Genomic DNA, 71,688 nt, shown 5'->3' on the forward strand with positions numbered 1-71,688 from the left:
TAGAGAGGACCCCTGATTATGACTTCTCGGGGTTCCCAGAGGTTATCATGCTACTACCCGAGACTATTGCAGTAGCTCGTGTCCCCCCTGAGGATGGCGCTATGGCGATAAAGGAGGGTGCAGCCGCACCAGAGGCGAGTGCTGCTCCTTCTCCTGTTGAGGTTGACTTGATGTCTCTTGCTGGATCAGAGGCTGCTCCTCCATCAGACGCCCCATGATTTTATAGATGTTCTTTTTGGATGTTGAATTTATGGATGAGAACTTTTTGGATGAGGGCTTTTAGATTGTGCTGCTTGTTTTTATCTTCCTGGGATTATATGTACTTGACTTTTTCTTTTGGTGATGTTGATAGGTCATGCATTTGATCCTTGTTGCTTTGATGGTTCTCTTCTCTATGCAACCCCATGTGGCTGATAGTCCTTTAGAGATGTCTTATCTTGGTGGTCTACGGACCTTGGTAGCCCATGGGCCCCTAGTGGCATAATACCTTGGTGCAGTGGCGGTGATTTGATTGAGTGGTAGAAGAAGACAAGTATTCTTGAAACACCTCTTTATGAAAATTTTTCAAATTGCCCTTGAAATAGTGATGCCATCTTCTGCTACTGCTACTGCTACCGCTACTACTACTGCTACCACTACCACTACAGCTACTACTTGACTGCTATTGTTGATGGTGCTGTCGCTTCTACTGCTATTGCTTCGACTGGTAATACTTTGTCAGGTGTTCTGAGTTACAGCTACGGTCTACCTTTGTGCCCCCTGGAGTTTTCAAGCGGTATGTCCCTGGGCGTATCTACTTGGAAACTATATAGGGTCCTTCCCAATTTGCTTATAGCTTCCCTTCTTTCCTTGGTTGTGATGCACTCACCCTCCTTAGGACTAGGTCCTCTTGATGGAATAAGCGTTCACGTACCCTGGCATTGTAGTACTTGGTTGTTCGTTGTTGGTTGGCTACGTTCCTCAGCAGTGCCTTCTCACATACCTCATCTAGGAAGTCTAGGTTCGCTCGTAGTCCATTTGTGTAAGTTCTTTCATTGAAGTGCAGTATTCTGTGGGACATGGCGAGGACCTCTACTGGTGTCAGGGCTTCTGTGCCATATGCCAAGTGAAATGGGCTCTCTCCTGTAGATGTCCTTACTGTGGTGCAGTATGCCCATAGAACACTCAGTAGTTTCTCGACCCACTTTCCTTTGGCTCCTTCCAATCTTTTCTTTATTCCATCCAATAGGGTTCGGTTTGTCACCTCCACCTGACCATTGGCCCTGTGGGTATGCTACCGAAACAGGCCGATAGTCAATGTTATAGCTTTTACAGAAAGCTCTGAACTTGGGGTTGTTGAACTGTTTCCCATTGTCTGAGACTATGATCTTTGGCACGCCGAACCTATAGATGATGTCGTCACGAACGAACTTCTCCATCTCATTCTCTGTAATCTTGGCTAATGGTTTGGCCTCTACCTATTTGGTGAAGTAGTCGATGGCAACCACCAAGTACTTGCGGTTGCCTGATGCTGCTGTGAATTCCCCTAAGATGTCGACCCCCCACATGGCAAAGGGAATGGGGTTGAGGATTGATGTCAGCTTGGTGGCGGGTAGATGGGGTACTGGGGCAAACAACTGACATTGCTCGTAAGCCTTGACGTATTGCACCGCTTCCTCTTGCATTCTTGGCCAGTAGAGTACTTGTCGGAGGATTTTGTAGGCTACATGTCGTCCTCCCATGTGGCTTCCACAGATCCCCTCATGTACTTCTGTCAGGGCATATTGGGCTCCCTTGGGTCCTAGGCACTGAAGCAGTGGTGCTATGGCCCCTCTCTTGTACAGTACTCCGTCCAAGATGGTGTACTTTACAGCTGTCATCCTTATCTTCCTTGCCTCGATCTTGTCTTCTGGTAAGACGTCATTCTGCAGGTAGTCGAGTATAGGGTCCATCCAGCTAGGCCCTTCCTCGATCTCATTGACCAGCTTCTCCTAGTATGTCGGTTCATGCAATATTTCCATGTATACTACACTAGCTAGGTTCCGGAGTTCATCGTTGTCTAGCCTAGACAGTGCATATGCAGTAGCATTCTCTATCCTGGATACTTGAACCATCTCGAACTTCACGAACTGCCCGATGAATTCCCCAGCATGTGCTACATATGATGCCATGCACTCGTCCTTCGCCTCATACTCTCCGTTCACTTGGTTCACTACAAGCTGAGAGTCACTCCAGATGGATAGATGCGTGACTTGGATGGCTTTGGCCACCCGGAGTCCAGCCAACAGTGCTTCGTACTCTGCCTCGTTGTTAGATGCTGGGAAGGCGAACCGGAGAGCATATTGTATTCGGAATCCTTCGGGGCTGGTAAGTATGAAACCAGCTCCACTTCCTGTGGCCTTACTCAAACCATCCACGAACATCTCCCACTATCCTCGATCCTGCTCCTCTAGTTCCTGTGCTTCTGTCCCGTTCTCAAGCAGGGTGCACTCAGCTACAAAGTCTGTCGTCCTGGGTTGGAACCTGATGTCGTGCTCACTCAACTCAACTGCCCAGGCGATCAACTGTTTGGAGACGTCGGGCTTGCGTAATACCTTCTTCAGTGGCAAGTTGGTGAGGATTGTGATGGTATGGGCTTGGAAGTATGGTCTGAGCTTCCTTACCGCGATTACCAGTGCGTATGCTACCTTCTCTATTCTTGTATACTTGGTCTCTGCATCGATTAAGACATGACTCGCATAGTAGATGGGCTTCTGTATTTTGCCCTCTTCTTTTAGTAGCACTGCACTCATTGCGATGGGGGTCGCTGCCAAGTAGATCTACAATCCTTCATTGGGCTCTGGGCGCCCAAGTAATGGTGGGTTCTCGAGGTATACCTTCAATTCTTCAAATGCTTTCTGGCACTCCTCCGTCTATGTAAAGTTTTTAGGACTACGGAGGTTCTTTAGCGTCTTGAAGAATGGCAGACACTTGTCTCCGGACCGTGACACGAACCTTGATAGGACAGCGATCCTTCCATTCAACCTCTGTACTTCCCTAATTATCCTCGAGGGTGCCATCTCCTGGATGACTTTGATCTTAGAGGGGTTGGCTTCTATTCCTCGTACTGAGACCATGAACCCTAGGAATTTTCCAGATGTTACTCTGAAAACACACTTCACAGGGTTGAGTTTCATCTAGTTCCTTCTCAGTACGACGAATACTTCTTCCAGGTCAGCTAGGTGTTGATGAGCTTGGATGCTTTTCACGAGCATGTTATCCACGTACACCTCCATGTTGCGCCCAATCTGTTCCTCAAACATCTTGTTGACCATCCTCTGGTAAGTGGCCCTTGCATTCTTCAGTCCGAACGGCATGACACGGTAGTAGTAATTTTTCTTATCCGTTCGGAAGGTGGTGTAAGACTCGTCATCCTCATGCATGAGGATCTGGTTGTAGCCAAAGTAGGCATCTATGAAACTCAGCATCGCATGTCCTATAGTTGCATCGATCAACAGATCGATCCTGGGTAGTGGGTACTCATCCTTGGGACATGCCTTGTTCAAGTCAGTGTAGTCGACGCACATCCTCCACTTCCCGTTAGGCTTGGGTACCATGACCAAGTTTGCGAGCCAGGTAGGGAACTTTTCTTCTCTGATGAACCCTGCTCGGCTCAACTTCTCGACCTCTTCTTAGATGGCTGCCTATCGGTCGAGGGTGAAATTCCTTCGCTTCTGCTGGACGGGCTTCCTGGTTGGGTCTACATGTAGTTTGTGCTCTGTTATGGATCTGGGTGTACCTGGCATGTCTGCAGTAGACCATACGAAGACATCCATGTTTGTCTGGAGGAGGTTCCCCAGCTCTTCTTTCTGTTCATTGCTCAACAGTGTGCTAATCTGTACTACCTTGGAAGGGTCATCATTGCTGAGTGGCCATGGAACTAAGTCCTCGATCGGTCTTCCTCTCTTCTTTGTCAATTCATCTCTTTGGTCACTGATCAGGTTCTCCATGCATAGTGCCATTCCTCGGGTGTTGCCGTTGTTCTTCTTCATAAAGGTGGCATAGCATTCTTTGGCTTTCTTCTGATCACCTCGTACTTCACCCACTCCATTGTCAGTAGGGAACTTCACCTTCAGGTGGATTGGAGATACGATGCCTCTAAGGGCCATCAAAGATGGTCGCCCTAGGAGGCTGTTGAATGACACCACGGACCTGACGACCATGAAGTTTACCATGATGGTCACCTGTCAAGGATGTTCTCCAAAGGTGACAGGTAGCTCAATGGTGCCTCTAATGGAAGCTGTGGCACCCGAGAATCCATGGAGGTAGGTGGGTTCTGGCTTAAGTTGATCATCTCCAAACCCAAATTGGCGGTAGGCTTCCAGTGAGAGTACGTCCACAGATGCCCCTGTATCAATTAACACCCCGTACACTGGTCGGTTGGCTATCTCCACCTACACTACCAGGGCATCCTCATGTGGAAAGCTTACGCCTTCTAAGTCTGCATCTGAGAAGGAGATCACCATCTCGATCCTTGCTATTTTGCTTGGCTTCTTTGCTACTCCCACGAACCTGATGTGGGCCTTGGCTTTTCTAGTTGATTCTTGCCCCGGTCCTCCAAGTATGGTGAGGATGGGGGCTCCTTTGGTGTCATTGGGTTCTGCTACCTCTCTTCTTTCATCAGTGCGGTCTCTCTCCCTATCTTGGTCCGCTCTCCTTTCTTCCCTCCTTGGTTCTCTTTCTCGGTCTCCTTGGCCTGAACGGCCATCATGTCTCCCCTTCACATATTTATTCAAACTCCCTGCTTTCACAAGGTCTTCTATCTCCCTCTTCAGTTGGTAGCATTCCTCTGTGTCATGCCCATAGTCTTTATGGAAGAGGCAGTACTTGTGAGGGTTACATTTCTCAGGTCCTGCCTGCATGGGTCGTGGGCATTTGATTAGGTCACGGTCTTGTATCTGCATGAGGATCTATGACCTGGTGGTGTTGAGGGTTGTGAACTCTGGGCTGCTTGCCCTCTCACTTCTCTCCGATCGACGATCACTTCTTCCCGATGGGATATTGCCTTTCTTCTGTCGTCGCTGAGCCCTTGATCTTTTATTCTCCTTGCAGTCATCTGGTGCTGACCTCTTGTTGTCTTGGGTCTTGCCTTCGATTGCCTTCGTCCGTGATTATACTATCTCGGCCATGTTGGCAAACTTATTGTATCGCTCCAGGAGCTCTTTCATGGTCCTAGTCTCATGACGTGCCAGGTCTTTGATCAGTTCCATGTCACGGATGCCCCCAGCTAAAGTAGCATGCTAGGTCTGGTCATCCATGTCTCTGACTTCTAAGGATTCCTTGGTAAACCTGTTGACATACTCTCTCAGGGACTCCCCAAGGTTTTGGATCACGTTCAACAGATTGATCGTGGTCTTCTTCTGCTTGACGCTGCTCTGGAAGCAGGTCACAAACTGCTCGCATAGCTTTGCAAATGATCCAATCGACCTCGGTCATAGTCTAGAGAACCATGAGGTCGTTGCACCCTTGAGGGATGCAGGGAATGCTCGATAGGATACCACGTTCGATCCACCATATAGTGTCATCATGCCATTGAAATAGTTGATGTGGTCATTAGGGTCAGTGGTACCACTGTAGAGTTCAAAGGTGGGTAGCCTGAACTTGGATGGGAGTGAGGCTGACATGGTCTCTTCTGAGAAGGGGTGTTGTCCAGGAATTGAGTGTGTCTCACCCTTGGTCTGCTTCTTTAACCCTTTCAGCTTTTCGTCCAACTCTCGGAGTTTCTTATCTAGCTCTTCATCCCGTGTTTGTCCCTCACGTCTGACTGGTTGTTCGCTGCGAGCTGGTTCACATCCTCTCTTGGAAGTCCCCTCCCGCCTTGACTATTGGCAGGACGGTGAAGGGTCACGTCGTGATGAATCTTGCCTCGAATGCGAGGGGCTCTCTTCACGATAAGTCTGGCTTTGCTTTGGTGCATGACTTCCTCCTAGTCGACCATCAAACATCGACCTCCGAATGGACACTTCAAGGGTGGGCACCATGAATCGGTGTGATGGTGTTCTCCTTCGGTCTGACCGTGCCGAATGGTCTGCGGTTCTCCTTGGGAGTTGGGATGGCTCCCCCTATTGCCTGGTGTGCCTCTCAGACCTGTCACCCCTGGGAGGTGACCTCTCGGGGTTCTCCTCCCTCCTACGACAGTGGTTCCCCGCTCTCTGCCTTAGGTACTCGCGAAAGAGTCGTTGGTCGTCGAGGATTTGATATTATAGGTCATTGATCTGACCCATAGTTGCTGGGGCATTGGGGTCAGGTACCACCTCCACCACTACTTCATTGTTGGGTTCGACCACCGTAACTTGATCATCGTCCGGGATCTCCCTCTCCAGAGAGACATGGTCCTGGTCATTGGCTCTGCGACGTGAGCTCTCTGGAGGAGGTGACCCATTCTCCTCCCTCGGGGCATTGTTGGTGGAGAGAGTTGTCTTCTTGTGTGCCATGGTTGATCAGATATGGAAACAAGCTAGTAGAGGTGATGGGTAGCGCCGTTCCCACAGACGGCGCCAATCTGTTGCATCAAGAAATCGCTCAGCGGTCCTTCGAGTGCCGTAACCTGCAAAAGACCCTGGGTGACAAAGGAGAACCGATGTGGTTCCAGCCTAGGACTCTCTGATGCCTAAGTTAGATATCTCTGAGCAAATAGATGAATAGTTATATTAAATATGAGTTAAGATGTGTTCAGCCCCCCCTGATGGGGCTGTGTACCTTACCTTTTATAGTAGTGTATGGTGGTGTGGACAGTTCCAGTTGATGTAGAGTATTTGCCGTAAGTGATAGAGTCCCTGAGTAGCAGGGCTCCTCCTTGATAGGTTGTCTTCCCGTGAGACATAGTGTCCTTGATAGACTTGGTAGTTGTCTTCCCATAAGAAGTAGTGTCATGATAGACTTGGTATCCTTAGTGGATAGACCTCATCTATGTGGTAGGTGAGGTTCTCAGTATATGAGTCCGTTCAGAGTACGTGATTCGATAGGCGGTGGCCTAGAGTCCTTGATGATGCGATTTGTGTCTTGTTGATGGCGGTGATGATTGCCGTGTTCGAGGGAGACTGTGCCCAGGGATGACGTGTTTGGGGAAGCCGTGCCCGGAGTCTTTGTCCAAGGGGTTGGCGCCCAAGGAGATCCGCGCCCAGGTCCGCGCCCCAAGGGGGTTGACGTCCAGGGAGGTCCATGCCCCCAAGGGTGGCCGCGCCCGTGGGTGTTGGTGGATGGTACCTGCGGTTGGTCCTTCACTGGCCCTGTTTTGGTTTCCTTTCTTGGTCTGAGACACATGACGACCTTTGATTGGTTGGAGTGAATTTGGGTTCTTCAGTCATTTATCAAAAAAAAGAAAAAAAAAAGAAAAAAAGAAAGTGACCCCAAAAAACGAAATGCCTCCAATATCCTTACACCGGCCACGTAGAGATGATATGGAAGATTTGTCAAAAGAGTTTCATTTTTTTCTTTGGTACTGATTTGTTAAAGAGGCTAAGGGTATGAGTCAGTTAGGAAATTCCAGAAACAGATATCCCTGGCCATATTTATGATGTATCATCACGTACGTAGTACTAAAGACATACAGAGAAGGGGGTGGGCCGGGAATAAACAAAAGAACAGGACAAGCAAATAAAGTCAAGGGAGAATTTACTCCATATGGGCTGGGCATCGTTTCTGGCTTGGTTTTTGCCGTGCACTTGAAGAATCACTCATAAAAATATTGCCAAAAAAATAGTAACGAAAGAAGCCTTGGAAAGAAATTGTTCCATTACTCACCCAGAAACCACCACCATATAGCCTACCTGGCTGCAAAGACTTCCTCAACCTCACACATGCTCATGCATGCTTGCTCCTCTCTCTCTCTCTCTCTCTCTCTTCCGCTCCTGATTCCATCTTATATGAGACGTTTGACTGTGTGCGTGTTTCTCAGTGTACATGAGACAGAGAGAGAAAAGGAAGTGGGGCCCACTGAGAAGTGGGGCCCACTTGAGAAGAAGACTGAAACACGGGAGAGAGAGAGTGAGCATGTGAGGTGGAGCCCAGCAGAGGCAGCAGCTGGTTGTGATTCAGGTTTGTGGTGGTGTGGTGGGTCTCCCCCTCCCCTCCCTCCCTCCCTCAAACGGAGACTTGACAACTCCTCCAAACCATTGGGGGGGGGGGGGGGGGGGGGCGTTGGGCACTTGGGCCAGCCCTCTTTCTCTCCTTCTCTCCTTCTCTCCTTCTCTCTTTCCATCCAATACCCTTTTTCTCTAAATATTTAATGAAAATAAAACCTTGTATTTTGACATATTTACAAGAAAAACATCCGAATTCCAAACCAATCAAATCTGTTCCATTCTTTACTTCTGACGAATAACGAAAACACCCAAAAGTTGAGGACGTGTGGGAAAGCAGGTATCTGTAGACTATAGGGCGGGCGGGCATGAGCCCATGAGCCCATGAGCCCATGACATCATCATCCTCACCGACCTCGTGCCTTGAATTAAGTCCTCCCTGTCTCTCTATAGGAACTACTAGTTCGTATCGTATAAGATTCCAAACCCACGTGCTCTTTTTATTATACTCCTTCAACTCCTCCCCTTCCGTAGTAGTTCTCGTTCCTTCCCAAATCCAAACTTGTAAAGAAAGTCCATTCCAATATTCCAAACAAAAATAATTATAAAAAAGACACACCTTGTGCAACCTACAACTTTCGGCCAAAGTTAACCTCCCTGCCAGCTTGTATTCTGTCAAAGCCCAATTGGGCAAATGGATGGATGGATTCCCATATCGGGTCGGATTTTAATTGTATTTGCCACCTCTGCTATAGGAGAAAAATGAGGATCCGGCTCCTCTCCTCCTTTCCCAGCCTAGTGCTCAGGGAGTGCCCAGTGAGATGTCCAACAACACACGCTGAAATGTACACTGGGTCCACACACAAACACATATTCCTGTGCATGCCCAGTAACGAGAGCAGCGCAGCCTTGGATGCCTCGATTCTTTATCTTAAAACTGAAATCATTTTTACTAATTTTTTTAAGATTGATTTTGAGATTTTAATTGGATTAGGTATCCCAATCCGAAAACAGGTGGGGGATGGGTCAATCAAAAGGTTGGGGTGGAAAAACGGTCATAAATGGTTGTTACTTGTTATTAAGTAAAGTAAGGTAGAGGTTTGTTGGTATTGAGATGTACAAATGGCACTGAACTTAGCTTCAACCCTTCAATGCTTCAGTGATTGGTGAGGGTAATATGGGAAAGAGTGAGGAAAAAGTTAATGTAGTATAGGTAAGGTAAGGTAACATACCAGTAAGCACTAGGCAGTAAGGAGTAGTACCAGCTGCACCAGAGCGCACCAAAGTAGTGCAGTGAAGAGCAAGGAAAATGATAGTGGTTGTTGTTGTTTTCCCTTCCCTGCAATAGTTTCTCTTCTTTCACCTCTCTCTCTCTCGTCAAAATCCTCTCTTTCTGTGCATCTGTTGCTGCGTCATTTTCTTCATCCACATCTCAGTATCCAAACAATGAGAGTGGTTTTCTTTTAGAACCTGTCTGTCTTTTCCTCAATTTCTCTGCTTCTCTCTGTCTTTCTATTGTCTATTTCTCTCTGTATCTCACTATGCTACCAATGGAAGGCACTGAGGATTGCTGTGTAAAGGTTGCTGTTCATATTCGTCCGCTCATAGGTGATGAAAGGCTTCAAGGATGCAAAGACTGTGTCACTGTCGTTTCCGGAAAGCCCCAGGTACTCACATTCCCTATTCTTAACTGTGTAGATAGATTGAGTCAGTCACAGTGTTGTTGAAGACGGAGACTCTTATCTTTCGGAAGTAGTCAGTGATCATTACTCAGTCATGGATTGCTTCGATTCCCTCTTGGATTCATGCTCCCATTTCCTTCACTTCTCAAGATGAGAACGGTTTTGGAGAGATCTGGATCTGTGGTTAATTGCAGTTTGGTAACGGAAAATTTGGTTGGTTCCTTTCTTGTATCGTGAGATTACTTTCTTCTAATGAGAAACTGACAACCACAATTGTCTTACTCGACCGTTAGAAAAGGAGTTGTTTCCTTTCTCTCTCTCTCTTGCCTACTTCCTTCTTCTCTTGTTCTTCTCCTGCTTGGGAAATCTGCTTTCATGATCTGGTGTGGTGTTTGGACGTTTGGACCTGAATTGACCTACCTCTTGCTCTTGTCACATGTGCGTCGTTTGATTCTCCGGCTACAATTGAGCCAAATTTTTCGTCTTTCTCCTTGGGTAGACCCGATTTGCCTTACTTGTTTTACCGGATCCTTTGGAAGTTGCTCTTGATTCAGGGTTGCTGCTTTTGTTAATTTACGGAGATTAATAAATTGCATCGGTCTGTTCAGTCCAGCTCCTTTTTGGATAATTCCTTGGACATAGCTTTTGTCTGTTTTAGTCCGAAACACAATGGATTAGCCGGTTGATTCTTGCAATATTGTCTCTTGGATTTTCTGTGAATTTTGGATTAAGGTTTCTCTACTTAAATGTTAATGAACATTCTTGATTTTTTGCACGGGTTAATGTCCAACTTTTCCTGGTTTCTTCCTTGTTTTAACCGCATTTTTGTCATCATTAATGTCTACTTGGTTACCGGTGTATAGCAACACTTCAAAGGGGCTATCATATATTTACCAAAAATAAATATATAATAAATAAAAGGGGTTATCATATTTCCATATTTTTAATTCATGAAGCTAATTGCTTCATACTCTTAGCTTTTCACCATGCAGTGTGATACATGCTTTTATTTGTAACATCTTTCCGCTTCCATTCATGATAGGGACCCTGCAAGCAAACTTTTCTGTTTTCCATTATGATTTGGAGGGTGGAATCCACATTTGTCTTTGGTAGCACATCTCAGCTTCCATCCTGCCTTCACTTATAGTATCATGGAAGTTAAAATTAATGGAAACCCATAAAAATAAAAAAAATTATTTCTTTTTACTTGTGCGTTTACCTTTTAATAATTTTGATTACTTTACCTGCATAATATTGTAATATGCTTTTCAGGTCCGATATTCTGACTTTAGAGCTAGAGAAATATCAATTAATGATTAGTCAAGTGATTAATGATCCTCAATTCTTATTCATCTTAAAGTTCAGAAATCAGAGATTACTAAACTGAAATTTTGACTTTGACATAACAAGCTGCTGAACTAATTCTGACTAGTGCATAGCTAATTCGGACACTAAGAAGAGTGATAAAGCCCAAAGCCTCAAATTTTTAATCAAATCCATTGTGTGATCCATAACTTTAATAAAAGAGATGATATATTCTACTTGGAACCAGTTTTATGATTAACGGTCAGATTCAAGGTCTTTTTAGTGCTGATAGGTTATCCAGCGTTGACACCATAATATTATTTCCCAAATATATTGTTAATTCTCAGCCCACAGCCAACATTAGGTGTATATGCATACTCTAATGGTTTTTCCACCACTAATATCATCATCCTTCTCAGGAAAGGTGCATAAATGTGGCTAGAATAGCATAAAAATTCTCTGATCCCACTGCCTTTTGCGATTTGTATCTGCATCATTATCATCTGTAGTCTTACCATCATCAGCTGTTCTGTTTTCATTCTAGATCTTCAATGTTACCTACTGTTGTCAAAATGCTTAGATTATCAAACTTGAGTGCATATCCTCAGCAATTCAGTGTGCAGGAGACTATGGGTCCAATCAGATCAAAGTGAAAAACGTTTTCCTTGACAACCCTGTCCTGGTCTTTAAGGAGTGAATTTCCGACAACACTATTTGTTACTCTTTCCTTTTACCTGGTTGGGCTTGCATTCTAGTCATTGAGCACCGAGCTGCAAAGGATCAGTTTTTGTAGTGCCTTGGCAGGCCAGGCAACTAGATGACCGCATTTCATGAATATGTACATCATTGTGGTACTTGAGGCTGATTGGTGATATTTGACTTGAATCAATGGATTGGGTCCTACAAATCCAAGTTGGAGTTATTGGACCTATCAGAAGAAAAAGAGGGGAAAAGAAAGTTGGAGTGGTGAAACAGGATGTAGATCAAGATTTGAGGATTAGTTCAAGAAAAGGGTGTACAAGTTATCTCAGAGTTCTTTCAGGCTTTCAGCTATTTTTTGGGACTTCCCTCGAACTATCGTTGAACAAATTGTTTTGCCAAGTCTGTCGGTTGGTAAATGACATGATGACTACTCTAACTAGATGTGGGGCTGGGAAGAATTTTACAATTAGAGACGTGACTTTGCCTTCATGATTTAGTGGACCTAACCTCCATTTAATTTGAAACCAATTTAACCTTTGTTGCTGAGCAAAACAGAAAAACAAAGATAAAAAGAAAAGGAAGAAGAAGAAGAAAAGGGGAAAGATCAGCTCAACTCAATGAAGCCTTATTTATAGCTACTTCTTAGCTTGCTCGCATGAATCCTATTTGCCTTCCATTCTTTGTAGGTCATATCTTCTATTATATTGTAATCCTCATGTATTTTTGGTTCCACTACCTTCACTCTCAATCTTTAAAGCTTGATCTCGTCCCTTATGATCCAACTTTTAAAGTATCACTCCACTGGTGTGGTCACTAGTCTTCTCTGCGCATACCTGAACTACCTCCCCAACCTTCCTTGTCTTGCCACCTACCTTGTTATCTCTAACTTCTTGTAGTTATGTTTTTTTCTAGATTTATCCTGTTTAATCTACCCACCTCTCCATTAAATGTCCTCATGTCAGACACTTCATTTAAGTTCTCTTGACTTATTATAAAAAGATAACTGTTTGGGGTTCCTTTTGCTCGCTCTTGCTGGTAGTTTCCTTCGTTTGCCTTCCAATAAATGCTTTTCTTAAGAAAAATGCGTCAGATAACTGTTTCTTCCCTTTTTGCATCATCTTATCTTTCATGATCCTAAGGAATTGCCAAACATTAAATTGTAAAGTTTTAGCTGTTTCAACCCAAAAAAGAAAAAAGTTTTAACCGTAGAAGTTGAATTTATGGGTTTTTAGGTCATTATATGCATTAGAGTTGAGCTTTTTAGTTGGACTAAGTGGATCGGTTTCTCAACCCCTTGAACTAGGTTAGCGTTTTTGTGAGGGTTGCGCAGCTGATTATTTTGACAGCTAAGAAAATCTGCGTTTCAGGGCCTCAACTTCCTCTAAAACTCGTGGAAGTCTCTAAGAAGCCCTTTAATGGCGTTTCACCTAAGTTTCCTTTCCCCCCTAATAAAAATTTTCTCTACTGGGTTTATTTCTTAACTATTTTGTGTACTGCTGGGATTTTTCTTCCTGGCACCAGTGATTAGAGAAGCTATGGACTTGATTAGAAGTCCTTTGGAAGTTTTAATCTATGTCTGACTAGACCTGGACCACCTGGTCTGTCCCCAAAAGATATTTGAAACTTTCAAAAGTTAGGGGTAGAGTCGGGTAGAGTTTGTGTCTAAACTGACACTGTTCAAAGTTTTATCCTTTTGAACATTTAATTGTATTTGACGTTTAATCTTTATCTCAAATACTGATCTGTGGTGATGCCTTTGATCTATTGGGCAACAAATCTGTCATAAGAGATATATGGAGGCTTAGAGACTGCATGTGTGTTGTATTTGAAAATCCAGATGTATTAAGAAGCTTTAGGATCTAAAATTGATGGAGGCTAGAGATAGATTTAACATTGGAAATTCTGGTGCTGACAAAGGAAAAACCCCACAGATCTTGCTCTGCTTCCATGTGAAACAAATCATTTGAACGTTAAAGAAATGCGGTTTGCGAGTAAGCCTTACTTAAAAAAGTTCCATAGCCACCTCTCTATTTGCTAAGGTGAGTGAGGGGTGGGGGGGGGGGAGGGGAACAACCATGTTAATTTCTGATACTAGGAAGGTTTTTTTTTTTTGGGTAAAATACACGTACCCCCCTGTAATGCACCCAATATTCCTCGTACCTCCCTAAGCTTCTTATAAGTCCACGTACCACCCCTCAATATTCCACGTACCACCCCTGCTTTACCCCCCTAATGCCAGACAAGTCCAAACCGTTAAGTTTAGCCGTTAAGTGCTAAAAACTTGACCATTTTACCCTTCTATTTTTATAAATTTGAAAAGGCCTAATTGCCCTGACTTATTTGTTCATAATATGAATAGACCTTTTTGCCCTAACCTAATTTGAAAAGACCATTTTACCCCAATTATTTGTTCTTAAGAACCATAACCAACCTAATATTACCGTTGCATACCTAGTGGAGCGAGAAATGAAAAGCTTGGGAGGAGAGCCTGCTGCTCCAGCGAGGCGTCCAGCTCCCTGCTCCGTGACCATTGTTGCTCCATCCACGACTTCCTTCTCCAGCGACGACAATCTTCTGCAGGTAACTTCTTCTCATCTGCCTGTCCATGTGCCTGTCCCTCTCGGGACTTTCCACCGGCAGAAACAGTTTCTCAGGGACCGGCACTTGCATGTGCCTGTCCCCTGGCAGTAGCCACGACACCTGCAACATTTCAAGGACCGGCACATACAGCATGTGCCTGTCCATGTTCCAGTCTTGCTGTTCATGCCATTTCGAGAATGGTTTTGTCGCCCCAAAGTCTTGGGCTAAAATGGGGTATTCTTAGGATTATTTAGGGCTTCTTGGCTATGGTTTACACCCCATTAAAGGGTTAAGATTCCAATCCTATAATGGGTTGCGATCCAAAGGTGCTTTTCTTCTCTGCTCCTTCTTTGTTTCTTCTTTTGCTCCTTCTCTGCTCCTCCTTTTGCTTCTTATCTGCTCCATCCTTCTCTGCTCCGTGTCCGCTCCTTCTCTGCTCCTTTTGCTTTCCTTCTTCTTCTCCCTCTTCTGCACCTTCAATTAATTGATTTGCTTCGTATGATTTCAATTTAGGATTAGATTTTAGGGTATAAATTTTTTTGCTTAATCCTCGATCTACTCATCAAACCACGAGTTCAACAATCAGGGAAGATGAAAGGGGGTGCCACTGGTTGAGGGAGTTCGATCATGAAAGTGAAAGGGCAATTCGGGTTGAGGGAGGTCGATCAAGAAAGGAGGGAAAGGGTAAAATGGTCTTTTCAAATTAGGTTAGGGCAAAAAGGTCTATTCATATTATGAACAAATAAGTCAGGGCAATTAGGTCTTTTCAAATTTATAAAAATAGAAGAAAGGGTAAAATGGTCAAGTTTTTAGCACTTAATGCCTAAACTTAACAGTTTGGACTTGTCTGGCATTAAGGGGGTAAAGCAGGGGTGGTACGTGGAATATTGAGGGGTGGTACGTGGACTTATCAGAAGCTTAGGGGGGTAGGAGGAATATTGGGTGCATTACAGGGGGTACGTGTATTTTACCCCTTTTGTTTTGGTAAAAATGATTAAACTAATCCTTTACTTCCGACATTTATTGCTTTTATTGTGCTTTCGAAGGCACATGGGTATGTTATAATCGTTGAATATTTCCTGGTGGTTGTGACACTGGTGCAGGTACAAATTGGATCACATTCCTTTACTTTCGATCATGTCTATGGAAGTTGTGGTTCTCCATCATCTGCAATGTTTGAAGAATGTGTTGTTCCACTTGTTGATGGTTTGTTCCAAGGATATAATGCCACTGTTCTTGCTTATGGTCAGGTAAAGTGTTACAATTTCCCTCTGAAAATGAATGAGGTGGGGGGGGGGGGGGAGAATTGTTTATAATGTTAGTTCTTTGACATTTTCACATGTTGCAGACGGGTTCTGGGAAAACATATACGATGGGTACTGGCATTAGAGATGGTTGCCAAACAGGATTAATCCCTCAAGTTATGAATGCTCTATTCAGCAAGATTGGAAGTTTGAAGCATCAGACTGAATTCCAATTACATGTCTCCTTCATTGAGGTTCATTTGATTCTTTTCTTTTTGAATTCTTACTTCAATGGTATAGATGTTTACTTAGCTCATGCTTGCTTATTTATTACGGCTAGTGCTTTTTGCTTTCAATTTTAACTAAGAAGGAACAATTCTATAGTCAGCAAGTGTATCACAAATCAGTAGATTGTAAAATATACAGGAAATTTGATGTCACCAGAATCATCATGCAGTATCTGGATCATTATGCTTCTCTCTTCTGAATTGGGGTGGGGATAGAAAAGAAAAGAAAGAGTATGATCTCCTCTTGTTGATTATGCTGCACCTTGTCTGTGTTGGCATGTCTCAGTCCAGTTTTAAAAAAGGGAGGAAAGGTATAGACCATGTGATTCACCGTTACTGACTACAAACTTGATTATCCAACTGTTTGAAAAAGCACATCTATTAGATTAATATTGCCAATTGGATTGTTCATAATTAGTACTTTTACTATCATCATATATTTATAATGATTTGTGCATATGACATGGCTTGCATGGCCACATGCTGATACCTTTTGTTTACTGCTTTATTAAGGTCGTTTAATTTATTTATTTTTTTCCATTTAAGTGTCTGTTTGGAGTCAGACAAAAAAATTTACCAGATTGAGTTGATAATGAACAGGCTTACTTCCTGTAAAGCAGTAAACAAAAGATATCAGCATAAATGAGGAGTGGAGTTAAAATCTTTCGTGAAAATCTGGTAGGATAAGGCAAATCTATGTATCCAATATGAAATTAATGGGTTTCTAGGTTCAGCAACAAATAACTACAGAAAGCACCCACAAGGTAGAACTGTAGGTTGTAATGCATAAGGCCAGAATAGAGAACTAACAATAACTATCAAACCAGAACTCAGATGGTCATGAAACTAGGGTTGAATAACACCCTAGTGTAGGTTAACAATCCCTCATAATATGGCAGAAATTCAATGGGAAGATTAGGACATATGAGCTAACCAGTAGATGGAATTCAACTCTTGATCGATGGCAGGGAACTAGAGGTAGAAGAACACTTCAAAATCCCTTGGAGAACTGATGGCCAGATGAGGAGATAATAACACAGGTCTGAAATTAGATACTGAAGGACACATTTAGCAACTTACTGACTAGTAGCAGATTCAACCATTAGATGCGGCTGAGTTTAAGGTTGAAGGGAAGTTTCCAATGGAGGATGAAACCTTCAAAGCACTACTTGGTTCTGATGGGCATAGTAGTAGTTATATGGAGGATGAGAGATGCTGCAATGGATCATCAACAGAAAGGTGTCACAGGACAGGGAAGATGTAGAAGGTCTTCACTCAGTCTTAGCTCACTTATGACAGCACTCCAAGTCTTCAACTCCTTGGAACAGCAGGTAATAGCACAACTTCAGGAGGTCTCAGACAGCTTCACAGAGACCAATGTTGCTGTCGAAATAAATAGAAACAAAGGAGAAGGAGGAGGAACAGTTAAGTAGTGCTATTGCAACCTATTGGTTGCAGGTTCAAAACTTGGAAACAACCTCTTCTGCGAAGCAGGGGGTAAGGCTGCATACATTTGCCCCTCCCAGACCCTGTAGTAGTGGGAGCTTCGTGCACTCGGACGCTCTTTTTTTTTTTTTTGTGAGGAGGAAGAGAGAAGGGAAAAGCATAGGGGATATAACCAAGGCCTCTCACCTATGACCTTGTTTAGTATCTCACTAACCACAATGGCATCTCACCACTCACTGTTTCTCACAGTAACTAAGGCACAAAAGCCAAGCTTCTTCAGGCATAAAATTGTGGGGTGTAGGGACTAAGGCCCTTACAATAAATAGAGGATTGTAGTGACCACTAGAAAGACAAACACAAAAATAGGAAGTGAGACAAAAAGGCCCACGCGTGTTAGTGTCTGCTTTGTGCAATAAGACACTGAAGGAAATAGAAAGATATAAGTGATTGCTAAGTAGTAACTACTAAATACCCAAATCAGTAACTACTGACTAGGTCTAACAAATATAAAATACTAAGCAAATCCCCCCCCCTGATTCTGGTTTTTAGTGAACCAGTAACACCTTGACCATGTCTGGTCTGGGCTGAACCCAAAGGCCCAGTTGAAGAACCATGGGCCTAATTATGGGCCTGGTTCGGATTGTTTGTAGTGCTTATCTACATCAGAAATCCACTTGAAAATCTTACATATCAAGATTGAGTTGATAATGGACAGGCTTACTTCCTGTAAAGCAGTAAACAAAAGATATCAGCATAAATGAGGAGGGGAGTTAAATCTTTCATGAAAATCTGGTAGGACAAGGCAAATTTATGTATCCAATATGAAATTGATGGGTTTCTAGGTTCAGCAATAAAAAACTACAGAAAGCACCCACAAGGTAGAACCGTAGGTTGTTGTAATGAATAAGGCCAGAATAGAGAACTAACAATAACTATCTAACCAGAACTCAGATGATCATGAAACTAGGGTCGAACAACACCCTAGTATAGTGAACAATCCCTCCAAATATCGCAGAAATTCAATGGGCAGATTAGGACATATGAGCTAACCAGTAGATGGAACTCAACTCTTGGTCGATGGCAGGGAACTAACGATAGAATAACACTTTAAAATCCCTTGGAGAACTGATGGCCAGATGAGGAGATAATAGCACAGGTCCGAAATTAGATACTGAATGACAGATTTAGCAACTTACTGACTAGTAGCAGATTCAACCATTAGATGAGGCTGAGTTTAAGGTCGAAGGGAGGTCTACAATGGAGGATGAAACCTTCAAAGCACTACTTGATTCTGACGGACATAGTAGTAGTTATATGGAGGATGAGAAATGCTGCAATGGACCATCAACAGAAGGGTGCCACAGGACAGGAAAGATGTAGAATTGTCTTCACTTAGCCTTAGCTTACTTTTGACAGCACTTCAAGTCTTCAACTCCTTGGAACAGAAGGTAATAGCACAACTTCAGGAGGTCTCAGACAGCTTCACAGAGACCAATGTTGCTGTCGAAATAAATAGAAACAAAGGAAGAGGAGGAACGGTTAAATTGTGCTATTGCAACCTATTAGTTACGGGTTCAAAACTTGGAAACAACCTCTTCTGCGAAGCAAGGGGTAAGGCTGCATACATTTGCCCCTCCCAGACCCTGCAGTTGCGGAAGCCTCGTGCACTCAAACCCTCTTTTTTTGTTTTTTTTTTTTTTTGTTTGTTTTTGAGAAGGAGGGAGAGAGAAGGGAAAATCATGGGGGATATGAGCAAGGCCTCTCACCTATGGCCTTGTTTAGTATTTGGTTAGTATCTCACTAAGCACAATGGCATCTCACCACTCACTGTTTCTCACAGTAACTAAGGCACAAAAGTCAAGCTTCTTCAGGCATAAAATTGTGGGGTGTAGGCACTAAGGCCCTTGCAATAAATAGGGGAGCACTAGAAAGACAAACACAAAAATAGGAAGTGAGACAAAAAGGCCCACGCATGTTAGTGTCTGCCCTGTACAATAAGAAACTGAAGGAAATAGAAAGATATAAGTAATTGCTAAGTAGGAATTACTAAATACCCAAATCAGTAGGTCTAACAAATAGAAAATACTAAGCAAATCCCCCCTCCATGATTTTGATTTTTAGTGAACCAGTAACATCCTGACCATGTCTCTAGTCTGGCCTGAACCAAAAGGCCCAGTTGAAGAACCATGGGCCTAATTATGGGCCTGGATCTTCTTAAACCTACGAATGGATTGTTTGTAGTGCTTATCTATATCAGAAATCCACTTGAAAATCTTACATATCAACTCTTTTAGTTTTGAAGTATCTTGGTGACATGCCTATAATGTAGAAAGATTTTAAGAACCATTGTTGGTGATGCTAGATGAATGAGGAGAATCAGTAGGGTGCAGTATTACATGATTAGCAGATAGAAATAATCGAGCGTATTGGTGACCGAGTATATTCCCCTCAAAACTGAAGCACTTTGACAAGTACCAACCTTAGGAAATGTCTTTCCATCTGAAGATGATGATCTTGAAGGGAAGTACGACTGCTAACTTGATTTTGTGAATACTTTGTTGTTCTTTAAGTCATAATGTAGTGAGTACCATATTATTGGCTGGAGCTCATGGAACATAATTGAAATAGGATGAGCTCAAGAAAATGCCACTAGAAAAATCACAAGATGATTAGGAGGAACAGTCAAAGATCATTTTTTTGCAAAGAAATCAGCATTGTTTAAGAGGAACACTTCGATGTCTAGGAGTGACATGAAAAAGATGTTCATTAGTTATGCTTCGATTATCCCTTTCTTTATTATTTTTTTCTTTTTTCGAGGGTGTGTGGAGGGTGAAAGATTGTTTGAAAGTATTTATGCTTTCATGAGAATCAAACCCAGAATAAGGAATGTCTTTCAGAAAACTTCATTTGAGCATTTTTTTTCTAGAATAGATTAAACTTGTGCTCAAGAATAAGGAATGTCTTTAGAAAACTTGGAAACATTGTAAAGGCATTGTGGTACTGTTAAGATAGTGCTAACAGAGAAGCAACTGTTGGCTACCATGTAGTACCATTGCTCTATAAACCTAAATAAGCTCCACAATATAGAAGGAATGAATGACATTGAAGTGGATATAAGTAAAAAGGATAGGATCCAGATCAGTCAGGGTTGACTTTGACTCTAAACCAATTGGACACCAGACTTTCCCAAGGTTGACCTGACAGATTAAAGGGCCCAATGTTGGCCTGGCCTGGCCCCACCTTATTCAGGTTAATGACAGGCAGATGCTATTGTATGTTGTTTGGTGCCCACCACTGTCCATGGGGTAAGTAAAAGCGTGAGATGCTGTAACTCAGTCACTTTTAATCAGGAAGGTTTTTCTCCTTGTAACTTCGAAAGTTGCAGGATTCCTTGATTTCCGAGGTTTCTTGTGTTGTATTTTCTCCCTTCTTATTGTACATGAAAACCATGTCTATATACATTATTTATTTTTGGTGCCAATTTACCAATTTCTTCTTTCCTATCAAACCCACTCGATTAAACATTTCTATTCACTAAATTGTGCAATTGTGTCCCAGCACTTCTTAGAAAGTCTATTCTATGATTATATACCGTGCTTTTCCTTATACCAATATGTAACCAGAGGGTTTGGATGTGAAGATTCTAAAAGAAGAAGTACGAGACTTGTTGGATACGACCTCTGCTGGAAAATCAGATACAGCTAATGGACATGCTGCAAAAGTAACAGTCCCAGGGAAACCACCAATACAAATTCGTGAAACATCAAATGGAGTTATAACACTAGCTGGATCAACTGAAGTTGCAGTTAGTTCACTAAAAGAAATGGCTGCGTGCTTGGAACAAGGATCATTGAGCAGGGCAACGGGGAGTACAAACATGAACAACCAGTCCAGGTTAATACCCTACTTTTTTTTTTCTTTTTTTTTTTTTTTAAATTGTAAGTTATTTTTATAAATGTTTCCTCTCATAACAGAGTAAAAATTGTCTGACCATGTTATTTTTCTTAATTTGGGAATTTGTGAAGCTTAAGCTTCTTCTATGTTTTCATTCATGAACTCCAAATGTAAGATACCGTATTGGTTCCCGTCTTGCTCATGTATCTTCTTAATATGTATTGGTTACCATCCCTTATTTTCTACTTTAATATCTGCTGTATCTGATTCCTACACTAAAGATTCCACTTTCCTTTGAGTCATGCACCAACACATCAAAATCCCTCGTCTTAGTAATATTTTTAGGGCTTCAACCTCACTGCATTATTTTTTTTTATGAGAGAATTTTTTGGAAAAGATGAATAAATTAGGACATTGACAACACTGTTAGTGGGATGGCCTTGGTGCAACGGTCAGGTTGCTCCATTGTGACCAAGTGGTCACGGGTTCGAGTCTGGAAACAGCCTCTTTGCGAAAGCAGGGGTAAGGCTGCATACATTATGACCCTCCCCAGACCCTATAGTAGTGAGAGCCTCGTGTACTGGGTACACCCTTTTTTTATTAATAAATTCACCAAGCAGAAGAATAAATACTGTCCATACTAAATAAACGCAATCCTGTTTACAGGGCATAATGGGGACAACAGTACAAAGACTTGTTCACAATCCCTTCCTTAGCCAAGTCTCACCAATGGGTTGCTAGATCAAGCATTGAAAAGAAATTCCTAGAAGACCATAAAGATCTCTCATTCTGAAAGTGGGGAAACTTCCACTGCCCAAAATCCAAAGAGGTTATCCAAGTAATTACAGCCACCAAATGTTCACCTTCCATTACAGCTAAGTTCATTCTAGGGAGCTGCACAGGTTCAATACCAAGAATAAGTATCTTTTCCTCTGTCATAGTCAAATCTGCTACCTTCGTAGGGCCAAAAGATGGCTAAGCTAACATTCTTTCATGGTAATTATCCAAAAACATTTCGATAATGGTCTCTAAACACTCTGTTTCCAGGTTGACCTGGTTTACCTAGAGAACTTTTATCAAATAAGCTTGACAGAGATAGGGTATATAGGGTCCATTGATGAGGCATCAATGGAGAGAGAGGAGTTTAAGATATTTCCTTAGAAATCAAACAGAAGAACTGGATTTGAGTAGCCAAACTCAGGTAGTTGGGATAAGGCTTGGATTAAGGTGTTCCTGAATTTTGAACTATTTTATCTAGTAAAAAAAAAGGGCGTACCCAGTGCACGAGGCTCTCGCCACTGCAGGGTCTGGGAATGGTCATTATGTACGCAGCTTTTACTCTGTTTTCACAAAGAGGCTGTTTCCAGACTCGAACCCAGTGAACTATTTTATCTAGTTCCCATAGTTTTATTTTCTTTATGGTCAATGGAATCAATTATATTAGCGAAAATATATCTAACTAATTGACAGATCCATTCTCTTTACTATCAATTGCATATATTATAATGAGTGAGACACCTTGTATTTTGGATCAGAAAAAACAAGGGAAAATTTCATGGTAGAAATACCGGACTGGAAGGGCACTTTCATAGGAGAAAGGTCATGGATGGGCCTCTCTTTGGGAAATAACTCATTGGTGAAACAGGGCATTGTTATTAGGAATTAGGAGACACTTATTATTATGTATAAATTCTAGTGGAAAGTTAAATTATCTTGGATCACCTCAGACAAAGCAAGGTTTAGTTAAATTAATGAGCAAATAGTTTTATTTAATCAAATTATGGTAAATCTGCTGTTGCTAGTTCTTTATTCTTTGTCCATTGGGTCCATGAAGCAGGGTATCTCATTTTCCTACTCTGGATATGGAAAACCATTTCTGCACTTATATCATGCAATTCCTGCAAAATGAAATCCCCCCCCCACTCTGTTTGGGTTCTTGATTACAAAGTTGAGAATAAATGGGATGGGCCTAATCATTTCATAGCTAAACCGTTACTCTTTTCTGATTAAAAAATGTTTATAAGTATTTAGTCTTCAGCAGCTACTCTGACTCAGATGAAAATTTTTGTTTTATGTTTCCCATCTTTATAAAAGCCGTTCGCATGCCATCTTCACAATCACATTGGAGCAGATGCGTAAAGAAAATCCAGTTTTCCACAGCAATAACTGCCAAAATGAAGATATGAGTGAAGAATATCTATGTGCAAAGCTCCATTTGGTAGATCTTGCTGGATCAGAGCGTGCTAAGAGGACAGGTTCTGATGGACTTCGTTTTAAGGAAGGTAGGTAGACTGCATGTTTATATAACATTATAACATATTACCTTTAGGCGTCAAAGTAATCTCATGTTCTTTCTTCTTCCTGTTAAACAGGAGTTCACATTAATAAGGGGCTTCTTGCACTTGGTAATGTCATAAGTGCCCTTGGAGATGAGAAAAAGAGGAAAGAAGGCATGCATGTACCTTATCGGGACAGTAAACTTACTCGGCTTTTGCAGGTTTGACCTGATTTTAAGGTTTAAATAGTTGTTCTCACAACATTACTACATACATAATCATGTAAATAATCCTTCTATAATGCAAAGAGTGATTCTGAGGGTGAAGGACATTTTTTTTTAATTTTTTTTTTTCCATCTAGTTGCGAAGAGTTAATAGGGGATGAGAGTTCATTTGCTTGTCGTGGAAGTCTTTCCTGTGTATCACTTGCAGCGTCTCTCTTTTTATCAATTTTGGCATCATTTTTGTCATTTTCCATTTCTCATTTCTCACCTCGTTTCCCATCCCTCTTTTTCCCCCTCTTTGTTACCCTTTTTTATTTAGACCTCAGTTTTTCCTACTTTGTTTTGTATGGATCCAGGTAGCCGACCCCATTAAGTTGGGATAAAGCTGAGTTTGTTGTTGTTGTTGTATTCTACAGTTAGCACCCCCTCCCCCCTCTTTTATTGGGGAGGGGGTGTGGGGTTTGCCCCTTTAGTGATTTCTTTTATTTGGAATTATAATTCTAAGTTCACATATTTGTCTATGGCAGGATTCACTTGGTGGTAACAGCAGAACTGTTATGATAGGTATTATGGCACTTGTCCTTGATCACTTTAGTTACTAATGGGTGTACCAACTGTAATATATCAGATACGGTCATGTGGTGTCTTCCCCAAGAAGCTGTTGAAGCCATTGACAGTTTTTTTCCTTTTTTTTTGGTTGGGGGGAGGGGGTAAATGATCTCCTTCCATATCTAGAAAATGGCTTTTTTGTTTTCTGAGGAACCTAAAGATATTTATAGGAAACCTATATTGTCTTTATGTTGGTTGGAAGCATGATTGGGATAGCAATGTGGTAATAAATTGTTTTCAGATGCATCGTCAAAGCTGTTTTCAATGTGATTTAGATTTTCAGAGAAAGCATATCTCTCGAGGTAGAAGATGTGTGTGGTTCTCAGTTCTTCTACTCTGTGCAACCTCTATGCATTGTGAAAAAGTGAGGGGCTTTGCCAGTATTGCGGAGTTGTTTCTGTTTCATAGTAGCGCCTATTTAGACCTGTACCTTGAACAAAAGAAAAAATATAAATGACTGGAAAGCAACAACTGCATAGTCAGTTCCTCTACCCATGGAAAATTTGAAGGACTCTTTTTAAGCTAATTCAAGGATGGGAAATCTCAGCATGTTCACTGGACAACAATGGAGGATGAGACCTTCTATTGTCAATTATATTATGTTGAATAGAGTATAACTTCTACTAAATTCTGTCGGACCAGTGTCTTCACATTGATGATGCCTACATGTTTGAACAGTACCCATTTTGAAATGATGGCATGAGATACTAACACTGTGTACGACTAGCATACGTAAAAGAGAACTAGTTTTTTATTGTTATGAAATTGCTGAACCCTATTTGATCAGTAATTTCATAACCTCTTTTCATGTGACTCTCTTCCAGCTGGCAATATATGATTACTAAAACAAGTAACATAGCCTAGAACACTAGAAATGAAAATATGTTGCCGCATATTTGACGGAATCCTTTTTCCCATATCATTGTCCACATTGATATTTGTATCTGGTTATCCTTGATTCCTTGTTCCATATTTGTATGCATGGTTCTCAGTCCTAAAAGAGTTAAAAAGAGTTCTCCTCTTAGTCCTTTTTCCAGTTGCAATGCTAAAATTCGTTGATACACCTAGACTTGTTTCTGTACAATCTCTTGTTGCTTTATTTTAGAGGTTTTTAGACATGGAACATCCCCTTCTCCATTTGTCTTCATCTAGATTCTGGAAAAAGTGATTCTTATTATAATAAAGGGGTTATCTTTACCATATTTTCTTTTAGTGACTGTTAATTGTAGTAAGAACAAATGTATCTCTCCCCCCCCCCCCCAAAAAAAAAAAAAAAAAAAAAAAAAAAAAACCAACAGATTGAATATGCTTTGAGGACATGTTTTATAATCTCTAAGGCTAAAAGTAGACCTGTCTGTGTGCTTGTTTTTTTGCATTCTGATGTATCTTTCTGTTATTATTTGCTTTTGTATGTTACCCTTTTGTATAGAAAGTTGTTTCAGTCTGTATGTGTGTGGAAAGACAATGGTTCCTGATGCTTGAAGATATTGGTCTATTGTATGATCTATTTTGTGATTAAAGTTGAATTCTATGCTTTCCTTAAACCTTCAGAAAATCTGCTTTCTTTCAGCCTGTATCAGTCCTGCTGACATTAATGCCGAGGAAACTCTTAACACTCTCAAATATGCTAATCGTGCTCGCAATATTCAGAATAAGCCTATTGTAAGTTTCTCACTTCACTATTCGTTAGCATACAATCTTACTTTATATGCTGTAACTGGGATGAAGATTCTTTACATATGTTTTTAAAAACCGACATTTGAATGTCCTTGGGTTATTTCCTACTTTGTTGGTACATGGTACAGGTTAACAGAGATCCAGTTTCTGGTGAAATGCAAAGGATGAGACAACGACTGGAATACTTGCAGGCTGAGCTACTCTGTGCACGTGGGGGAGGAGCTTCGTCTGATGAAGTTCAGGTATATAAGTTCTTTGAAACTCTATTTTATCTGATTCGATTTAACTGTTCATCATCTCACCCCCTCCCCCCGGTTTCTCTTTCTTTCGCACTCATCATGGGAGGATATATCAAGTTGTTAATATTTTCCTTGTCTAGGTTCTCAAAGAAAGGATTGCTTGGCTTGAGAGTGCTAATGAGGATCTTTCTAGGGAGCTTCATGAATACCGCAGTAGATGTGGTATTGTAGAGCAATGTGAAGCAGATGCTCAAGTATGTTGATGAATACTCTTTTGCCTCCCCAACCCCATCCCCCATTCTTTTTTGGCCATAATCATTATCATCTTCTTTTTCCAATAGAAGGTTTCCTTTTTTTTTTTGTTCCTTTTGTCTTTTTCTTGGTTCGTTAATACTTTGACCAAGTATTTGTCTCTTGATTATTTTCCAGTCAGAGTGGACTTAATTGTATCAAACAAGTCGATATGTGAATCCTGATTTAGTCTTTATATAACCAGGATGCAGAAACATTTTCATTGAAATGTGAAGGGCTAAAGAGGGGTTTGCAGAATATGGAGTCCTCTGATTATCAAATGGGTGAAGTGATATCAGGTAACCTTCTTTTCTTGGTTGAGGATTTGATAGAGTCCATCTATCTCATATAATTTTGCTCTTATGAAATGCATAGGATAACCGACTTTCTCTAGTTTTCTTTTTTGATCGAAATTGGTAGTTGTTTACTGTTGCTGTTTCCAATTTGAAGCTTATTCAAATAGGATTCTTGGTTTGTCTGTTTATGCCTTCATATTGACGGTACAACTGCCAATCTCAGCAGGTGATAATTCCAAGGAAATTGATGAAGAAGTTGCAAAAGAATGGGAACATACACTTCTGCAAAATACCATGGACAAGGAGTTGAACGAGTTAAATAAACGTTTGGAGCAGAAAGAGGCATGCTTTTTTCAGGCTTTGTTCCTTTAGATTTTCAGGAAAAAATACATCAATATCTCCAGATTCAAACTGATGAACCTCATTTTGTGAAAAAAAAAATCACAATTTGGTCTGTTTCTTAACATAATTCTTGAGTATGCTTTATGCATAACCTTCCAGAATATGCAAGTTTTGCCCTGTCAGCCCGAACCGCCCTGGCCCACCCTGAGCCTGAACAGGGCCTGGGCTGAGATACCTGGCCCTGAGGGTGGGTCAGGGCTGGAATTTCTGGCTCTGGGTCAGGGTCGGGTAGGGTTGGGCCAGGGTTGAGGCCTCGGGCTGAGCCCGGCCGGGCCCAGCATGACCCTGTTTTAAGTTATATTATAAAATATATATTGATATACTATATATATATATATATATATATATCTATTATAAACTTCAAATGTCACACATATTTTGTTATATAATTATATATGAAGATAATAAGTGATAATATATTTTATTTTAGTGTTATTTTATGTAAAATTGATAATTTTCTCCCTGACTCGGCCCAAGTCAGTCCAGTCCATGCATCTCTCCCTTCTCCCACTCCATGATCAGGGCCAATCAGGCTCAGCCCGGCCCGACCCCAAGGGCTGGTTAGGGTTGGATTTTCCAGGCCCTGAGTCAGGGTCGAGTCGGGCCTTGGCCCAGCTAGTTTTAAAAAGCCTGGCCCAACCTGACTCTGTTCCAGCCCTAATGCCAATGGGGAATAATGAGAAGTTTATCTTTTGGAAACTCATATCTCGATTTACCACCCCCCACCCCCTGTCAAAAATAAATAACTCAGCTTGATTACTTTGAAAGAAATCTCTAATCTCTTTCTGATTAAGTGCAACAGACTGTTGGAAATGACAGTCTTCTAGTAAAATATTTATCAGGGGCTGCAGAATCATGGGTGGAAAAAACTGTAAAAGGAGAATCCTTGAATTAATATTGTTGAGCCATAAATAGGGATCCTGGCCTGCAGTTTCAAAGTGTACCATTTGCAGTCTATTGGCACATGTCTATCACTCATGTCCATAATAAGTGTGAAGAGATTTTTCTGTCATTTGTCCTGTCCTGCTGCTGCAATTTAATTATTTCATCCATGTACAGTCTACACCTTTTTTTTTTTTTTGTTTTGTTGGGGGTACTTGATAGGAATTAAAACTGAAGATGTATATATATATATATATATATTTCTTCTGTTAAGATCTGTTGGTATTTTCTAACTTATGATTTTAAATCTCTGCAGTCAGAGATGAAGATGTTTGGTGGAGTTGACACTGCAACACTAAAACAGCATTTTGGGAAGAAAATAATGGAACTTGAGGATGAGAAAAGAGCTGTGCAGGTCAAGTTAAACACTTTCACTCTTTTTTATTGCTTTTCATGACTTCCATTTTGGACTCTGAATTTGACTTGTATACTTGTCATAAAACTACAGCAAGAAAGGGACCATTTGTTGGCCGAAGTTGAAAGCCTCGCTGCTACTTCAGATGGGCAAACACAGAAACTGCAAGATGTTCACACCCAAAAATTGAAGGCACTTGAGACACAGGTCACAAGATGGATTCTCTTAGATGTTGACAATGTCATGGCATCCTGTTAAAATTTTTATGGGAGAGGGATAGAAACACCGCCCATGTGCGGTAAGCTAGCGGGTGGCACCAATGTGGGCATGGGATGGGGTATCATACAGAAGTGGCAGGGAGTTCATTTCAAAAGGGGGAAGAAAGAGATAGACACAGTGGGCACTAGCTTACAGTACACTGGCAGTGTGCCCCGCCTGTTCCCAATTTTTATAATGTTTTAACAATTTTACATATTTCACTACTTCAGATTCTGGATCTTAAAAAGAAGCAAGAAAGTCAGGTTCAGCTTTTAAAGCAAAAGCAAAGAAGTGATGAAGCAGCAAAGCGATTGCAAGATGAAATTCAGTTTATTAAGGCACAGAAGGTGTGATCTGATTCTGGACTTTAGTCACCTTCCTTTCAAATTGTGATCTGTCATTTGATTTTAGAGTATATGCTACCATTTGTTTCTGACATTGTTATTGTTGCTGAAATTGTAGGTTCAACTGCAGCATAAGATAAAGCAAGAGGCAGAACAATTTCGACAGTGGAAGGCCTCTCGTGAGAAGGAACTGTTGCAGGTACTTTGACAGTTTGACTTAGTGCATTCCTTTATTATACAGTCCATGGTTCTCCTCTCTGATAAAAAGCATGTCCTGTAAATTTTCTTGCTATGGCATGGGGTGGGGGGCCATTGGGAAGAGTATCTTATAGGAAAAAGATCTGGTTCCTGTACCACCCCCTTTTTTCTTTTTTGAATGACATTTATGCTTTATGCTCCCACTATTTCCCTGTCAGTTTAATTGCAGCTACACATATATGTAGTTGAGTAGGTGCCTGAAGACTGAGCCATTTTGTGAGGTTAGCTTTGCCTAGTGCTTGAAATCTCTGTTTGCCAAGCTCCTGGATGCTATGCTTTAGCAATCTGGTTTTATTCTTTCCATATGCTGTCATTGTAAGTGAAATTTAAGAGTAATTTTTAACAGTAGTGATTATTTCAAATGTTTACGCTATTACCTTATTTGATCATATAATACTACTTTCTTGCTGTTGCCTAATCAACTGCACAAGTTATTTTTTGTACACACTTGGAAATACCAGTTCTCTCAACTTTATTTTTAAAAGACACTAGAGTTTTATTCAGTTGATTTTGGGGTACTATGCTAAGTTTTGAACCATTTATTTATGACTAAATTGTTAGAAATTTATTGTAGGTGGTTAAATGACGTATCATGTATGCACGACAAGAAATTATGAGGACCATTTTTCTGCCATTGTCAATTTTTTTTCTTCTTTCCCCCCACCCCCTGTTTTTAGATATCAATGACTTATCTTGAATTATTGATGGTACAATTTCTCAACAGTTACGAAAGGAGGGAAGGAGAAACGAGTATGAGCGGCATAAACTGCAAGCATTAAATCAGCGCCAAAAAATGGTTAGTATTGTGTGTATTTATTTTTTGAATACCCTGAAAGAACTTCTGGACCTTAAAATTTAGTGTTGATAAGAAAGTTGCAACCTAATGGAGGGGCCCAGTGCTGTCTGACATATTTCTAAGGACATGAAATGAAACCCGGCCCCTGGAATAGATGTGCGTTCATGATTTTCTTCCCTTATTAAAGAAGAAAATAATTGTTAATTTGATGAGACAAACTCTGCAATTTTATTCACATCTAGTTAATAAATCCTAAACTTTGAACTTTGTTTGATATTCTATTTCCATTTTCCTTGAGCCATCTACTTTGGGGGGATTACTACAAGCGACTAGCTGTTGTCAAACACAATAGTCACAGTTGAGCATCCACTACACAAATACCATCCTCAGCACTCCAAACATCAATGCACACACAACCATATATGTGGCGTATAACGCACGAGCATCCAATTAAGACTAATGGAGCTTATATGCTTCCCATAAGCCAAATTTTGTTTGTAATTTTGTTTCCCAAACTCTGAGTAGCATATTTGCTAATGCTTATTTCAGTTCCTAAATTTTTGAGTTGAGGAAACATCTCTGACATTCACTCGGACCTCTGATTAAAATTAAGAAACCTTTCTTCCTAATGTCAAGGAAACATCTTTGACATTGGCTTGTGTTTCCTATCTGTTGTTCATTACCAAGCATGGAATTTCAAACTAAGCCTCCTTACGAAATCAATTGTTGTGATCCCACCCTGGTTTATCTATACTAGGGCTATGATTTAATTAAATCCCTTAGAAGTAAACTTGAGAAGAAACTCCTTGCTTTCATAGGTTCTCCAGAGGAAGACAGAAGAGGCTGCAATGGCCACCAAGAGGCTAAAAGAGTTGCTTGAAGCACGGAAGTCTTCAGCACGTGACAATTCAAGTAAGTATTTTCTTTCAAATGTAATCTGTTCATATTTCTATTCTGATTTCCTAATCATTTGCTTCGTTTCCAGTTACCTCAAATGGACATGTGCCAAGTGGCCAGGTAGTTTGTCTACATCCAACAGCTCTGCTTTTCATAGTTTGTGTTTATGCGCTGCTCATTTGTCCTGAGAGCCATAGTAACTATAGTTTCTTTCCAGAGCAATGAAAAATCCCTACAACGTTGGCTTGATCATGAGCTAGAAGTCATGGTGAATGTGCATGAAGTCCGTTTAGAGTATGAGAAGCAAAGCCAAGTGTATGTACTGAAATTAATTTTGTGCAATCACCTCTGATGTTGGATAATTTGCATGGCATGATTTGAGTATCTTAATTGTGTTACTCATATACTTCTTCAGACGTGCTACCCTGGCAGAAGAGCTTGCTGTACTGAAGCAAGTGGATGAGTGTGCTGCACGGGGGCTTAGTCCCCCTGGAGGAAAGAACGGATATTCTAGGTCTGTACATGTGCAAGTTTATCTTTTATATGGACTTCAGATGCACTCTCTCTCTCTCAAATAAGTTTCTTCTGTTTATATGGAAGGAGATGAAGAAAATACAATGAAGCCTCTATAGTATGAGCATATTGAGCTGCTTCAATTGAGTGGTTGTTCTTCTACTTCTTTCTTTTCAGAATGTCCACCATGTCACCAAATGCAAGAATGGCAAGGATTGCATCCCTTGAAAGCATGCTGAGCATTTCATCGAACACACTTGTGGCAATGGCATCACAACTTTCAGAGGCAGAAGAACGGGAGCGTGCCTTTACCGGCCGTGGACGTTGGAACCAGTTGCGGTCAATGGCAGATGCAAAGAGCTTACTTCAATACATTTTCAATGCTGCAGCAGATGCAAGGTGCTTTTTGAAATGTATCTCGTAGTAGTCTCATTGATTTACTTGCTCGTCACTTTTGTTTCTAGGGCTTCATATGGTTGTCATATCATTCTCTAAATTTCAACCAACTTGAAAATCAGAACTAATCTGCATTTACTAAACCTTGTTGACAAAGAGCTCGGAGAAATCTCATAGTTGACTGAAGTAATATATGAGAGGGGGGTAAGGTCATGAAGTACTAAACACCAAGAGCAGACTTGAGTAAAGACATGAGTATAAATATGTAACGCCCTGGCCCCACAACAGCCACGAAATTGTCCGTTTTGGGGCAAGCCCCTCGCGGCTTTAAAATGCGTTGTGACATGTTGGGGAGGCTTGGTGTTATCGACATAGTTGTCAAGGCGGTGGAGGGGTGCCTAAGTGCTTAGGCGACAAGGCACCCACCTAGGCGACCGAAGTGCCCAAGTGTTATTTTTTATATCCTCTCTTTTCTAACATTATTTAGTATGCTACAATATATACTTTATATCATAAAAAATCAACATTAAGCTACATAAAGTCATCAAAAATCAACATTAGGTCCCATGACTCACATCTAGTCATAAAAATCAACATAGAACTAGAAGACGACAAAACTGAAGAAACAAGCTATTGGAAGTTTGAAACAATCAAAACATACATTTGGTATTGTTCTTGGAATTGGTCATTGTCCTGGTATACCTATGATCTTATCTATAAGTAATTATACTGTTCTTAATTTAGAGAAATGTTCTTATTTTCTAAGAAGTTTGACTGGTCAAATGATTTTATTTTTATTTGAGACTTTTTGTATTAGGTAAGCACAAAACCAGCTTTCCAACAAATCCAATATTGCTTAAATCTGATTTATATTGAAAGAGTTATGTTCCGGTCAAACCTTATTTGGTGTGCTTAAATGCTATCACGCTTTCAAAACAAATGAATATTTTACCGCTCTTTTGGTTTTTAGCAATGTTTTACAGTATTAAGGTTTATGGAATTTTTAGATTTGAGAAAAACCCCAACATTAGAAAGTTGAAAATTTCACTTACCGCCGAAAATCTAGTTTTTGTTCTTGAACTTGGGGGTTGACTTTTATCATTTCATCATTTTATTTTTAACTATTTTTATTGGATTTAAATAGGAGGTATTTGCTTATTTATGAATAATATCTTAAGTAAATCATTTACTTAAATGATATTTGGCATGAATAAGGGCCAAACTTTGTTCGATACCACTAAGGCGACAGTTGCCTAGGCCCCACAAATTCCGCCTTGACAACTATGGTTATCTACTAGCCCAATCTCTTCCACCTAACCGATGTGGGACTAAAGAGCCTGGCCCCCTTTAACGTCTCTCCCGTTTGTTGCCCAACCTTTGGGGCTCAACCAATCTGGGTCGTTTCTTGGGCGTGACAAAAGAAATATGTTACTTGTTGAGTTCATAACTTACAGAGATTCTAAGTTTCAGATCTAGGCTTAAGCATAAGAAAAAGCAAGAGTAGATTGGTATTTCAATATTGTGATGAAATAGATGACTGTAGAGGTATAACTTTTTTATATCATCTTCATCTTCTACTCACCCAATAAAAACACCATAATTGGAGAGGGACAAGTTTTTAGATTAACTAATGCTAACTTCCACCTTCTGTAAACTCTTTTCAACTCATTTAATTTGAGGTAGCCTGCTAATTGTTTCTTATGCCTTTTAGTTCATTTTCCTTTTGAGTGCCTAAAAAATCACTAGTTTCGAAGATAGTGTACTTTTCTGGTAAAATTGATTGGTTTCACATATGGGTTTCTAGATCCCAGTACAGAATACATGGTTGCAGCAAGATAATTTTCTTTTGTAGCTTTATAGTTATTGATTCTACCCACAAAACTGTTATTTCAAGAAGGAAGAACAGCTGATGCTCCCGGAGTAGCGGTCCTGGGCTGGTCAACTTCGGTCAACTGTCCACCCAGTCATGTAGTCCTTCATCGCTTAGATGTGTTCGCCCTGTCCATGTGCAGAGAACAAGACATATATTATGTCCGAGCCCGCCCAGAGTTTGACCTTCTCCGGTCCTGGAAGCAGCTATCTGCTCCCTTCTTCCCCCCCCCCCCCCAGCGAAGCCAAGAATCGTGAGCGCCTAGCCCAGCAAGAAAAGGCCTACCGCTAAAGTTTTTAGGGTGGCTGGCTATAATTTTAGTCACCTTAACAAGCAGAACACAGATGTAGGGTCAAGCAAGTATTTTTTCTATTAGCGGTGATAGTTGTGATTGCCTATTTATATTCTGATTGTATTAAAAAAAAATTTGTCAACAGATGCCAATTATGGGAGAAGGAAATTGAAATCAAGGAGATGAAAGAGCAATTAAATGAACTTGTAGGTCTATTACGACAGAGTGAAGCATGGAGAAAAGAAATTGAGAAGCAGCAAAAACTGAGAGAGCAAGCTGTTGCCATTTCCTTGGCTACGTCAGCTTCGGTGAGATTCTCTGTGCAACTCTTTTTCTTTTCCTTTTTTTTTTCTTTTTTATTTAAGAAAAATATTTGCACCAGAAACTAAAACATATTCACCATTGAGAGTGGAGAAGGAGACTTACCAATTATTTAATCCTCAATCTACAGTCAACCCTCCAAACCCATGTGGCTTGTTTCACCCCTGAAATAATCCTAACGAATAAAAGGTTAAACAAAAGAATGAAATAATATCAAAGTTAAAGAATCAACGTGGCGAAGTGTCCAAAAAAAGAAAGATAAAGGAAGTATTGTCTGACAGACCCAGGGAAATCACTGCCATTCGTGCTAGTGCTAGTTCTTGTACTATACGTCCCATTTTATCTATTTATTCCACTTTCACTACAAATATAACTATAAATGAACTGTCACTGTAATTGTTGCTACCACTTGAAATGGAGCTATAACTATCAATACTGAATTTTTCTTTTTTGGGGTAAAAACTATCAATAATGATTTCAGAACAAAGATAACTTTCAATCCAACTATTTCGAGGGGGGAGGGATTTAATTCCTTACCTACACTGGGGAAAGGAGAGGGAACATTTTAGCATTAGGGGGATATGCACTGCTTGAAAAAGTTTAGAATCAGGTAGAAAGTTTTTTTTGGGGTGGGCTGGGAAAAGAAAAAGTACGGTGAGGGGGACATAGGAAACTAAAAGAAAGAACAAAAGATACTATTGGGGTAGAGGGAGGGTTTTTTTTTTTATTAAAAAGAAGGGTTGTTATAATAAAAGATGCAAATGGAAAAATAATTATGTTGAGAGTAAAATTGGTAGAAAAAAATGAGCATCCTACCAAACTGATGGAGTGAATACTCCCTCTTTCTGTAGTAGGCATAAATAATTATATTTTGTTTTATATTCAGTTTATGACAAGAAAGTTAAATACTCAATGGATGTAGCATGAAGATTGGAAACCATCTACTTAAACTGGCATCTATAGAGAATTTAAACATGAATTGCTATATTTTTAAGGGCCTATTGTCTTTGCGGCAAATGGAAAAGTCATAATTATTTAGATTAAATAAAAACTGTGTAAATCTTTAAAAAATTAGCAAGTTAGAACAACAAATGTAACAAGAATACCCCCATCCCCACCTCCCTTCAAAAAAAAAAAAAAAACCACACACACACATGCTCCACCTTTTATCAAAATGGTTCTGACAACAAGAAAAGAAGTTACTTGGGTGTTAACAAACAAACCCGAATATATAGCATAATAACAAAGCTGAAGTATTCCAAACATTTGGCTTCCATTTTAATGCGTAATCTTAGAACCGTAAAAGGGTATGAATGCAAGTATCGTGGGACCATCGTATTTTCTGTTACTGAAGTCTGCAACTTGATTGTGTAAAGGATTTATCTGAAGGTATTCATTATTTGTTTAACATGTGAGATTGGCAATGTACAGGTGAACTCACATGGTACATTGAAACATTTTGCTGATGACATAAGTGGTCCCTTGTCTCCAATGTCAGTACCTGCACCGAAGCAACTCAAATATACCGCAGGCATTGCTAATAGTTCAGTCAGGGACTCCGCAGCATTCCTAGACCAATCACGGAAGGTTAGTTTGTTAGTTCGTGCTGTTTCTTGGGTTGGGAACTGGGATATGCATTGTTATTTGGTTTAGAAGTTGGGTTTGGTGCAATTTCAGATGGTACCAATTGGACATCTATCGATGAAGAAGCTGGCAGTTGTTGGACAATCTGGAAAGCTCTGGAGGTGGAAGAGGAGTCATCATCAGTGGCTGTTACAGTTCAAGTGGAAGTGGCAGAAGCCATGGAGGCTCTCAGAATGGATCAGGCACAGCGACGAGACAATTGTGAGATCAAAACCTCGTCAGCAGGTTTTGTAGGATATGATGTGAAATCTTATATACCAGCTTTTCTTTCCTCATAACTCAGCTTTGACCACAACACGACTCCAATGGCATGGAGGGAATGCAGGAATATAATGGAGGTAACCATCATGAATCTTAGACTTCTCTATGGCTTGTTTTCTTATGGATCTGTGACCTCATAGATGGGCAGATTTTCAAGGCCTATAAGACTAACACAATCAAAAACCAAGATGGCTTTAGCCTTGGGACATTCTTTTTATCTCAAACTTTAGGACAGCACTCATCATCTTCGGCAACAGTCACAATGCGAAGTAATTGTTTTATATCAGAAGGGACACGCTTACCAAAATCAGTTTATATTTGAGAAAGCACAATATCGATATGGAGTTACCAACTTTTACTTGATACCCATGGCTTGATTCTATCTCCTAACTGCCATAATTGCATCAAATTTGTTGTAGCTCACCTGTAACAATCTGGTTACATGTTTTTCAGCTTATTGATCAGTTTCTGAACATATAGCAACCTTGTTATGTTTCTTTTTGGATGTAGGAATGCCTTAAAATGGTGATGGGAGAACCATGTTTTTGCGGTTTTTTGGCTGAGAGGTTAGCTAATCTAGAGTTACGAAAGTTTGCTTTCTTGTCAGGATTCAAGCAAATGTTCACTCCACCAGGAGCATCTTGGAAAGTGTAGATGTTTCCAGTGGGTTGACCAAAATAGTCAAAGCAGAACGCCAGAAGTGTTGGATGGAAAAGCAGAGATAGTATGGGCACTACATTCGCAGGAGGAGATCTGGCACAATAGTGTAGAATTTTCAATTGTTTGGTGTTTTTTCCTTACTATATATATATATTTTGTAACAATTAGAGGGGAAAAATTCTTGTAATGTTTTGTAGCCTTGTCCATCAAAGGTGCTTTATGATAGTTCTTTTTTTTTATTATTTTTATTTTGTAGTCTTCAATACCTGCTTGTGTTTATTGTGTATAATAAGCACAATATTGATTTTGTTGGAAGAAATATAAATCTGTAATCTTTTTCATTTATGCTGAGTGAAACTCTTTTACACCATTTTATTTTTTACATCCACATCCCTTCTCTCTGTACCCTCATATTATTAACCGTGAGTGTGGTAGTCTATAATGCTTCAGGAGGGGAGTCTATACTTAGGCATATTCAACGCCGTACAGGTATGAAATTGTTATGAGAGAAGGTTGATCTCTAGACTTCAATCTGGATTCTGGAGCAGTAGAGCTGGCCCAATCCAAGACCAATCCAACCACTATTTTTCGTGAGACCAGCTTCAGCCCAAACCAAGCGAAACTTTTTAAGCCCACAACCAGGTTCGGGTTTCTCGGGTCGAGTTTGGGTTTGGATGAATTTTCTTTTTTAGTGGATAATGAAGAACAAACATATCTTGGTTTATTATTTTCAATCTTTATTATTAAGGACTCCTGAGTCCTGATTGTTAAACTCAGATTCGTTTTCTTTTTGGGAGTTAAACTGATGAGATTTCTATTTTCTTTGTAAAAATAGATGGAGGAATTTTTCCCCTAATAATGAGGAAAGGGGATCTCACGATCATGATTTTAGGTATTGATATCGGGCATCGGCTGGATTGGTATCGGGATTGGTATTGGATCGGATATGGGATCGGTATTGATTGTATCGGATAGTTTTACCTTAAAAAATATTGATACTCGACAATTATATCTCTATGTTCGTACTGTTCATCGGTCCAGTATCGGCTAGGTATTAGTGTTGGCCGATACCAATATGGATTGGCCAATCTGATACCAATACCTAAAATCATGCTCGCAATGTTCACAAGGTCCGATCTATACTTTTATGCTGCAAACGAGAACTGATCAGATTGGATCAGAATCAATTTGAATTGGTCCGGATTGGCATTGAAGGCAGTTTATTTCAGACATCTATGGTTATTTTCATACAGAATCAGTCTGAGTCAGATAAGGCAGAATTGGAATAAAAGCCTCGATCCATTCCCATCTGAATTGACCATCCAATTTTTAAAACCCTAACACCCAACCGTCCATCTATAGAGAACTAATTCGAGGATCCCCACTACTAACCACCCTTAAACCATGTGGCCGATTTTTATAGGACCGAGTTTCCCTTCATCTGTGATAAGAGAGGAAGTCATTGGTTTATGATGACTATAGGAGAACAATGGGGGTATTATCGATTTCCCACAATAGGGAGAGAGTTATAATGAACCAAGATGGGTGTACTTTTCCTTTCTCCCATGACGAAGGAAAACGTACCCCAATTTTATATCTCTATCTCATCTGATTCATATTTCGGACGTCTACGCATAAAAATGTCACCTCGAAATCTTTTAAGAGTCATGGAGATTAGAGAGATCCAATTTTTATGACACTATTCACCCGGTCAAAACTGGACTTCTTATTTATTTAGTATTTTTATTAAATAATAAACATGCGTTGCATCACGATCTACAAATATTATTAAAGATTAAAACCAAGAACATAATTGCTAAAAGAATTGGAAATTGATGGAGATAGGGGAAGAGACACACCTCCATGCAAATGCTATAAAACCAAGTTAGTAAACACATAATAATTAGACTAAACAACAATTATGAATAAATAATAATCGTAAACAGAAAACTAATGATCCCGAGATTACGAACCATGATACGAATTATTTTCACATGATGCCTTTTGGTGAGAAACTATACTCTCATACCATTGGAATCCCATGCCACCTCTTCCCATAAAACTTACACAGCTTTACAATTTTTCTTGGGCAAGGGATCTACAAGCTGCCCACTTATATTGGTATCTTGCACGCCAAACTAAGGGTGTGTGTTGGTTTAGTTTCGATTATTCGATTTGGTTTAAGATTCAAAATTCATAAACCAAAATCGAACCAAATCGAAATAGGAACACATTTTTAAAATTATAATTGAATCGACTCGGTTCATATTCAGTTTAAGTTTCATTTCGTATCTGATTCCTTATTCGATTCATATTCAATTTAGGTCATATTTTAACATTCATGAATAATAGAAAAATAACAATAAATTAATCGCTTTTTTTTTTTCATAGAGGAAACAAAATAACAATAAATTGATGAAGATCAAAGCAGCTTAATTCCACTATTGGAAAGAAAAATTCTCTCCTTATTGAAGTACAGTACCATCCGACATGGATCAAAGATTTTAACACTGTGATAGTTATCGATGATGGACTTGTCCCTTCAAGCGGAAAGATATTGTAACAAGGGAAGCTCTTTCAAGGAAAACATAGAGCCCACCTTAATCTCAGGTTGAGAGCACAAGGAGAGGATGCTTGGTGAGGTAGGGAAGGCGACAAAGGTATGAGAAAAATACACGGAAGGCGTGAGAAAGGGAATGAATGTTTTCTTTATTAGTTTAAGATGAGATAATATGATGTGTATGCCGCTGTATGAAAACATGGTGCACCGCCACCCACTTCTATCATTCTATGGCGCCATTGCTAGTCACAGGCTTGTATGCAACAACAACTCTCTAGGTTTAGGTGAGAAAAAATTGTCGCCATGATTTAGGACAGACTTGCCATTAAGTTTGGAGTTAATTTTGCATTCATCCCTCCAAGCAGGAACACCATTTGCGAGTCCTAGATCCTAATTTAGATGGTGACTCCCCTTTTCCCAGTCCACCCTCTTGTGACGTGAAAAGATACTAACAGAGGGTACTATAGCAGTCTAGTCTACATCCCCCCCCCCCCCCAAGGTGTAATTCCAGATGCTCCCCAAGATCCATTGTACCTACACTTAGGCCATTACATATGACCTTTGAATTAAAATAAAGAAGGGTGTTTTTGATTCCGTAGAACAAAAATTGAGAATTAACGATGAAACTCACTTACCCAAGAGTCCAATCATAGAGTCACACTATGGTGAATAAAGAAATTTGTTTTCCTTAATTGGTGACGACAATCTTTTCCCTTAATAGGAAGAGAATGACTCGTATCAGTATAGTTTCAAAGTAGCTGATGTTAATTTTGTAATATAGGAAAAGTATTTGAATTAAAATTTGACTCATCAATAAGGGGGTTGACATCTAATTTGATTTTTGGTCCCACTCAAAACCACCTTATCACCGTATAATGGACTCCATATGAAAGATCATATTACTCGAGTTGTCAATGGCGATAATGTTGTACCATGATTCACATGTGAAGAACCATAAGCTGAAAACTCATTGAAGGCTTTTCTACTACTACAGATATAACCTCTAGTAGTGATTACTCCTTGACGTTGAATGTTAAGTCACTTCTTGCACGCCAAAAGTATTAATAAATAAATTTTATCTTCAAAGAGATAGAGACTGAGAAAGGAAATGGATGTTTTTTTTAGGGAAGAAGATTTCTGTCTGGGAGTGTAGCCTACGCCAATACTCCCATGTGTCTATCTCTCTCCTCCTGAAAACAAGGGGATAGAGATGTCTTTTCAGATGAGGAGGAGAGGGATAGACTCATGAGAGTTCTAACATAGACCACACTCCCAAACAGAAAACTTTCTCCCTTTTCTTTATTAATTTAAGGTGAGACATTATGGTGCGCGTGAGTGCATATGAAAACATGATGCACCATCACCCACTTCTATCATTCTATACATGGCGCCATTGCTAGTTACAAGCTCACTTGCAATAACACCACTCTCTGGGTTGAGGTGGGAAAAAATGACATCATGGTGCATGTCATCACTTGTCAATCGCCATGGCATGTTGATCATTTTATCGAATTTGGTTTGGTTCGATTTGATTCTAACCGAATGTTTAACCTTTGAAACTGAATCCGAATCAAACTGTAAAAAGAATTCATTTTTTTAAAAACTAAAACCGAATTGATTCGTCTTCGATTCAATTTGACCCCATTTTAAACGGTCAGTTTCAGTTTCAATTTTCGATTTCAATCCCAAAGTGACACTGCTACGCCAAATCAATAGCCCACAGTGAAAGAATGCATTTTGATGGAGCACGATGCATTATGCAGGGGGCCACATATTTAACGAGAAGAGACTACTTTCCCTTTTTCATTTTTTAGGTTAACTCAAAATTGTAGAAAATGTGGATGAGCTTCTAGCTGAGTCACAGCCTCCACTTAATGTAGAGTTTCGTCATCATGTAATTCCAAAGAAGATTCAAGTTACCAAAAAGAAATTTTAGATAAATTGAAAATAGAGATAAGAAAAAAAGTAATTCGATATTATTCCAAAATGAAGAATGAGTTAGCTAGTCTTATTTAAATATATTTTTAGGGTTTAAATTTGATGCACCATTAAGTATTGCCAACTTTTCGAGTTGAGCTCGTCTCCAGGGAGGCGTGCGCCCAGGGTGCTGCCAGGAGGCATCTAGCGGTTGAGCTGTGCCGCACATATTTCAGTGCATGTCTAGGGATGTGTGCAACACAATTCAACGGCTAGCAGTGCCCTAGCAATTCCCTGCTCCCTGGAGACGATCCTGATCCCAACTTTCCACCAAAAAAACAAGTCTTGCCAACCAATCTTTTCGGTGCAAATAAAATTCTTCAGTTAAATAAATGTGTTATTACACTTCTACTCTCATCTCAATCCAACGGTTGAAAGGTATGACCTTGTATGTATACAATATAAGATTGTACACAAAAATTGGGTTTTATAAATTTTTATTTTTATTTTTTATGGAAGAAAGAACTTTATTTGAAAGCATGGCCTACCGCCTACATCGACGATCTCATCTGGGACATCTCTGCCTTTAGTTTGAGGGAAGAGAGAGATAGACACCAGGAGTGCCAGCGGAGCGGACATAGAACCATTTCCCATATTTTAGAAGGGAGATGGTTCTCTAAGCTAGTGGCATAAAAGAGCACAGTAACAAGATGCGTCAAAATGGTATTGTGCATGAGAGGGCAACAAGGTCATTTCATTTTTTAAGAAAACATATAGACATAGGAAATGCTAGTATACCATTGTACCCTACCCCAACAATTCAGAGAAAGCCCCTACGCTCATACACAGGGTTGGCGAATTGAGGCAAAGGTACAGCCTGTGAGTCAGCCCTACAGAAGACACTGAGTCAATCCATTTGACTCGGGCATGGATTGGTAAGCTTTTCCTCCAACGATTGAAGCCCTTCAACTGTAATCTCCTCTATCAATCTATTCCCAAAATTGATTTGAGTGCAAGAGCCAGGATAGATTCATTGATTTTAGGGTTCATCTTCCCCAAATGTTTTAGGGTTTCATTTTCAGTTTCAAATCCTAAACCATTTGGGGAAGATGAGGGCAATTTGATCACTTTACTCTTTAATTTTGATAGATTTTTGTCACATGGGCATTTTGGTCATTCGATTATCTGAAACTAACATCGAACCTCCAAAACTAACGGATTGGACCAAAATGCTACACTGTTTTGAAAGAAGGGAATAATTTGCAATTAGAAAAATTGTAAGGATGCATTTGGATAAATGGGCATTTTCAAGGGGGGGGGCATTTGTAAAAAAACCCCGATAATAATGACTAGGGGACGGAGATATATCGGAGGCTCAAACTGGGGGAGGGTGTTGTATTCTTTTCTGGTAGTGTGGACGACGTGGAAGAACTTGAAAATAAAGAAGAAGAAGAAGAAGAGAAAACAAACGAGTGGATTGAATTCAATGTATTCCACTATTCCTTTTTTTGGGTATTAATTTTATCCATCATGTTCATAGGACTCCAATGGCATTAATGACATTTTACAGGGGAGAAAATGGGTAAGCACCTCTCTCGCTCTCTCTCTCTCTCTCTCTCTCTCTCTCTCCACTCCTTTTCATTGACGGACTTTCATGATTTTCATCATCTCTGCTCCCACCTCCATGTGTCTGGCGCAGCCTGCGCTGCGGCACAGAGAAAATGGGTAAGCAATTAATGTTAGGAAGAGTGCCTTTTCTCTCTGTCTCTCTCCACTCCTTTTCATTGAATGACTTTCATCATCTCTGCTCCATTGCTACCAGACTGAACCCCACAAGCCCTAAAACTTTATTTTGGTCTAATTACTTCTCAGTAACCTTTACCCTATAAAATATCTCAGCATCTCATATCACAAAAATTTTCAGGTAAAAGACCAGATCAGAAGAATCGAAGAGACAGAGACAAGGAGAGAGAGATGGGAATTCATCTGTTGGTAGCGGTGGTGAAAGCGTCATTCTTACACTGGTTTAAGTTCTCCCCACTGTTGTGGCCCTTCAATCTGTACCTTCCAGTCTCAAGGCGTGTCTGTAGGATGTGCGATACCCTTTCCACCGCCTCATCTCTTCTGGCCTTCAGGCTTCATAGGATTTTCGCCGGAGGACCCAACGGCGAAGGCAGGGGACTCAACAGAATGGAAAGAGCCATACGGCTTTTCTGCAGAGAAGTGATCTCTGGACCCACCCACTTTCCTCACAACTCCATAAACGAGGCCAGTCTCTATTCCCTCCCTACTGCTGCTCTCTGAACTCCTCCGATTCTTTACCCCTCTCTCTCTCTCTCTCTCCTCTCTCCACCAGATCTCCAGTTGAACCACAACTCAAACTCCCAATCAAGACCAACAGATTCCTCATCCCACCTCTCAGATCCCCGGATCTCGGCTTCCCCAAGCCTCTTCTGTCTCAGTCTGGTGAGTTCTCTTCTGTTACCAAAATTTCTTTGAAAGAAAACATTAAGTTTACACAGATTTATGTGCAAGTGTCTATAGAAATTTTGTTTTTTTAATTTTAAAAAGAAGATTATTAAATGTATAATTTTATAATTTCACTGGGCCACCCAACTGGCCAAATGAAAGAAGAAGACTGAACTTTTCCCCACTGCAAGTTTGTTCTAGGGTTATCATACCTTTGTTCATAAATATAGTTTGATTATTTATCCAAAAATAAAAAAATCTTTAGTTCTTGTGCTACAATTTCTCTGCAACTCGATTTAGTCAATCTCATGTGCTAAATTTATTTTTTATGCATATCAACCCTACCATCATAATGTGTGATTCGGATAAATAAGTCATGCAATGGATATGAAAGTGAATAAATTGACGAATGCAGGGGAAGATCTCGTGGGGGGTGGGCGATGACAGTGTATTCAGAAGAGGAGGGAATGCCCATATATCTGATTATGTAAAATTGAGCAGGAATTGATGGATTTTGTGACCTTTATATATAGAATGTATGAGGAATCTTTAGCAAAAAATTACATTTTCCAGTGTTTAATCTGTCTTCATTTGCCATTTGGTTGATTTCTTGAAAAGAAGATCAGGAAGAGAGAGAGAGAGAGAGAGAGAGGGAGAGCCTTTAATGCTCTTGGTTGTCCTCCCTCCTCAGTCCTCACCATGGTTTGATGTATTGGATGGGAATTGGTCGAGGCCAATCCCGAGATTTGACCGATACAACAAGGTTCGACTGGATTGTTGATTGGATTGCCCAACTTGGTTGGGTCGGCCGATCCCACTTAATAGGTTTTTTTTATTTTTTCAAAGTTTTCAAAGTTTTTTTTATAGTTTTTTATATTATCTTGACCGTTACTGATCGATTCCAATCGATTTTGACCGATCCGATCCAGATAATATCGGCCTATCCGATCTTAAGATCACAACATCCCCCAACTCTGGCCAATATATGACCTAATCCATAAATAACGATTTTGGGGGGTTTTTTGACCGATCTTGACCAATTTGGACTGATCCGATCAGGATCCAGAAAGGTTTTGACCATGATCGATCCCAAGTTCGATACCTGGATTTTGAACCTTGGTCCTCACTCACTCACCTGAGTGAGTGAGTGAGTGAGTGAGTGAGTGAGTGAGTGAGAGAGAGAGAGAGAGAGAGAGAGACTCAGGTAGTCAGAGATGCCATGTGACACATGGCATGCAGCCCAACAATGCAAATGGGCTGGATTTGGGTCCTTTGTAGCGTGGCATGGTGTGTAGTGCACCATCTGACGGCCCGTAGTGCTTGGGGATGCAGCCCAACACACAAGCGGAGTTTTGGGTTGCATGCCCAAGCATTTTGGGCCGTTGGATGGTGCATTACACACCATGCCCCTTGGGACTCGGTCTTCACCAGAGGTTGTAGGCGAAGTTAACTTGCCAACGCTGGAGATTTCTCTCTATAGGAGTGAAGAGTGAGAGACGATCGTCTTCAGGGAGGAGAGAGAGAGAGAGAGAAAGAGTTAATGATTTTTTTGGGAAGTGGAAAAGTTTTCTCAAACTTAACAGGCCAGGTGTCAAAACCAAATCGAAACAAAAAATTGATCTTGAAATCGAGTTGAATCGAATTAATTCGGTTTGGTTTCAGTTCAGATGTATGATAATTTAATTCGGTTTGGTTTTGGTTTCAGTTTCATGTGCAAACCCGTTAATTTGAACTGAAATTGAATCGAATACCCATTTATTCGTAAACCTTATATTTTTTAATATCTTTTGGATAAATGATAATTTATTAAGTTAGTAAAGTAATCAAAATCGTATGCACCAAAATCAAAATGATAATATCTTTTGAAACAGATAATTTTGATGTGTTTCTCTATGATTTTATTGATGTGTTTTTTTTTGGAATTATAATTTTGATATGTTCCTTTAAGGTTTTGTGAGCATTTATTTATACAAATAGAGTCATTAGATAACAAAGCAAAACAGCAACAATGGATGAACTAGCAGCCTATAAAAAATGGAACTGTATTAAAAATCGAATTAAAACTCTTTTTTGAAACCAAATTAGAACAGAGACCGAACTGAACTGAGGTGTTTCGGAGTCGATTGTTAGTCCCAGAATCGACTCGGGTTTCGATTTGATTTCAGGTTACATCCATAAGGCATGAAACCGAACTGAATACCCGAAACCGAATCATAGAAACCGTAGGGTGTCATAACTGTAGACGATAAAAATCCATAACTAAAGTCCATGACCTGGCTCTCTTCACGTTTTAAATAAAATGGACAGACGAAGCTAAGAAACAACTCTTTGTTCTTTAATATAAAAAAGCAAAGATAACGCTGCACCATTAAAATATATAAGGAAATGGGCATACTTGTGTCAGGTAGAGGTGTCCGAACCAGTTAATCAACTGAAGTCGATCGAAATCAATTCGAACCAAAACCGATATGGCCTATTGGCTGATGTTTCGGATTGGGGTAATGCAACCTCGCAAACGAATCAAATCTTATCGGAAACGAAATTTGTTGATACTGAATTGAAATCAGCTGAAAATCCGGACCAAAACCGAACAACCTCTCTAAACAGCTTCATGTCATTTCCCAATTGAGACTTTCGTTCGTTGAATTCTTTTGCAAAAATTTATAGGCCTTGATATTCTACTGGATAAGTAAATTTTTTACCACAATTAGAAAGATGATGTATGGGATGTGAGATCCTTGTAGTAGGTTGGACCAACATCCAATCGAGAGAGGTGCGAAGCCAAAAAAAGCTCTTGAAATTGCATATGGTTCAAGAGTCAGTTATCGAATCTCTTTTACAGTATCATATTAAGTGTTCAGTTGATAATTCTCTTTGACAACTATACCTCTAATATTAATTAATTCATAGACATAAGGAATCCAAAATGCAAAACGAGAAAACTGTAACTGCAAATGAAGTTTCTTAGAAATTTATTGCCGCCAAATTTCAATTTAAGCAAATTTCAATTCAACAAATGGATAACCAAGGTTGAACATCTGGCTTACATTTGTGACACATGACTATTTATTTACCAACATAAAAATGACTGAATCTTGTGCAGAGCAGCTTAAATTTGTGATACATGATATGCAAGAAATCGAAAGTTTTTTCTTAATTGTGTACACAAATGTATGGTAACCCGAACACAAACTGGACTGAAACTGAAACCAACCTGACAACACACCGATAAGAAATCCACAGGGTTGAGTCATAGAAGCACGTTCTTGAAGAATACCATACAGAAAAACATTTTGGACATCCAATTGTTTGAGAGGGCAGTTGTGTGAAATAGCGATATTCAATATTATAGTATCCGTTGTACGTTTTAAAACTGGACTAAATATACATACCCTCATAAACAAGGCCCTTCTGTTGTGTATACCCTTGCGCCAATAAACCAGCTCTACACCACTCAATTGATCCATTACTTCGTTGTTTAATGTGAAATATACATTTACAACCAACTATGGACATATATATGTGTTACTGGTGGAACCAAAACCCATTTACCATTTCTGAATATGATCTTTATATTCAACAGACATGGCCTCCCTCTACTGTGAAAATTTTTAACTTTGGAGGATGATAGTGTGAAGTCGAATAACAAGAAACAGCAGTTTCAAAAACTGAATCTCAGTGTTCTTTTGGAATTTAAGCATGACTTAATCAAGATCGTTCCATCTCTACAATATGTCATCGTCAGCAACCCCATTTTGTTCAGGAGTATGTGGACAGTTCACTTTAATGTCCAATCCCATGGCAATGAGAAAAGGTGCGAGTCTTTCATACTTGTGACCCCAATCAGTTTGCAGGTATTTGATCTTACAACCCAAGATATTCTCAGCAAATGTCTTACATTTAACAAAGACATTGAATACTTCGGATTTCTGTGCTATGGAGAAAATCCAAATAAATTTACTGAAAAGATCAGTGAAATGAAAAAATTACGATAACCATTATGAGAAAATAATGGTGTAGGTCCCCGTACATCTGAAACAATTAAATCCAATGATCGTTCATAAAATGAAGTAGAAGAGTGAAATGGTAACCTATGACTCTTACTTAGTGTGATAAGCATCACAGATTCACAGCATCCAATAGATATATCAAAAAACAAAAACTGGAATAAAATTCAAAATAAACATCATCATTCTTGCTGAATTTTTTAACCAAGATTAAGTTCTTTTTAATAACAGGAACACACAATATATCATTAAGCAGAAATAACCATGAGAAGTATTTGATGTAAATGATCCAATATGAGAGTTAAGAACACCTTGACCATTACCGACTTTAACTTGCTCAAATCCTTGGTAGTCAATCAGATTGAATGGAGAGATTCTAGATATCAGGTGTGATGTGGTATGTGACCCCTAAATCAGGATACTATTGAGCATCAAAAGCAACCTCAGGTGCTGCTAACATGGCAGTGAGATTAGGTGTAGTCAGTGGTTGATATGCATGATTAAAGCAATTGTGACAGCCAAGGGTTGTATGACCATACTTGTTGCAAACCTGCCAGATAATCTTAGTAGAAGAGATGAACTGAGATGGTAGAAGAGTTACAGAGGTATAACATCCACGTTGCCTACCTTTGCTACAATAAGAGTAATTGGAATGAAACTGACCTTGCATGGAAGAATGGAAATGGTGAGCAAAACGTCTTTTGACAGAAGAGGAGCCCCTACGAGAAGCTACATGAACAGAGGCTGGGGTCTCAAGAAGAGGCTTGTTGAGCTCCTCAATACATTGTTCTTCAGTATACAGATAGCCATATAAATCCTCTAACAGAAATAGGATCAGATCTGGTGTTGATCGATGTCACCAAAGAATTGTATTCTATTCCAAGGCCAAAGAGAATGTTAAGAACGACTTCTTCTGAAATAGCCTGTCCAATTGCAGCAAGGTTGTCAACTAGAGTTTTCTTTTTCTGGATATATTCATGCATGGCGAATCCACCCTTTTTGAGATTCTACAATTGATAAAAGAATTGCATTATGTGAGCATGAGATTGGCCCTTATACATTTTGCTTAGAGCATCTCAATCGGCAGCAGAGGTTGTGTGACCGATGACTTACCCAAGCCCAAGCACGCCTTCTGTAAGAGAAAAGAGAAGCCAACTAAAGATTAATTGATCTTGGTGCTACCATAGAGTGTGAGCAAGGTTGAGTCTGAGAAGATAAGTCAGTGAATTGATGAAATTTGGATGGAAGGACGAGTTTGATCAATGTAACCCATCAAATCATAACCTTTGAGGAGTGGAACAAACTTGAGATTACCAAAGATGATAGTTTTGACAATCAAGTTTAATAGAGATGGACTGGTGAATATTATTGAGCTAAACCAGAAAAAAGGGATTAGATTGAGAATCAAAGGGTTGAGTAGAGTTAGAGAAATTTCCTGAAGTCATTGGGGATCAAAGATGACTGCAAGTCCAAAGCTCTGTTACCATGAAAAGAACTTGGTTATGGAGAATAAAATACAAGATTTTAAGACAACAATTGAGATAATGTGGCACAGGTCGTTTATAATTGTAATAACTGAGAAGATTTCTCCATAAAGAAGATTGCTCCATTTGAGAAGATTTTGAATTTTCTAACGGTTGAAATGATGTGGTCATGTTGGTTACAAATGTAACAGCTAAAAAGATTGCTCCACAAAGTTTAAATTCTATAAAGGTTGAGACGAAGTGGCACATGTCGATTACAATTGTAGCAACTGAGAAGATTGCTCCATAGATTTTGAATTCTGTAACGGTTGAGTCGATTTTGAATTCTATGTCATCTATTCACTCTATGCTGATTCTATGTTGCTTCTAAGTTTTGGGGGAATGATTCAGAAAAGCGAGGAATAAAGTCCAACCTTCCAAGCTAAAGATGCATATTTTCCCTCTTCCTTTTTCTACTTCAAAGTTAACCAGGCAAACGCTACAACTAAGTTCTACATACAAGAAAGCAGATTCTGCTATAACAATGCAAGTCTCCGAAGCTTTCCAGCGGACAGGATTCTATATAAATAAGTCCTCTCCATCAAAGCAGGCCAGAGATAAAAGGACCGCATTCAACGTTTCTTTTTACAGCTACCATAGACTGAATTGGCATCAACTACACCCAAGCTGTTAACACAAGCATGGTGTTATCATGGCAACTATGCAGAATCCATAACATTTAGATTAATTAACTGAGAAAAGAAGGTAAAAACCCATTCATATACCTTCTAATGTCTGCAACACCAGTATGCAAAGTGCTCCTCCCTTCGATGTTTACTGACGAGGCCTCCACACTGTAAGCATATGAAACTGCTTCCGTCTGTGCAGGCATCCAACATAATCTGTTCCCTTCCAGTTTTGGCAAGAATTGAACTTCCATGAAGATCGGGTGCCATAGATGGGGCCCCAGAGTCAAAAGGTGATGGTTTAAATTTCAGTGGATGCGCTTCAGTAATCGCACATTCTGCAAACAAAGAAGCCAGCTCATCAGCAGCAGCATTTGCCTGCACTTTGTTTCGATACAGCTCACGAGCACGGTGCAGAGTTTGGAACACAGCCTCTTCTCCACCATCAGTTCTCATTAACATAATCACCTGTTGCCCAGAGTAGATGTCAAGTATCAATCAAGTAAAACAATATAAAGATATAAATCATTGTACTCTCCAGATGAATGATTTATACTCTTTAGATGAATCACAGTGGTTATGAAAAAAGAAAAGGAATAAAGCACGAAGCTTCAGAAATGGTGAATTTTTGAGAGTTCAAAATATTAGATTCCTACAAATCTTCCTCACAAAATTTTGGATAATCGAACACCTCACCCCATCTCGGGCTCCCCTCAATCCAACAAAACGAATTTCATCTTTGAACTTGAATATGTTTTTCCACATCATCTTTGGAACATATAACAGGCATTAAAGAAAACTTAAACTCCTAGAAACCCACAATGGACCTTAGCAGACCTCCATTAGAATGTACCCATTAAGCAATAAAAATGCAATACATTGAACTTGAAATGCACATGTTATAAAATTTTTCACTAAAACCTCCATATGGTGTTTCTTGATCACCTACTGCATGAAAAACAGGTCTAGATAAAATAAAGAATTAGTAAAAGGACAAGGACAATCCTATAAGCTTTTTTAAGTGCTATATAAATGAGAAGTATTAACTATTACTGTACTGCATACATCAGAAACAACACAATTGGACACATGCATACACAACAGAAATCAAACCATTTATATCAACAGTTAATCTGATCTTACAGCAAAATATAAAAAACTGCATTTTCTAGTATAACAACAGCATTTTGGGGGATAAATAGAAAACTCTGGCAGTTTTATTTTCAGGTTAAACAAATGGTTGCATTCCCCAAGTATCAATTGACCATACAGAATATTCAGAATCTATGCACACCTAAGGCCGGATTTGGTATGATTTCTATTTCAATTTCAGGGGGTGATTTCTATTTAGGAAATTGTTTGGTTTGATTTTTGCACCCACCTTATTTCAGTGAAATAGAAATCAAGTGGAATAGAAATTCTGAAATAGCTGAAGAGGTGTTTCAGAATTTCTATTTCATTTAATTTCACTCTTGCTCTTTAGTGAGCACATGGTTAATTTGATTGGTGAGGTAGTAATTTCATGTTAAAAATAAAACACCACCCTTCTTCTTCTCCTAATGGTCTCACCACCACCGCCACCACCACCTCCACCTCCACCTCCACCACTACCCCGCCACCATCACTACCCTGCCGCCGCTGCCACCACCACCACCACCACCACCACCCTTCCCAAAGAAATATAGAGAATCTATTTTCAAAAATTGAACTACCAAATGGATTTTTTTATTCTTGAAATATTTAATATTGGTACAACCAAAACAATTTCAATTTTTTCACCAAAATCTATTTATTGACTATTTCATGAAATCAATCCAAAAAAGAAACAGAAATCATACCAAATCTGGCCTAAGTGAGAAATGTTGGACACTTCTCATAGAAATAAGTTCTAATTTTCACAAGCCAAAAATCCCAACATTATCAGTCACTGGCACCAAAAGTGCATGCTATTTACCATGGTCGTCTTACTTTGCCTAAAAGCCTTCACAGATCCATATAAACTCAACTAATAACATCATAAAGACAAGTACCACAAAACTATAGCAGAAAGCCATAAGACAAGGAACAATAACTTCCAGAGAATGTTCAGTAGGCTTGGAATGCTCGCAAAATGCACATCAAGAAATTAGTGTAAAGTAGGTAAGACCCTTCACAAGTACAAGGTACATCATATAGAATCATGCTTGACAAGAAATGAAGTATACTCATTTCTATCATTGAAGCACTTCAAAAATTTAAGCAGCCAACAATGACATGCCTAGTGGCCTAAGACTTTCTTTCGATGAAAGTCCCGAACACAAGAAATTACACTCCCAAAAAGAATTTAAGATTCCAAAGAAGTGACAGACCTCACAGAGAGATCCAGTTGATCTCCTAACAAGAGCCAATAATATTTCTACAAGAACTCAGAAGTCACAAAATTTCAGTCAAAAGGAAAACTCCCGAAACAGAGCCAAAAACATGCATACCTAATCACAATAGTTATCTGTTTTAAATCACAATGGGGCTTGGAATCAGAAAGAAATTATGGCATAGTTACTAATTCACTAGGAACATATGCAACTTCTGCACTGGTTGGTTAAGGACTAGTTCAAACAGCTGCTCAGGCAGCATTCAAATTCTGTGGACATGCTTTCCATGTCACCATCTACTGTTGGTAAGTTTCAGTTCCAACGAATTTCACCCTGTGGCATTGGACAGTATGGGATAACAGGAAAATTTGGTGCACCACATGGTTGAGGTGGGGAGCAAAACTTGTCAAATGGTCAATCCAAAGGATGACCTACCCATCCAAAATTTGGATTGAATAGATCAGCCCTCCACAATGTCTAAATAGGTAGACTGTAAGGCAAGCTGGAATTTCCAAAATACACTCCTGATACCCTTTCCCACCCTTTCCCATCCTGCGGTGAATGGGATCCCATTCACCGTGGGTGGAGGGAAACTTGGTCCTTCATTTTATACGATGTTTGAGTTTAATAGATATTGGATCTATAAAAATATTGTCTCTAATTGGTCACCCACACAATGGAAATTAGGGTTTTGTTAGTGAGGTTGGGGATCATCTCTAAACACCAACACCTCAAGAGAACGGATGAGTGACAAATGGAAAAAGAAAATTAGGATTGGATGGAGAGGGGAACGTCTAACCAAGTTTGGGGATTAAGTAAATCTTTTCAAAATGGAAAGTAGTGGATGTAATATAAATTTGAAAGTACATAGTTGTCCAGGCGCCGCCTAGGCGTCCAGGCAGTTTTGTAGGGGTCAAGTGACATGCACCTTATTGCAAGGCGACAGGCGCCTTATTGCAAGGTACCTTGCACTAGTTTTAGTGGATGTAAAGTACATGTTTTTATATTTGGTATTTCATTTACTTAAGATATTATTCATAAATAAGCAAATACCCCCTATTTGAATCCAATAAAAATAGTTAAAAAATCAAATTCCAAAAGGATAAAATGTCATCTCCCCAATTCAAGAACAAAAACTGGATTTTCGACGGTAAGTGAAATTTTCAACTTTCTAATGTTGGGATTTTTCTCAAATCTAAAAATTCTATAAATCTTAATATGGTAAAACATTGCTAAAAAACAAAAGTGCAGTAAAATATTCATATGTTTTGTTATCTAAAAAAATATTTTCATTCAAAGCGATTTTGACAGCATTCGCGCATACCAAATAAGGTTTGACTAGAACATAACCTCTTCAATGTAAATCAAATTTAAGCAATTTTGGATTTGTTTGAAAGCTGGTTTTGTGCTCTACCTAATACTAAAAGTCTCATGTAAAAATAAAATCATTTGACTAGTCAAACTTCTTAGAGAACAAAAACATTTCTCTAAATCGAGAGCAATTTAATTACTTATAGATAAAATCATATTTTCTAAGAACAGTATAAATCAAATGTGAGATTAGTATAAACCAAATGTATGTTTGATTGTTTCAAACTTCCAATAACTTGCTTCTTCAGTTCCGTCGCCTTCTAGTTCTATGTTGACTTTTGATGACTTGATGTGTCTTAATGTTGATTTTTGATGACTTGATGTGGCTCGATGTTGACTTTTGATGACTTGAGGTGGCTTAATGTTGATTTTTGACGATATAAGGTATATATTGTAACATACAAAAATATTGTAGCATAGTAAATAATGTTAGAAAAGGGGGGAAATAAAAATAACACTTAGGGGCGCCTTGTCGCCTAAGCGCTTAAACACCCCTCCACCGCCTTGGTCGCCTTGCCACCTTGACAACTACCTACTTATCTTGTAATTTCCGTTCTTATCTAGTGGATCTAAGAAATTTTTCCTTATTTTGATGAGAAATAAGATCACGTAGGAGATTGGTTTCTTTGTTTGATGTAGTTACCAGTTTACTACCTATTTTAGGGTAGAGTGAGGAGTATTGTTCTTTCTTTATATATTGGATGTACCGAAATGAAATACACAGAGAATGATAATGAATTGAAGTTTGAAGTTTACCTCCTATCTTCCTTCCTCTATTTCTTCCTATGCTTATTTTTTTCCCCTTCTTCCTCTGCTGTTCCTTCTTCTTCCTTCCTGTTATTCCTTGTTTGCTAACCGTGGCTCCTACTACCCAATCAACAGGGCTGAGAGAGATTTGATTGATCTCCCTCATCCCTAGCCCTTTCATTTCCAAATTTGGGGTGAGAGTACATCTGACATAGGCGACCCACTGCATCTATTTCCATTTCTTTACAGTTAATAGATAACATACAAAAAGAGCTTCCTTCCCTCAACCAAAAGAAACCAACTCGTAATATTTCTCAATTGAACCGATTAGCAAGCTGCATCCAACCCTATAGAACTAGGTACCTTCGCCCTAGACACTGCTAAGGTTCATTTCTAGCAGCATGCACGGATGCACCTCATCTTTATGATCTTTTCACTGAAGATGCTTCTACTGTAAACTGAGCACTTGGCATATGGCCAAAGAAAATGAAGGACTAAGTTGTTCCATTTCTAAATTATTCAATGAAAAGAACAACACCCAATTTGAGTCTTGGGAATAAATTTTTTTTAGATTATACCATAGCTGAGACGAATGTATCCTCAAAGAATCCCCATGAAATTCACAACCGACCCTTCTTGAACTTGCATTGGTAGCACAGTGCTCTGCCATAAGGCCTAACAAGAAAGTCTGTAGATTCCCCATTTAATAGGTTCCCTAATATATTAAACCAATTAGAACTAACCCTACAGAATTAGGAACCAACTTGCAACATCAATTGAACCAACCCTACAGAATTAGGTAACTGTGCTCTAAACACCGCTACGGTTCATTTTTATAGGCCATGTAGACTGCAAACTGAGAACTTGACATATAGCTAAGAAATCAAAGGACAGAAGCACGGACAAAAAGAAATGAGGAATCAAATCAGGAGAGAAAGGAAGAAAGAGGGTTTTCTGATCGTTCTGAATTACCGCTTGGAGGCCCAGAGACGGCTTCCCCTGATTGATGAGCTGGCGAGCCAATGTAAGTACGCTTCTGAGTTCCTCAGCACGGTTCGAAGGCTCCGGTAACGCCGTAGTGATCTGCGTCGCCGTCGTCTCAGTGTGCATTTCCATACCTGAACTCTCGTCCATGGCACCGGCGTACGAACCAACGATATTTTCCCTATTCTTCTGGCTCTCCATTGTTACAGCAGCAGATAAAAATTCTGTTACATGTAACCATGAGAGGTGATATTTCAATAAAGGGAGAGCGTTCTCTGTGGAAGAGCGCAGGACCCATGCTTGCGGCAGCCAATGAGAACGTACTGGCATTTCAAGGCAGGATTTCTGCCTTTCATGGGGGCAGGATGGTTATTTTGCCCCCCTTCCCCAACTGTGTCTGGCCCATCGGAGAATTTTTCTCCTTCAATAAATCACACATTTTGCGAAAAAGAATGCTACTTGAGCGCGTGTGATATGCTACCCCTGTGACCAGATAGAAGGGCGGGTTTCAGACTTTCATCCTCTCCCCTAGGAAATTCCACCTTTTCATGAGGGGCATGGTTGTCATTTTACCTGCCTCTGTGTCTGAGCACAGGGGTAGCGTGCGATATGATACCCCTGCAACCAGACAGAGGGGCGGGTTTCAAGCTTTCAGCCTTGCCCTCAGGAAATTCCGCCTTTCCATGGGAGGCATGGCAGTCATTCTACTCGCCTCGGTGTCTGAGCACAGGGGTAGCGCAAACACACGCCCAAGAAGCATTCTTTCTCCCACACAATTTTTGGGTTTTTATAATTACCATCCCAAAATCTTTCATATTTATTATTATCCCCCCAAAAATTTTGAAACAACTGTTACCCTCTCCTATTGCATACTAATAACTAATTGGCCCCCACCTTTACAAACCCGTAACGGAGGGGATTAATCGTGACAATGTGCGGTTGTCACAGATTTTTTAAAACCAAAATACTCTTTTTGGGATGGTAATTGTAAAAAACTCCCACCCCATTACCGTCCCTTCTCCTCCTCCTCCTTCTTCTCCTTCTTCTTCTTCCTCCTCTGCAACCCCAACTGCTCCGATCGATGACGCCATCACCACCTGATGTACTCCGGCTTCTTTTCCAAATTTCCTTCTTGGTATTTACAACCTACTCAGGGTTCGATGTTGCCCATGTCACATTTGATCGCTTTAATGGGTTCCTTGGCTTGCCTGTCGAGTTCGAACCTGAAGTTCTGAGGAGGGCTCCCAGTGCCAGGTCGGTTGATTTCTTAGTTATTGTCTTTCTGCATAATATGTTTGAGGGGGGGGGGGGGGGACGGTGTATGGCAATTTTATCTGTGTTTCTGCAGATTTTCTGCATTTCTGCACTGCTAGTGTTTTCTGGAAGTGGGCTCATTTCTTCTCCTCTTTGTTCTTTTCATTTTGATTGTTCATAATGGGTTACCTTGAGCTTGAAATTTATATATTTTTTGAGTTTTAAACAGTAATTTTCTTTTTTGGATTTCCAAATTCAACAAAAACGGAAAATTTGATTCCAACCTGAAGCTGCACCTTGGGAATAAATTAGCACTCTAAAAGTCTTCTCCCTTTTTTTCTTTCAAGAACTTGGCTTTTATGAGACCTGGTGGTTCATAAACTAAAATTTTTATCGCCATTTTGTTTCTAATTCAACTAAGCAGTCGGTAGGTTATAATCAATCGTCCTTTGCTGATAACTGTTTGCTTCGTTCTTGAGGCTTTCTGTGCCTCATAATCCAATGGATCAAAGCTTTCAGACTTTAGTTGTTGTCTTTTCATTCTCGTGCCATTAACTCTCGTTCGGGGCGGTTGGGGTTGCAGAGGAGGAAGAAGAAGAAGGAGAAGAAGGAAGAGGAGAAAGAGCGGTGATGGGGTAAGAGTTTTTTACAATTACCACCACAAAAAAGGGCATTTTGATCCTAAAAAATCCGTGATAACAGCACACTGTCACGACTAACCCCCTCCGTTACGGGTCTGTAATGGTGGGGGCCAGTTAGTTATTAGTATACAATAGGGGAGGGTAACAGTTGTTTCAAAGTTTTTGGGGGGATAAAAGTAAATATGAAAGATTTTGAGATGACAATTGTAAAAAAAACCCACATTTTTTATATGGGAAACATAACGCTACTTGGTTTGTGTGGTGCGCGGCTTCTGCACCTAGACATAGGCTGCGTGAAATGACTACAGTGTCGTCTACGATTTCTGCCTTTCCATAGGGGTGTACCACACACTGGGGGCAAAATGACTGCCCCCACCGCCTATGAAAGGTGGAAATCCCACATTCCCACCCCACATGATGCTTTTGACTATGGTTCCATTGGCGCCCGTGCGCAAGCAAGGGCCATGCTTCCCCATAGAGAATACTCTCTCATATATTTTTTTTAGGGAGAATGTTCTCTATGCCGCAGCGCAGGCTGCGACCAGGCATATGGGTCTACCACTCCAGGGGGCAGGGTGGTCATTGCACCCACTCCCATGTGCCTAGGTGCAGCCTACGTTGCGACACAGAGAATAGCGTCCCTTTTTTTTAATCTAAACCGTTTACTTCCACTCCGAGTTGAGAGAATGCATAAGTAATGTCTAGAGTATAGACACATGCATGGACATATACACTAACATGAGGATGCATATCCATACAAAATGAGGTATTTGATAAACATATCATTTGTCCACGCGATAGAATAAATGCTTTGTCACATTTGAAAGTAGCTGGCCCTACCGCGCACGACTATACAATTCAAGGAAATGGGGTACATGATTATTATTTACAGGTATGGGGTCCAAGGTTTGACAGATCGGGATCGGCTTGGAATCAACTAAGATCAATCCAAATCTTGTTAGATCTAGATCAATTGAATTGTAGTAGGAACATTCCTGCTACAAATGTAGCAGCAAAATATTTTATCATTAAAAAAAAAAAAAAGTGTAGCAACAAAATTCCGTTTGATGGGTGCAGGGTGAAAGGTTAGTAGAGAGTGTTGGGGAAAATGTATAAGGAAGTGAAGGAAAGAGACATTGTGATTCTAATAATGGTATTGGAGTACGGGTGTCAATTGGTTCGGTTCTTTAACGGTTCTGGTCCTATGAGGTTAGGATTAGAATTGGATCAATAAGCTAATCAGTTCCAAACTTGAGATCTAGGTGGGGATGAAAATTGATATTCGAAAATTCGTATTCGATCCGCGTTCGTATCCATTTAGGAGAATCTGAATCCGTCCGAAACTAATTAGATACAAATGTGATAATCCCTTTATCCAATAGATTATTATCTGATTCATAAAGCAATCCGATGGTAATAAAATGTCTAAAATATATTTTTGTCTCCGTCTATCCTTTTAAGTTACCTTATTGGATTTTGTTATCTTAGTTTTATAAATTTATAAGATTTTCTATTGGTTTATATATATTGTTTTGTACAATGTGATACATGGAATCACATATCTATTAAAATAAATACAATATAAAATCAAAAGTAAAAAACGTAAGAAAATCAAAGACTAAGAAGAGTAGAAGAAAGGGTAGTTGCTGAACTCTCAAGTCTCAACCCTAACCCTAATCATAAAAATGGTAAAAATATCAACAGATAGTCGAAAATTCGTATTCGATCCGTGTTCATATCCCTTTAGAAGAATCTGTATTCAAAATATCACTATCCGGAAATTGTCCGAATCCATCCAAAAACCAATAGGATATTATCCGAATCTGTCCGAATATAATTGGATACGAATATGATAATACCACTATCCGATTGAATTCGATCCATTTACATCCCTAGATCCAAGACCATTAACTAATGGATGGGTCGGTTTCGGTTCCAAGCAATCCAAATTAAACAAAAAAAAAAAAAAAAAAAAAAGGGGGGTAAATTACATGTTTTTTTTATTTTAAATAAAAATTTATTGAAGATTAAAAGGAGGCAAACAAACCTAAAGACAGACCAAAGGCAAAGAAAGCTAAAGCTAAAAAGGGAACTTAGTCTTAAAACATATTGGCGAGGGCAACAAGCCACTCACTCACCCAAGAAAAATAATAAAATAAAGCTACAGGGGATCTGTGAGGAGCATCGAGAGGGTCCTTATCTTATTCGATCGTCGGGGGATCTCAGCATAAAAATCAGGCCGATCAAGAGCAACACGGGCCAAAAGAGCCTGCTCCTCCGGCGAAAAGGGAGATGGAATATTTTGCAACCTCACTCCTAACTTCTTTTCAAACGAAACTCAGATCATCCCCTGGTTTTGAAAAAACTCATATCACCCCCTCTACAATAACGATGTTAGTCTACTGTTAGTTATTGGTGTAAAAGGATTATTTTACCCTTGTACTAAAACATTAGAATAAAATTTACAATACTACCCTTCATCTTCAATATTGGTCAAGGGTAGTTTAGGGATTTAAATTTATTTAATTGGCTGATATCATCACTTGATAGCATAAAACTAACGGTAGAGACTAATTTGTCATAATGAGGTCTAAATCAGAGGGTGATTTGAGTTTTTGCCAAAAACCAGGGGGTGATCTGAGTTTCGTTTAAAAACCAGGAGGTGATGTGTAATTTACCCAAAAAAAATATCTAACAAATCCTAATATATTCAATAATATTACAATAAACTAATTTCAATCACATAAGATATGCAACTCACCATCAATTTTTTTGTCAAATCACGAAACTAGTCCATATTACCTCTTGGTTTATATTCAATTAATTAATAGAAACACCACCACCCTTCTAAACTAAGATTATTTTAAGGCATGTTCTTAAGTTAGCATTCCTAAATAGACCTTTAAATTAACAATAATAATCTTTAGTAAAATAGTATATGAGACAAAAGATTTCTGGCAAAATTGAAAAACTAAACAAATTAAGGGCTTGACCTTAGGTATCATAACCTTAATTCTTAAGAATTATATGTAATATATAGGGTTAGAATGTTTATTTGTACTGGTTTCGATCCCAATGGTTCCTAATTGGTCTATCAGTTCTAGAATCATTGGGAGACCAATAACTTAATCGGTAGATCTAAAATTGGACCAATAATTCAACCAGTAGATTTAGAATCGAACCAATAAGCAATTGGTGGGTCACTTTCAGTCCAGTTCCTGGGTAGGGTCCAAAATTGACACCCTTATATCGAAGTGTGTGGACTGCAACTCAAAGAAGAGCAACAAATGCTCCAAATTTCCTTTTAAGTTCTCTCCATTGTTGCCCAAAGATGGCATGACCTATTTTACCCACTCTAATTTTAGCGAGTACAGTGTGGTGGACATTGCCAACGTAGGATTCGGCTCCTCTCCAATAAGAAAATCACCCAATAAGTGCCCATATCACATTGATATCTATACTATACCATATGCGATATATTGCTATGATGAACATGCCATATCACAATATGGCATGATCCCACGACATGACGTGATCATCATAGTCATATGGCATGATCCTTCTTTTTTGACGATACAAAAAAAAAATTAATAATAAATTGATAGTTTTTGAAAAAAAATGGGGAGGCATTGGAGAGAGAGAGAGAGAGTAGTTTGGAGAGCACATGAGAGACCAACCTTGGATCCTCTCCAGCACACGTGTTAGCCGAAGAGAGCACACTGGGAGATCCCCAGCCACCCCACGAGACAAAACTTGGCTGTTGCTCGGGTTGCAGCCATGTTCCAGTTTTCCCAATCATGAGAGCGGACTTGGAGTCTTGAAAGATAATTTAAAAAATATTAAAACTTAAAGGATATTTATGAACATAGGAGAAGGGAATTATTCCAAGTTGGTGCCTGCTACTGGGGGCAGCAGGAACATGGGTTGAAGCCAAATTTTGGGTCACCCCACGGGCAGGAGAGGATCCAAATCCAATTTAATCGGCTAGAAAGGAAAGACGGGAAAGGCTTTCTAAATAGGCTCATGGAAACATTTGGGTGTGTACTCTTTTGCGAACCACTTCCGAAGAAGTTGAGAATAGATCTACAGAAGGTAACTACTAGTCTTTTTGGTTTTCATTAATACCCCTCCTCCCCTTGTAAAGCAAAAATAAGAAAGGTAGTTACCTCTCACACGTATGCATACGTGCATCTACACAGTTATGTACATAGAGGAACTGAACTCGAACTTAATGCCCTTCTAGAGGCATTAGAATGCAACCAATGGCCCAAATTGGTGGTTCCTACCGAACACCATCCCCTCTTCTTGGGATTCGGCTACTCTCTTTGGGGATTTTTATCGTCTCAATTACATCTTCGTCAATTACACTTCAAGTGCATACCTTGATGAACGACACGTGGCAAAAGTGAATCGAATGGTTGAAATTGGAAAATGAAATTCACTTATCCTCAACAGTAATCCCTGATGGATAGTTTCTTTCTCCTCTTTGGGTCTTTCCCTCACATCGATCGCCTCTCATTCACTTGCCGGAGAAGTCGATGGAGAGGGCAACCAGAAAACGTCTTTATCTGTAGATTACTAAAACCTTGTGAAGATGGGCGTGGAGGAGAAATAGCTGAATACAGATCTGCTTTTACTAAAGAAAGAATAAAGATCACCAAAGAAGAGGCGATCAATGTGTTTCTACAAGAAGTATTTCTGCAATTGTTTTCCTCTCCCCAAGGGCGTTTCTGCAATTCATATTTCCACAAAGTAAACCATTTATGCTCCAAGGTCATAAAAACGAAGAACCATTCTGAAATTAAAAAAAATAAATAAAAAAATTTTGCGATCTGCACTCACAAAACAGAGGATTATTAGATAAACAAGAAATCATAAGGCAAATCCACGAAGATCCTTTTATTTGATGAAGCCGACGATGAAAAAGCCATACAATAACAAAGATATGGGAATGGGAATGGGAATGGCTCTGCAAGCATTGCTTCTTGCCCATTTCCCCAGCAGAAGCGAAAGACCCAAATTGAAATGACATACATCGCTACCGCAATCTGTATTACTAACATCAATTTCTTAAGAACAAATCTAAATGGGTACTTCAGCCCAACGCCTTTCCCCTTTATTCAAACACCGGAACCACCGATTTGGTTAAGAAATTTGCAATTAGATCGCTAGAACAAGACCCGGAACGTCCTTAGGAAGCTTGCACTTAAACGACGAAGACAATGATGTTGAAGAAGAAGGAGAAGCAGATGATAGTGACGATTGGTTTGAGTTTTCAATGAATCGAGTAACAATGAGGGATATATTAAAGTACTCTTTGACTTGGGTGATTATCCCATCGGTAGTTACCGTCCAAGAGAGAACCCACGAAATTGAATGATTCTGATCGGTGCCTTCAACGAGGACCGTAGAGACAATAACAGTGAAGGTAAGAGGAACAAAAACGAAAGCTTGTCTGAAGAAGCTTCAGTGAGTAATCGCATCATATGCTGGTGAGAAGGAGGATAGAGATGGTTTCTGGTTGCCGTCTCCGGCGGCTTCTCCAGAAAGCGAATGAGAGGCACGCGAGGGAAAGATCCAACGAAGAGAAACTATTCATCGGGTATTAGGGTCGAGGAGAAGTGAATTTCGTTTTTCAATTTCAACCATTCGATTCACTTTTGCCACGTGTTGTTCATCAAGCTATGCACTTGAAGTGTAATTGACGAAGATGTAATTGAGGCGATAAAAATCCCTCTCTTTGGTGGGCATCATCCAATAATGAATGTCCAATGAGGTATCCAATGGCTCGGTTGTGCCACACACATCTTGATGACTGATTGGACACACGCCGGGATGCGTGTGGCACAACCCAGCCGTTGGATGCCTCATTGGATACTCATTAGGCGATGCTCTCCAAGGAGAGGAGCCCAATCCCTCTGGGATTATATGGATTTTTATCACCAAATCTATCTTGTGCACCTCTGCACAAGTAACACACAATCAAATGGGTTTACTGCTTGAAATGGAGCTCATATCAAGCACCATATCAAGAGAATTTATAACGAATTGCACACAAGACCAGCATTCGCTAGCAATACTTTGCCACAAGTGGAGGGAAGAGATTTGCTGTTCTTCACATAAACCTTGGGGGTAGATTTGCAGTTTTGAGTCATCTTGCCACAAAGTAGGGCATCCCCAACAGCTAAATCCTCCAATGATTTGGCTTATAAATCACTGGCTAGCTTGTGTTTGTTATGGATTATGATCTGATGCCCACCATGTCATTGTTAATATTCATTGCAGCATCACAACCCATGTAATGGTATCAAACCAAGCAAGCAAGGGAGGAAGCTAACAATTTTAGATTCCATTTGATACACTGGTGAGTGGCCGGCCCAACCATTGTTTGGTTATTTGAATTATTGATTCCGATGATTCAACAAATTCAATTACTCTTTCGATTCATACCCGTCCCAAACACTTTATAGCTTTGCCCATACCATATACTCGACTCTTTCATAAAAAAGATCAAGTTGTTCATCCCATTACCCTTCTCTTCCCTGATTCAGATTTCAGACTCCAATCCCAAGCAAGTGGTCCGGTACTTTCGGCTTCAGCTCTCTCTCTCTCTTTTCTGTCTCATCTCCGAATGAATTAATGAAATGAAAATTTTGTACAGTGTCCTGAGTAGTTGTAAATTGTAACACAATAAGTAAAGGAAATCAAATTAATCAAGGAAAGCCCAGTTGGTTGTTGTCCTCCATCATCACAGTCTCCTTTATTTCCTGAATCATCTTCAACACTTGCCACATCGTCGGCCTCTGCTCCGGCGATGTCTGACTACACATCGCAGCGACCTCAGTCAACATAGCCAGGCGGTTCTCTTCCCCACAGTCATCGTCCCTCGTCGTTTTCACCCATATATGAAGCTCCGTCGGCATCAAGAATGGGTGTTGTGACGGAGGTTTCCCAGTTAGAAGTTCCAGCAAGAGAACGCCAAAGGCATAGACATCCGATTTTGGGGTGGCCCGGCGGGTGGATTTACGGGTCTCGGGAGCCTGGTATCCGGGAGAGTTGAGGATATCGTCGTCACTGACTGGAGTGTCTGCAAGCACGGCGAGGCAGTAATCGGTAAGGCAGGCCTCGAAGTCGGGACCGAGGAGAACGTTGGAGGATTTGAGGTTGCCATGGACAAGCCTAGACGCCTGGTGTATGTACGCCAGCCCCTGCGCGACATCCTCCGCTATCTTCAAACACGAAGTCCAGTGCAGCGGTTTCGCTCTCGTTGATCTTGAACCTGTTCCCATAAGAAAACCCAAAAAAAAATAACTCTGTATTTTTTCCATTTGTTTGACTGTAAATCTACCACTGGAAATTGTAAAGGGACCAAATCCATTTGCGATCAGAACTCAGAAGTGAACAAATGCTTCTGATTGATCATATAGATTCGCGCCAAACAAATTAAAATAATGGCGACGAAGGTTTCGATACGGTCAACCATTCCCGCCTGTTCAAAACTATCGTGTTCTGTTTGCTTAAATTTGAACATTTTTCCGAATTAAGAATTCCACTCAGTCACGAGGAGAGAGTGGGACAGGGGCACAACGGAACCGGGTGGAATCGCTGAAGTCGGTGGAAGTAAGCGAGTCACCTAAGTACAACACTGTAACTGCGTTTGAGACTAAGGGGGCTTACCGTGGATGAGGGAGAAGACGCTGCCATTAGGCTGGTAATCATAGATGAGAAGTCTCTCTTCCTTGGTCTGGAAATATGCTCTGAGAGAGACCAAGTTGGGGTGGCGGAGACCACCGACCGATTCCATGTGCCGCTCGAACGTTTCCCTGCTCGTAATCGCAGTCTTCCCAGCGTCCAATCGCTTAACGCACACAATCATATGGTTATCGAGCATGGCCTTGTAAGTTGTTCCGATAGTTCCCCTCCCAAGCATCTCCGCCGAAGCCGTCATCAGCTGCTCCAAAGAGTAGGAATGCGGCTCCCCTGCACAGAACATTAAGCTCCCGCTCTTCTCTACTTGCATTTTCTTTATCTTTGTCTCCAACTCATTCTCTTTTTCTAACCTGATTACCGCAGCTGCGTCGGCCGTAGCAGCGGCGTCCAATGCCATCCTCGGTGTCGACACTTTCTGCTTAGTTCGCTTCCTTACCGCCACCAAGAAACAAATCAAAGACCCAATCAGAACTAAAACCCCAACAGAGAACCCCACGATCATAGTCGCTCGCTTGTGCTCCTCTCGGGACGGCGGTGGCAAAACTAGCCCTTGCACTTCTTCGTTCTGCCCAAGAGCCGTGGGTGGCGGTGCCCGCATTGTTGGCCGGAAAAAGGGCAGAAACGGATGGCATTCCTTGCGCACGATCTCGCCGCAGAGCCCTGGGTTACCCGAAAACAAGGAGCTGTAGAAGCGCAAGAGTGTGACGGTGACGGGGACGGCACCGGTGAGATTGTTGGAAGAGACATTGAAGATTTGAAGAGAAGATTGATTGAGTGGAGGGATAGATCCGTTGAACTGGTTGCCATCAAGCCGGAGAAAGTAGAGCCGGTCGAGAGCAGTCAAGCCAGGGGGAAGAGCACCGATGAAGTTATTGGAGGAGAGATCGAGGGTTCGGAGACGGTGGAGAGAGAGGAGGGAAGGAGGGAAGGAACCAGAGAAGGAGTTATGATCAAGGTAGAGGGTCATGAGGCTGGCTAGGTCGGAGAGATCAGGTACGGGACCGGAGAGGGAGTTATTCTCAAGGCTGAGCACTCTGAGCTGATCGAGACGAGTCAAGGTGTTGGGGGCAAAAGAACCAGTAAGACCAAAACCATCAAGGATGAGACGGACCACTCTACCTTGAGCGCACTTAACGCCAGGCCATTGGCAGTGATTGATGATGCGCTTAGAGAGGAAGAAGGGAAGGTTGTTATCCAAATCAGCCATGGATTTGAAGGCCAGGAGGGCATGAGCATCAGATGACAGTTCTGATTTCATCCAAGTCGAAATTGACGCCGTCGCCGTCGTAGCAGCAGAAGCAACTAAGATGGAAAGCAGAGGGAGTAAAAGAACAGAAATGAAGAAGAAGGGAGACGAAGAACACATCTTGAGACTCCTTTGCTGCATTTGTTTCATTAGCTAACAGAGACGATTTGCAAAGACTCCATCCTCCCACTCTCTCTGGTCAGCAGCAGAAACCATCTATAGTATATCCATCACAAATCCTTCAGGACAGTGAGCTGAGAGGATAATGTGGAGGAGTCACAAGCAGCTGACAGACTGCAATGTCAGCCAGCTATTTCATGAAGGGAAAAAAAAAAAAAAGGCGATTGGGTGACAGAGTGAGACCGTGAAGGACAATGAAAAGCGAAGCATAATTCATCTTTCCAACATCAGCGGCGTTTCACCCTTTCACGTGATAGAGTTAGATTGGAATTTGGGTGTTGGTGGTGGAGCCCATTATTGGTTATTGGTGGTGACTATCACATGAATTGATGAATATGATACCGCTCACATGGAATCAGTGAGATACCAAAAAAAGCAAAGGGCGTTAGTTATTCTGGTTTAGGGTTAGGACGGTTAATGCCTCAGAGGACATTAGGACCATAGAGGTTGTAGTAGGGTACCCAAGAGCCTCAAGTGGGTGGTGGCGTGAGCGTGACAGTGAGGGTGTGATAATTTTCTTTATTCATCTACCTAATAATAAGGTAACTTTTTTTCTATTGGACATTGAGAGTCTTAATCAATATTAAACAATAGCTAGCTAACCTTCTCCACTCCTGAACTTTCTGGTATTCCCATTTGTGTAGTAAATTTGATGATCAATGGCAGAGAATCTACTACTACCAAACAAAAATGTAGAGAATCTACAAGAAAAGAATTCATTTAAAAAAAAAAAAAAGGATTGAGCCTCCCCCATAGTTTGAGGTGTACCGGTTTTGCAAGTGATTGATCCGATACTATGTCAATACCGTATTAGTGATATGATATCGATCAGGGGTAAGATGGTTAAAAAAAATTATTTTTAAAAGAGAATCAGCGGCAAATTTGTTTGATACTGTTAATACGAATCTCTACCATAATGGTTTCTACATTGATTGATACGCATTCTTATGCGGTGCATTAAACCATGTTTTCCTCTACTCATAGAAAACAGTTTCACAAACCCCTAATCTGTGAGAAACAATAAAGGCAAAACAATCGAAAACCCTACAATAGATAACAATGAGATATGTCGCATACAATATGAGGGGGGAAACTTAGAATCTTTATCCTACGTTCCTAGGTTTTGTGATGAATCCAATTTGATGGTGGATAAGTGGGTCTTGTAAGTTAGATGAGCCTGAATTAAGCATTGTGTATAAGATCATTAGAAAAGTGGTTTGGGCTTTGTTATCCAGGATCGTCAAGGTGCTATATCCAGCATGAAATCGGTAGTTTGTTCATCCGACGATATTATAGTAGGGGAAGTTTTGGCTTACCATCAGCCTCTGTGTGGATGATCTTCCGATTGAATCAGATTGTGAAAAAAGGTGGTCCAACTTATTCTTAATCCCTCTAGATCGTGTCCTATTTATATCTAAGATATTATTGGAGACATTAATTGTTTCCATGTGCACAATTCTACTACAGTATAGCATCATTCCGCCTGTGATCGTTGAGGTGTCCTTATCAAGAGATGGCTTAATATAGGCGATTTAGAAGATCGGTGAGGGAATACAAACTTAATCCTACAACGACTAGAGAAGAAGATAAATAATAGCTACTTGTACTTGATTCGATGCATTTTAAAATCGTAAGACCTCTAAGTCAAAATGAATAATATCATGCTACGAGAAGGTTTGGATTTTTCCTTTATCATTTTATTCTGGATTGATACCGATCCACCGATACGAGATCCATCAGAAAACTGATATCAGACCCTAAAACCATGGCTGGAAAAGGATCCAGCAGCTCTGAGATATAAAAAAACCAGAAACACATCCTGAGACTGCGAATGCGACTGATGAGTGAGCAGTCCCAACTCCCAGTCCCGTTTGTAAAGACAGAGAGAGTCGGAGGGCCTATTGACGGGCTCACGAGTGATGGAGGTGTAGAGATCCAACAACGCCATCAAATCAAGGGCCCCTCCTCTCCCTTCGCTTACTTTTTTAAAACTTTCCAACGGTCAAACGGGACCATGACTTGTTGCTCTCACTCGTATTGAAACACAGACAGGTTGCCCTTTTGTGGGAGCTACGCCGTCTTACCTCCTTCGTATATCTTAGAGGACGAGAGGTATCTAAGCAACACACCAATACACCAATGAGATGCGACAAAACAACATCACATGTTGAAGGATGCTGCCTGAAGTCATTTAATGTGTAGAAGAGATATAGCCACAAATGCCGCTCTTACTCTACTCAAACAGGTTTAGAGAAACTTTTATGAGTTTTATCCTTAGACCCTATTGGACTGTTTGTATGATGAAAAAACAGAAGGGTGGAAACGTGTACTTATTTCTCATAAACTCCCACAAGGAGGAGTCGTCTGATCAAGGAGGGTTGGGAAACTTACAAGACACCTCACTCACTTTCAAATAAGTTTGCAACAAGGTTAGGTTGGGTCGGGATTTTTAAAACCTAACCCCTGAGTCCACTTAGCTTGGTCCAGGTCCGGCCCTAACTCAGGCCCAGAAAAATCTAACTCTAACCCTCCCTTAGGGCTGGGCCAGGTTGGCCCTAAGTAACTTGACCATAGAATAGGGAAAAAAACTGAACATAGAATAGGGAAAAAAAGATGTAGGGCCTGGGTAAGGCCAGGAAAATAAGAAGAAGAGGTTGGGTTGGATCGGACTAGGCTCAGCCCAAGACCTCAACCTGGCCTTGTCCTGACCCACCCTTTGGGTCAGGGTATTTCAACCCTGGCCCTATTCAGGCTTAGGGCGGGCTCAAGCTAACATCGCCAAATTTACAATCTTACTTTTAAAGTCCTACCAATTTCATAGGGACTTTGGTACTATTCATGGAAAATCTATGTTGTGTCTATCTCTCTCTCTCTCTCTCCCACCAAATCTCATCCCATTAAAAAGAAATTATTCTATCATTTCCTTCCCTTTCTTATTCTTGTAAACCTAACCCACAACATGTGAGATCTACTCTCACAAGTTTCCCACCTCTTTTTATTCGTCAAACAAATAGAACCTTATATTAATGGGACATATGACCCCGGATTTGGAAGGAGCTATTATGTAAATATTTACTAGGGCAAAGAAATGTGGTTTTCTCGAGTAACGCTTGCACCAATGTGATGGCCAATGAGAGCACACATAGGAGCATCAACATAGATGTGATTTTTCATTTAATAGGGGGGGGCAAGGTGGTACTTTTACATGCTCCTATGTTTAGGCATAGGAGCTACACGACTACTAGGTGTTCTTTTTACATATTTACTATATCATTTTAGGGGAAAAGAACGCTACATACCTAGGCGCGTGGCCCCAAAACCTAGACATAAGGGGCATGAAATGATTGCCCCACCCCATGGAAAGGCGAAAATCTTGCCCCCTGTGATGCTTCCGCGCATGTTCCCATTGACCCCACGCTAGCGAATGGGCCATGCGACCAGGTAGGATTCTCTTGCCCATCATTTAATTAAATTCGAGATATACTGTCTAATTTTTTAAATGCAAGCACATCCTTAGGTGTGATGATAATTGCGAGAATTGCGAGTATGATTTAATCTAAAGTACACGTGTAACAACATTCATCTATTTGTTTATTAGTACTCTTCTTCATCCTCAATACAAGGTTGTAATAAGAATTGCACTCCTTGTTGGGGTAAGATGTCTTTGTATTTTGTTGTGTGGGTTTGTGGGCTGATTATGAAAGACCATTTTAGGTTTATATGAGCATTTAGTAAATTATACCTATATAATAAATAAATAAAAAGGCGTACCCAATGCACAAGACTCCCACCATTATGGGTTCTAGGGAGGGTCATAATAGCCTATATAATATTGCTATGAATTTGTAGCGAGGATATTCTCTGTAACCTGAGAGAGGTGTGGGAATGAACTGTTATAACCCTATTCTCCATTGATAGTGAAATAGATCCCATCTCACCATGCCCATGGACGTACACAATTTTGCCAAACCATGTTAATCCTCGTATTGTATGATTGTTTATTTGCAATTTCTATTCATTTTCTCCGTCGTTTTAGGTTTTAGTTTCTACAACCTTTAAAAAAAGAGGGAAGGGGGGGGTACTTTAAAGAGGGTGATATATGTCCAGTGGTAAATTTCAAATCTAGAATGAATATTTGTAGTGGTATATTATTCAAGCTGATGACCATTTTAAGGGCATGATTATAATGCTTCTGTTTTCTTAAGCATCCTTATTAACATCACTTAAAGTAAAGTAATAATAATTTCTTAGGTTGGAAATGTTTCTTATAACAACTATGTGGGTGGGACCTCTTGTTGGAGATTTTCAACATAATGGTGTTGGGAATAGTCCCACATTGGAAACGTAGGAGTATATACTTTGGTATATTTAATATAGCTCTATCTATAGTTTAAGTTATTAAACAAAAGGTTGCTACGGTGTATGTGCGAGCTACCGTGTATGGGAGAGGTCTTTCGCTCGAGCGCGCAATGAGCGCGCGGCGTGGGCAATGGTAGAGGCGTTAGTGGCGCATGCACTTGGCACTTTGCACGCTTGCATCACTCGAGCAAGATCTCGATCGGGACGTTCCTTTTAAACAAGTGGTCCGATTTGAATCGGATGAGATCAACGTATTCGCTGATCAACGCTATGGTGGTTAAAACTCGGACGGTTTAGATCGCATAGCACGATCTAACGGCCTGCATTCAAAGATGAAAGAATCCATCGCTTGGGAACAGGTGCCAAGTGGCTTATTAATATTCGTAGGATTTTCAAATTTGAAAAGATCCAAAAAAAAAAAAAAACGTTCTCTTCTTCTCCTCATTCTCGAGTGATCTTGCAAAGAGTCTGCTTTTGTCGCAGGAAACAGATTTCTCTCACATCGGCTTTCTTGTTTTCAAAAGGCTTTTGAAACCGTTTCCAGTGCTTCGCTTGTGCAATACGCAGCCAGGATAATCAACACGCTTGAGGCTTCATTGTATCCCCGAGACAATTCGCCCGCAACCTATTTGCATCCGGAAGTAGGGACGAATTTCGCCTTAAGGAAAGCAATCGCAACGCGCCTTGAAGGTTCAAGCCAATTCCTGTTCTAACACCTCTAAACGATTATTTCTGGTATTGGA

At 40.2% G+C, this 71,688-nt stretch overlaps 3 protein-coding genes across 6 annotated transcripts; 1 reads left to right on the plus strand and 2 right to left on the minus strand.

Moving 5' to 3' along the window:
- The first annotated feature begins 9,309 nt into the window (after positions 1–9,309).
- On the plus strand, positions 9,310–37,346 carry LOC122657538 (kinesin-like protein KIN-4A). Of its 3 annotated transcripts, none has more exons than XM_043852268.1 (26): positions 9,310–9,706; positions 15,412–15,558; positions 15,657–15,806; positions 20,926–21,179; positions 23,274–23,461; positions 23,552–23,676; positions 24,207–24,243; positions 25,859–25,950; positions 26,094–26,207; positions 26,345–26,458; positions 26,701–26,794; positions 27,015–27,133; positions 28,392–28,490; positions 28,584–28,697; positions 28,979–29,095; positions 29,211–29,291; positions 30,075–30,146; positions 30,965–31,058; positions 31,132–31,163; positions 31,261–31,358; positions 31,459–31,557; positions 31,734–31,955; positions 34,260–34,422; positions 35,867–36,022; positions 36,113–36,417; positions 36,851–37,346. In XM_043852268.1, exons 1-25 carry the CDS (start codon positions 9,581–9,583, stop codon positions 36,311–36,313), a joined length of 3,108 nt encoding a protein of 1,035 aa, XP_043708203.1. In that variant the 5' UTR covers positions 9,310–9,580; the 3' UTR covers positions 36,314–36,417; positions 36,851–37,346. The 3 variants fall into 3 exon arrangements, with proteins under 3 accessions (XP_043708203.1, XP_043708204.1, XP_043708205.1); XM_043852269.1 differs by having other exon boundaries at positions 27,018–27,133; XM_043852270.1 differs by lacking the exons at positions 9,310–9,706; positions 15,412–15,558 and having other exon boundaries at positions 15,678–15,806; positions 20,909–21,179.
- A 12,501-nt stretch (positions 37,347–49,847) lies between these two features.
- Positions 49,848–55,758, minus strand: LOC122657539. 2 transcript variants are annotated; one of them, XM_043852271.1, is made up of 3 exons: positions 55,544–55,758; positions 50,202–50,570; positions 49,848–50,103 (listed from the first exon to the last, which is right to left on the minus strand). In XM_043852271.1, exons 1-2 carry the CDS (start codon positions 55,754–55,756, stop codon positions 50,205–50,207), a joined length of 579 nt encoding a protein of 192 aa, XP_043708206.1. In that variant the 5' UTR covers positions 55,757–55,758; the 3' UTR covers positions 49,848–50,103; positions 50,202–50,204. The 2 variants fall into 2 exon arrangements, with proteins under 2 accessions (XP_043708206.1, XP_043708207.1); XM_043852272.1 differs by lacking the exon at positions 55,544–55,758 and adding an exon at positions 50,714–50,814 and having other exon boundaries at positions 50,202–50,572.
- An 8,368-nt stretch (positions 55,759–64,126) lies between these two features.
- LOC122660602 (probable inactive receptor kinase At5g67200) lies at positions 64,127–66,505 on the minus strand. The gene is made up of 2 exons (XM_043855981.1): positions 65,128–66,505; positions 64,127–64,729 (listed from the first exon to the last, which is right to left on the minus strand). The coding sequence occupies exons 1-2, from the start codon at positions 66,416–66,418 to the stop codon at positions 64,164–64,166; spliced, it is 1,857 nt and encodes a 618-aa protein (XP_043711916.1). The 5' UTR covers positions 66,419–66,505; the 3' UTR covers positions 64,127–64,163.
- Between the last annotated feature and the right edge of the window lie 5,183 nt (positions 66,506–71,688).

This window comes from Telopea speciosissima, chromosome 4 (assembly GCF_018873765.1).
Source record: "Telopea speciosissima isolate NSW1024214 ecotype Mountain lineage chromosome 4, Tspe_v1, whole genome shotgun sequence".
Classification (NCBI taxonomy): Eukaryota; Viridiplantae; Streptophyta; class Magnoliopsida; order Proteales; family Proteaceae; genus Telopea; species Telopea speciosissima.

What these genes read in the sequence shown, in the direction of transcription:
- LOC122657538 (XM_043852268.1), top strand. Translation starts at nt 9,581, where the DNA reads ATGCTACCAATGGAAGGCACTGAGGATTGCTGTGTAAAGGTTGCTGTT. An exon ending in TGGACTTCGTTTTAAGGAAG is followed by an intron (nt 23,462 to 23,551) that starts GTAGGTAGACTG and finishes CCTGTTAAACAG; the next exon opens with GAGTTCACATTAATAAGGGG. An exon ending in AATGGGTGAAGTGATATCAG is followed by an intron (nt 26,795 to 27,014) that starts GTAACCTTCTTT and finishes TGCCAATCTCAG; the next exon opens with CAGGTGATAATTCCAAGGAA.
- LOC122657539 (XM_043852271.1), bottom strand. Translation starts at nt 55,756, where the DNA reads ATGGAGAGCCAGAAGAATAGGGAAAATATCGTTGGTTCGTACGCCGGT. An exon ending in CGTCTCTGGGCCTCCAAGCG is followed by an intron (nt 50,571 to 55,543) that starts GTAATTCAGAAC and finishes TCTGGGCAACAG; the next exon opens with GTGATTATGTTAATGAGAAC.
- LOC122660602 (XM_043855981.1), bottom strand. Translation starts at nt 66,418, where the DNA reads ATGAAATCAGAACTGTCATCTGATGCTCATGCCCTCCTGGCCTTCAAA. An exon ending in CGTCTTCTCCCTCATCCACG is followed by an intron (nt 64,730 to 65,127) that starts GTAAGCCCCCTT and finishes TTATGGGAACAG; the next exon opens with GTTCAAGATCAACGAGAGCG.